Below are 72,089 nucleotides of genomic sequence, written 5' to 3' on the forward strand. Positions count from 1 at the left end.
GGAATGACTTCGCAGAACAATGTTTCCTCCTAGTGACTGATGTATTTCTTCCATTTCATCAGCGGTCGGCACTGTTCTTTTTCTCTCGACATCGGGGCTTGCGAGGCCACGGGGCGGTGAAGGGTGTGGTCCTAAGGGTTCCCACAGCTGCAGGACGTTGGTCATTCCCTGTCCTCCAGTGATGGTGAGCTCCTGCCGCGTCCCTGTCCTCTGGGGTCCTGCTGCCCTGCGTGGCTCTCTGTGTGACGCGCTTTAGTGGGTTCTGTGATGGAAGTGGTCTGCTCTGTTTCCAGAAGCCTCCATTACAAAAGCTGCCATTTGCCAAGGAGTTCTTCTCCTCCTATCACAATGATCTCTTTCCTAACATCGGCAGAAGAGAAAAGATTGACTCCAAATTATAAAGCTCCTCGTGCCAGCCTCAAGTTGTTCGACAGCATTTTTTTCTCTCTCTTAGTAATTTCCTCTCTCTGAGGAAAGGCCCAGTGTTGTAGGACTGATAGCTCTCCCTACTCTTTCTAAGCAGTTCCTAGTGGGAGAACTAGCCTAATATAATTGGTGGCTGACACTACTACTCGCCTCTCCAGGCTTTTCCCTTTCCCTTTCCTTACTGAACAAGCCCTACTCCCACTACTGGAAATATCAGTTACTCTTTTCCCAATCTCCCTTACAACTAGTGCACAGGCAAGTGATTTAGTATTAACCCATGGGATCTGAAGAAATGCCTACTAAGAGTTGGGAAAAGGCCTTTTCTTCCTAAAAATGAGGAAGCATCCCTTTTTTTCTTTTCTGTATATGATTTGTCAGCATGTGAACTTTGGAACCATTGCAGCCTTTTTGGGGTCATGAGGGGAGGCATCAATGTCACCTTGTGAGTGTCAGAGCACAAAGAAGAAAAGTATCTGGGTCCCTGAGCTGTTGCACCCAACTTGGAACTTCCCTGCCTTGACTTACGTGTTATAATGATGGTAATAATAGTATTATTAGCAGTTATTGTTATTACCAGCAATAATCATGGCTAATACCTCCACAAAGCCTATTATGTAGCAGGCACATTTAATTATTATGTGACATTATAAATATCTATATTGTTTAAACTAAACCTTTTAGTTGAGTGTTCTGTTACTTGCAGTTGAAAACACTCTAATTGATACGCTTGGTCCTTGTTCTCTCAGAGCCTTAGATGTCTTGGAGAGGCTTCTTCAAGAAGCAGGTTTGAGCCTGTGCCCTCCAAAACATACGATCCCCCCATCACAGGATGGATCTTCTTTTCCCAGGGTCCTTCAGCGAAACCCCTTCTCCTGTGAAGCATCCTGAAGTTCACACATAAAGGGTCCTGAGAAACCAGGTATGATTTGCCACGCCTTTATTTTCAGCCTCATGATTTCTGAGTGACACAGACGATAGGAATTAGTACACATATAATTCCTAGAGGACCACTCTCTCATAAAAACATCAGAAAATGAGGGCTTGGAGTGAGAATGGGGACATATTTCTGAGATTCCTCTATTATTCTCATTCCCTTACTATAATATTTCAAAAAGTCAGCCAGGTTACTCTAAAGGCTCAGGATGCCCTGAGGAGCTGTAATTAGTCCACTGCAGTGAGTGTTTATCTGGACACGTCTGCCCACAGCAATCATTTTCCTGGCTCACACATTCCACTTGACAGTATTCCGCCTATATTACATAATTTTATACAATAAAATGAACACCACCACCAAAGAGCTCTATAAACTATAAAATATTATACAGATATAACTTCTGGTGATCATGAAGCTTTATTCATTACCTGCTTTCAATATTACCGACTCAGGGTCCTAGGAATATATTTATACCCTGGTCTGTTTTATTACCTTATTCAGCTGTCAACATAGCCTGGTTTTCCACCAAATATATTGACTGTGTCAGAACCGGTCGTGTTTTCTTTCACTGCTTTTGAATTTGTCTCAGGTTATTAATAATCATGATCAATGTTGGCCAACATTTTACAATTTACAGTTTTCTTTTCATATATGTTAACTCATTGGAGCCTCATAACAACTGTCGTTAAAAATAAGAATATGGAGGCTCAGACTAGTCCAAGATGACTCAGGAAAAAGCCTGGAAAAGAGCAGGTTCTTCTGAAGGCTAAGGAAAGTTCTTTCTTCTGGGATGCACTGACTTCTCTTTGGGTCATACGTGACTTTGAGATCGAAGAGGGAGCACAGGGGCAAGAGACTGGAGTTCACTAAGGAGGACGGCATGATGATGACAAGCTAGGCAGAGTCTTTTAGGGCTAAGGGGTGTGGCAGGGATTTGATGAATTGACGATATCCAGAATGACCACATGGTGGACTTCAGTGGCTCCTGGGCAAGTTATTTGGGCAAGTTACTTACCTTAGTTTCCTCATCAGTAAAACAGAGTTCCCAATAGCACCCATCGCAAAATATTGTTGGCTTACGTGAGTTAGAACAGTGCCTACATGATAAGGGCTTCATAACCATTTGCTGGTTTGGTTTCTATCTTGTAGGAACACTTAGCGTGGTTGAGGAGAGAGGTTGGGCAACTCAGCTGTTTTCCTCTCCCTACAGACCCTTCCCGTTTCTCTGTTCTTGGAAAAGTTCGGGATAACATACAGATTACAGAGCCTGTGCGTAAATGTCCTCAGGGATCATCTAACCTTCATTGTAAGCACCCTGATAGTAAAGCGAAGCTTGAGCTTAAATGAAAACTTAATATTCAGCCCTGCTCACTGTTTAAAGTGTTTCTTTAAAGAGCTTAATAAAGGGGATCAGCAGGATTCTTGGGTGTTAAACACGTCTTCCAATGCAATATTTTAACGACGTAAGTATAATACAGCAAGTCCTTGGATTAATCTTCCCTTAAACTACCCGTGAGCTCAAGATGCAGAGAAAAATATCCTCAGAAAATTGTGGGGACTTTTATTGAATCCATGTGTCAAATGCAAGAAAATTACAGGTGCTTGACTCCTAACCCCCATCAGAGCTGACTTGGTCTCTCCTTAAAATCCTGAGACAAAAACAGCAATCACAGAGGGAACTCGATGGTATTGTTTCTTTGTTGTCCCTTTTAAGGTTCTGAAGCAGCAATCTCTGGCTGAGTGTTTCTCAGGGGCGGGTTGGGGGGCTGGACCTGTTGTGCCCACTGAGATTGTTTCCAGTGCCGGGGACTGAGAGCTTCTTTGGCGAAGGCCACATGGTGTGTCTCCATGCAAAGACTGTCTTTCCTCTGAGAGCTCCCGGTTTATTTTTGACAACTGGTGCCAAGACCTAGGGTTGTTTGCCTGCATCAAAGTGTGGGCAGTGAGGACGCACACACGCAGTTTCAGAGCATGGGGGCCACTTGTCTGGGGTTAGTCATGAGGAAGTGGCTGCCGCCTCCTCTGGCAGTCCTTTATAACCAAGCCATTTTAGGTTCCCTGTCCTTATGTATACAGTTTAATTTTGAGCTCTTTAGTTTAATTTCGTCCTTTGAATTCCTTTATAAATTACAGCATCTTGTGATGATTGTTTTTCCTTTTCAGAAAGGAAAGGGCTAGTACATAAATCTCTGAAATGAGAGAGAGGAAGGGAGAAAGGATGAGGATAAAGAGGAAGAGGGAGCTGCAGGGGAGGGAGGAGAGGCAGCTATTCTCTTCTGTTTCTCCTTCCTCTTGGACATTGAGACAGACACAAATGACCTTAGTGGACCTCAAATGGCAGATGGAGTAGATGGTTTCTGCGGGGCTGAACTTGATAAGTTGGACATGGATTGTGTGATTACCCCAAATATCCTCTCCACTGTTTACTCTGATTTATTCCCTTGAGTTAAACACTGCCTTTCTCTACGATGCTCCTTAAAAGGCATGCTGCAACTAAAAAAGACCCTGCATACCGCAAAGAAGATTCCAAGTGCTGCAACTAAGACCGAGTGCAGCCAAATACATAAATAATTGTTTTAAAGGCCAATCCTTCGAGAATGCTAATCATAAGGTATCAGATGCTTGATAAGAATGAAATTCACAGATTAGTGGTTCCCAAATCTAGCTGATCTTCCCAAGCCCCTGGGGTCCTTGTTAAGCATACAGATTCCAGGGCCTCACCCTATACCTGGGGAGGAGTCAGAATATCTAACGATGTGAATCTGCCTCTGTATTTATAAAAAAAACTTTTTAGGTATTTAAATGATTTGGGAATTTCTTACAGATTTCCAGACATTCTTCTGTGACTGATTTGTCTTCCTAGGAAGAAAGGAAGGGCAAAGTAATTGTCTGAAAGGAACAAGAAAGGAAGAACAACTGTACTGAGTCCTTCTAGAATGAAGATTCTAGAAAGAGGGTAAAAAAGGGGGTAATTTTTTAAAAGGCAGTGGAGGCTCCCAAAAACAGTTTACCCACCTTACAGTTTTGCTCTAAATTAGCCATGTCAGTGTAAATGTGCATTCATTCAAAAGCATCTTTATCCATAGAGTTTCATAAAACCTTTGCAGAAGGCTTTGTCTTACTCCTGGCACTTCAGATATTGAAGCCAGTCAACAAGTTGATACTGATCCTCTGGCCTTGATATTTTGCTGGTTTGAATAAAGAACCAGTTTATGTCAAAAAAGAGAGCTTAATTAATTAATTAAAAAGAACACATGCACATTCATTTGCATCAGCAGGTTATTTCAGTTTACTTGTAGGTGTGATAATCACAGATGGAGGTCCTGGTGATGAAGCATCATCATTTTGGCTCTGTTTGTTCCTTGCTTAGTTTTCTCATTTCTTAAAATAAAAGGAAGAGATTATATAGCAGAGTCTATTCTTGGGATATAGGAAGGTAATAATGGGACTCCATGTTCTATTTTCTATAACTGAACAAGAAACCAGGATTAAACATTTTGTATATTTACTTTGTAATAAAAGTGCATGAGCTAACAAAAAAAAATCATATTTCTTTTTCTTTCTTTTTTTTTTTTTTGGTAATAAGTATTTCAGCTCATTTTTTCAGCCCTGGTTCATTCATGTTGAATTGAAGTTATGATTTGGAGTTATACTGTTGATAAATAAATAGAAAAGAAACAAAATGTTTGAAAACACAGGGTCCATTTGTTCATTCATTTGGTTGTTTTAGCTAACAGGAAGTTCAGATATTACTACCAGAAGCGTTTAGATAACAGAATTAAAAATATTCCAAAGCCTTCAAAACACAAAGCAATGGGAGAAATATTTTAAATAGGGCATTTTCCATGAGCTCACAAATGGAAAATTCGACCACATTCTAAGACCTCTGTTTTATGGTGGGACTTTATAGGAAGTAGGTTCTGAGATGGAGATTTTCAAGCAGAAATTTTATTGTGGAGTGCTCATAGGAGACACCCTGGTGAGGGAGTGAAGGCAGTGCTTTGGGGCACTGTGGAAGTCCTCAGCCAATCCCACAGACAGCTCAGGAACTGGGATGACCTTTCAAAACAATGGCAGTTTCCAGAGAGATACTCAGCTGAACCATCAGCCCCCCCATACTCCAGGAGGTATCTGGAAGCGCACCATAGCATCCACCCAAGATGGGTTCTGCTTTTGTGCAGTCACTGACCTCTACATCTTGTGATATATGTGGGCACCTGTTCCCCCGACACCCCTAGGATCTGTGTTATCACATGTAACGTATGATACCTTTTCTTTAGACTTCCTGTTGCTGAAGAGCATTATCAGAACATACTGAGCTACTTTAAGATGCCAATTTCTTATGTGTTTTCACAGGAGGTAGGTCTCAGAGTTGAATACTCGTGAATATCCTTACTGGTATTAAGACTTTGGCCATGAAGGGAAGGATGGGGCAGGGAAGAGAAACTAATTGTCACATGTACCTACCATATGCCAGGTCCTATACTAGACTCTAGAGAGAAAACAATGAATTGGACACAGTTCGAATGCACAGATTTGCAAATTAGTAATTGCAACAAAGTATTATGGGTGCTTCCAATGGAGTATGGTTAGAGTTCAATGAAGACATAAGAATGAGTATGGTGAGATTCCCATGAGGAGTATTCAGGGAAAGTTTTCTGTGAAACGTGAAATTAGAAATGAATCTTGAAAGATGACTAAATGTGGTTAGAGAGTGGCCCATGGAAAGATGTTCCAGATAGAAGAAGCAGGGCATGCAAAGGCCTGGGGGCCCAGACTTGCTTGGGAAACTCCAATCATTTTAATATTGTTGAAGCTTAGGTTTGGGGATATGTCATGTTAAGTGGCAAAGCTTGAGAAGCGGGCAGATCAAAGAGGCTTTGATTTCTTGCCAAGCTCTTTGACTGTATTTTGAAGGCAAAAGGGAACCTCTGAAAGATGTATGTGTGTTTCCTCCTTAAACAGAGGAGTGACACGATCAGACGTACATTTCTGAGAACTCACTTTGACAGTGCACATCAATACTAGGCTAAGGCAAACTGTAAATTCTTTGAGGGATGGGCGCTTTTGGTCTTCATTTTATATAAAGGTTGTGGGTAATCAGGAAATAGAAGCCAAGAATATGGTGCTTAAAATATGCTGACTTTGCTTCATATTTTTTATTAAATAAAAACAAATGTGAGGACTCATATTTATCAGCCCCATCCAACATTCTAGTCTTCGTTAAAATCAAACAAATCAATTCACCTTTGCCAGGCCACTTTAGAAATTCATGCTGTTGCTTTCTGTTAATCCAGAAACAGTCTAATAACATTTAGACAGAGAATTACTTTAGAACAAGTTTGACAAAGAAAGAAGCATTCTTAGATGAACTGAAAATGTAGATCAAAGATGCAATCATATATTCATCAATCCATTGATCCATCCATCCATCCATCCATCCATCTATCCACATTTATCCTCACCCACTCCAGTCACTGTACAACACACCAGGGCTGCAAAGATGAATAAACTCAACCTCTGTTCAAAGAGCTTAGAATTTCAGAGACACATATATAAACAGATGATGGCAATGCTACATGGTAAGGTAAATGCTATTATAAAAATATATTTTCAAGTAAAATAGACAATTTATTTTGAAAACATTAAGCACTTGAAATTGGAATACCAGGGTTTAAGTTCCAGATATGGAATTTACTATCTAGGTAACCTTGACCATGTTATTTGACCACACTGACATATAAGTTAAAAAAAAATGTACAAAGAAAATAATGATTGTACCTTAGCCAAAAGAATCAATTGAAAAGCCATTCAAAGTAAGAGTTCAAAAAATTTGCTGCATATAGGACAAGTACTTAAGGGGACTTCCATGGTGGTCCAGTGGTTAAGACTTTGCCCTCCAGTGCAGGGGGTGAGGGTGTGATCCCTGGTCGGCTAGCTAAGATCCCAGATGCCTTGCGGCCAAAAAACCAAAAACATAAAAAAACCAGAAACGATATTGTAACAAACTCAATAAAGACTTTAAAATTGGTCCACATCAAAAAAAAAATCATAAAAAAAAGAGACAAGTGCTTAAAACCCAAGAACATTCATATACACCTTTTGTGAGAGACAATCTGCTGTTAGTCCTAAGTGTCCATGCATGTTCGTACTGGATATGCCAAGAATTCAAGGCCTTGGCCTGACCATGTTTTATCCTGTTCGCAGTAAGCTACTTTGAGGGATGAGATAACATCTCCACCCAGGGAAAGGGCGGGCTTCCTTCTGCTCACTATTCAAGTGGAGAATACTCCAGTCTCAGTGTTCCTCTCCCATAAATGCTGCCCACTCTGTGGGCCATCATTCAGGCTCAGCCCTTCACTTCATCACACGGGCAGTGAGCTGACATGCTGGCTACTGCTTCTACCATGAAGGGTTAAGTTCTTTTTCTGACCCAGGACTCTCGTGTCTTCTGCCAACATTCATGAAACAGCAACGGGCTGGCCTATTGGCTTGTAATTAGTGTACAATCTCAGATCGTCCATGCTTCTTGACAATAACTATAATAGCTATTTAATGCCATAAATAAAAGAGATCCATCAGCATCAACAAAAATATGGTATGTAGGGATGATTTATGGAGAAAGTACTTTTGACTTCTATGAAGTCATTATAGGTGTGTGTGTGGGGGTATATAAGCATACTATATATAAACATACTATATATAAACATATGTATGTTTCCCTTCTCTATTCACCTGTGATATTTCCTTTATTATAAACGTTTGTGTATCTATACAGTATATATAAGTATTTGTACACATATGCATATACACCTACATACACGAGATATACATGTGTATATTCATACATATATAATGCATATAAATACAAACACACACGTATGTATATTCCCAAATACATACATGTAACGCATGTACACACATACAAATACGTATATAAATGTAAATAAATATACATAAGTACATATGTATCTATATACACAGATATTTATAATAAAGGAAATATCACTGTGAGTAGAGAAAGGACACACATATATATGTTTATATATCATATGTTTTTACATACACACATGTTCGTACCGATAATAAGTTGTGAGCTTCAAAAGTTTGGGAGTCAGTGCTGAATTCAATGAAAAGATAGCCTCCCAACAGACTAGTAATTCAAAAGAAAATCCCTTAGAGCACACTAAGCCTTATTTGATATGTAATCCTACCTACTAGGAAATACTTTATGCAAAATTCTCATCAAATAAGCTCTTCTTTCCTGTTTCTTTGGGCTGCCAAAGTCAAATACAGGCTCTGGTGCAAAGGTTAATCACATCCCTTTCAAGGGAAAATCCTCTAAAATCTGATTGCCAAGTGTTAGGGAAAAGTTGTAAATATGTAGTAGGTTCTGAATTACATTTAAGGCTATTTTAATTATAAAAGCATTAATGACAGCAGGAAATTTAATGAAACAGTGGACCATGAAATCAGTGTCATCATTTTAACACATAGCAGAATGTGACAAACTCTGTAAGACTCCTGTTCTCTTTCATGTCTATTAGAGTTTCCTTCTATTAGTGTCTACAAATAGAAAATTACATACAAAATTGAGTTTAACCAAATCTCTGTTAAAATCAGACAATCTGATTTGGTATTATATAACCACACTGAAATTTCATTTAATTTAGAAAGGGCTTCTCCTGGTGTCTTGAATACTAACGACTTTTCTAGCAACACATACGTAGCTCTGGGTTTGACAGGGGAATAATCCTTGTGCTGAACAATAGATCAAGAGTTTAACAGACAGAAAGAATGAAGATGGATAGAAATGGAGAGCTTGACCCAAAGATTTCAAAAGCATTTCTTGAAACGGTCTGAAAATATTTACTCTTGCTTATCCTCTTACCAAAGAATTCTTTCTGTGAAAAACTTGGATTCAGATGTCAGGCCTGACTGTCTCCAAATATGGCATGTCTCAGGCTCTCCCCTGTGGTCTAGGAAGAATACAAAGCCTTAGAAAATAGGGTTTCTGTGCTTTCACTGTCCTGACTTGTTAGCCTAGTGGTCTATTGTAAATGGGTAATGATTTGAGGTTTTCTCATCTTTCACACAGATGAGAAGTGTTTCGAAATGAAACATTTTAACAGGAGCCTAGTTTGTTTATTTTAGAGGGAAGGACCAAATCTAGCAGTTAGGAGAGAGGTGACCCTTGGGGAAGAGTGTTGATTTACAGGAAAGATTAGGGGGAAACCTGGGTGTTGATAGTGTTCTTAACCTGGGTGCTGGTTATAGAGTGTGCAGTTGTGAAAATTGAGTCTTATAATTACTATAGGTACAATTTTCTGTATGCATATTATACTTTACAAAGTATTTTCTTATTAGAAAGTAATTGCCTTAACATTTTCTGTTAAAAATATAGTTGCCTGAAATAATGTAAAAATCTCAGGCAGTAAAAATTTCTAGGTTAGAATTAGCGGAAATTCTTACATTGGGTTTTATGTTGTACACCATAAAGATGAGATTAGGATCAGATAATAAGATCCCTATCTCCTTTGAATCTGGCCAGTCCATGTGACTTGTCCAATCCTATGTCCTAAGAGCCATCTAATGAAAGTATCCTTAACCATGCAGTCCTACAGAATCCTAAAATATATGACCTACAATGAATGCCTAAGCCATTAATTTTATTTTGATTGGCCTCCAAGTTTGCAGTTCTCTGTCAGCACCTAATCTGTATTGGATCCCATAACCTAACAGACAGTGAATCACTCACTCATTAAGGCAAATTGTCCTTCTGAGCATCTAGAAATATAATTCGCTCCAGCCCTTAAGGGTTTTTTCACATCTGGCCAACTCTCTTCTCCCTTTTGGTTAACCCTATCCTCAGTGGTATGGCAGACAGTTCTATCCCCTGACTCTGGATTTCTTAGGGAGATTAGTGCAAAGTCAGGCTGGGAAGCAACGCAGAGGAATAAAAGTAGCACAAAACCAGGAATCAGAATGAGAATCCATTGGTTCCAACCCATGCTTTACTTTTTAATAGTTGTATCACCTTGTGTAACTACTTAGTAAAATAAGGGTCAAATATCTGCCCTCATGGGTTTATTATGAGGATTGAAGAAAGTAATGTATGAGAACATACCCTGCTCTCATAACAGGATAAAGAGCAATGCGGGAGTTACGACAGCAAGGTAGCTAATGTATTGTAGGCAATGTGTTTGTGCTTGGAGGCAAGGAGTTACTATCACTCTGAAACTATTTCTAGCTCTTCTCCTGTGGAGAGGTATTCACAACCACAGCCAAAGCATAGGAGGGCAGAACTGTTTTTGTTTCACTTCTGGCTACTCATTAGGCATCTTTCAAAGGCAGTGTGACCTAGCCAGGCTTGCAGTGCAGATGCCAAATTACAGCGCCAACCCTGTGAGACAGGACTGTCCTCCTCTCTCCTTCCAGATGACTGTATGAAAGAATTTTGTGTTTGTCCTCAATTTGCTGTGTTGGGAACTTCCCAGATAACTGACAACAGTAGATTGTAACTGCAGCATTTAGGTCATTGGAGGCATCTTGGAGCAAGTCTGTACAGAAAACATTAACTGAGCTTAAGATTTTAAGCTCCAGTGATAACAGGCAATGGTGCTCTGTTAAGGTGCCCTAGCCCTTAACAGGGGCTCTATTAAGAAACTGGGTTGGGGGCTTCCTAGGTGGTGCAGTGGTTAAGAATCCACCTGCCAATGCAGGGGACACAGGTTCCATCCCTGCTCCAGGGAGATCCCACATGCCGTGGGGCAACTAAGCCCACGCGCCACAACTGTTGAGCCTGAGCTTTAGAGCCCGTGAGCGACCACTATTGAGCCCATGTGCTGCAACTACTGAAGCCCATACGCCTAGAGTCCCTGCTCTGCAACAAGAGAAGCCATGGCAATGAGGAGCCTGCGCACCACAACGAAGAGCAGCCCCCACTCACTGCAACAAAAAGAAAGCCTGTGCACAGCAAAAAAGACCCAACACAGCCAATAAAATAAATAAATTTATAAAAAAAAAAAAAAAAAGAAACTGGGTTGGGGAAAAAGTGACTTCTTGGGATTCTTCAATAGATTGCGACTATTCATTTAGAGGTGGATTGTTCCTTGAAGCCAGAAGACATTTCCTTGTGGGAAAACAATTGTATAACCTTGGACTATCTCCTGTGGAATCCTGGGGACCCCATCCCTACTTAATTCAAGCAATGTTTTAAAAAATATTCCAGTCAACCCTGCTGGAATTCTGATAGTTGCCTCAAAGGGAGGCAACTTTGTAAGGTTACCTAGCCCGGAGGGAGTTGGAAACTAAATTGAATTCTTTAGCTTTACAATTTCTTTACCCAGCTGGAGCTTACATATGACATGATTTACTGCATTTCGGAGTAGTAGCCTCTTTCTTGTTCTTAAGTCCCAGATAAGCCATAACTAATACTTAAAGAATTACGAATGCAGAGAATAGACAGCTCAAAATAAACATAAAGATGTTTGCAATTCTCATGGAAAATAACAACTCTCTATTCCAAGGAATACAGGCCATAAATATGCGCATAGACCAGAGTTCTAAATTTTTTTTCAGGGGAAGCCGGGTGGCGAAGCAAGTTAATTACATTGTTGTCCTAGGGGCTGGATGGAAGGTCATGTAATGCGTTCACATGCTTTCTGCAGTTCTGTGTATTAGAAGAATGGCACTCTCATCAAAGTAGCAATCAAGACATCCCATTTGTCGTCCTATTTCATTACATGCTTTCCGAGGCTGCAGCTTTCTAGCCATAACCTGGCACGATTCAGAGAGACAGAAAAGGGGGGACAGATGGAGGCTGTAGAAGAGGGCCTTACACCCCCAATCCCCACCCCCAAGAAGGGCTAGGGCATTTTTTCAGGAAGGAGGCCTAGGGGTGGGGGGAGCAGTGGTTCACTGAAGATACGGAAAGAGTCGTCAGCCAAGGAACTGGTGTCGGGTGCGGGTTTCACACGGCCTGGGTAGAGGAGACAGAATTCTCTGAGCTGCGATTCTCAGCAGCCAACTACCACCCTTGCTGGCCTAATACTGGCATCGAAGTCTTCATATGGCACCTCTTGTGTTGCAGGTTTGCTTCGCCGAGCTAGAGCCGCCTCTTCAAAAGTACAAATCTTCTCAAGAGAGGCAACTCATGAAGCCACTTCCCACCTTATCGTGAATGAAACTGGACAGGCGAGGCTGTGGGGGAGGGAGTAGAAAGGGAAGCTGAGGGAGGCCAGGAGTCAAACTCTAAGTTGACGCAGGGTCTTGCCCAGGGAGTGGAGGCGGGGGCGGGGCGACACCGGGCGGAGGAGACAGCTTGCTTCTTTGTCTGCACAGTCCCCGGGGAGGGTCCCGTCCGCGGAGGAGGTCATCAAGAGCGGATGGCCAGCGGGGGAGGGGGTGTCCCTGCTTCAGGAGGGATGGCCCCCCACCCCCAGCCTGCCTTCACTCGAATCTCTTCCTCTTTCTATCCTTACCCTCCTTATGGGTTCCTCCCCAGCCTCTCCGGTGTCCGGCTCTCAGGCCCTGCTGAGGGTCACTCGGTGGCATTTCTGTGTGGACACAGCCGTGTGACCCCTTGCTGGCTGGCTCGCTCACTCAAGGAGGGGGAGCTCGTGGGCAGGCAGGACCTCCACGGGAGATGGAAGCAAGTGGGTGATGCTGCCGAGAGGAGGCAGAGCTGAGGGGCAACCAGATGAACATTCTGGAACGCCGACGGGCCCTTCGCACGGGGTGGGGACCCCCGTCCTCCACCCTCTCTGAGGGTCACACAGAAGGAAGGAAAATTGGTGGCAGGTGAGGGACCGTGGCTGGAATGAAGGAAGGACTGTCATCCTCTATTCAAAACATGGGGGAGGAGTGAGGGAGGGCTTTGTCTTAACCAGGGATTTACTGCTGGGAAAAGTAGGAGAAAAGAAATAATTTGTGGAGTTGAACAGTTTTCCAGTTTTTAAGGTTACTGAACCATTTTCTCGTGAATTAAATTGTATACAAAACTCTAATAAAAGCTAACCTCCTCTGGTTGAACTGGGTGTGGTGGGCAGCTAGGAAGGCAGCCTGGTCATTTCTACTCATCCGCTGAAGCTCTCCTGAGGAATCCCAGGCTTTCCCGAAACACAAATGAGAAATCCCTGGTAGAGTGTTTATAGTTTACACAGCATTTTCTCATCCTCTAACGCATCTGATCCTAACAAGAGCCTTGGCATCATTATCCTATTACAGAGGAGATCAGGCCAAGAGAGATGAAGGAAGCGGCCACAACTTAACAAGTCCTGAACTAGGCAGGCATTCCGGCCGCAGAGAAACCACCTGCTCCAAGCATAGCCTTCTGGGAGTTGCCTGCAAACCCATAGGAACCCCCGAGTCTTGACCTTCTGGAACCTCAGTGAGAAAGTCATAACTGCATCTGGTGGTCATTCAATATCTGAAACACAAAGCCAGCATCTCGAGCTCCTGGTGATGATGGAAGGACAGGGAGAGAACCAGGGCAGTGATGAGGTGATCTTGATCTTGCCTGCTCTTCCTGTCCCACAAATGGTCCGGGAACGGACTGCACCCGGGACACAGGAGTCGGCCCAAAGGCTGAGAGAAGGGCTCAGGGAAACAGGAGGAGAATACAAGGTGGCAGAAGAGCAAGCTGATGCTTTTAAACTAATGGAGAAAAGGCAGGCAGATGTGCAGTGGAAATGCCGGCTTGAAATTGTTAAAAGCAGGCAATAAATACAGCAACATCTGTCTTGTCCAACTCCAGGTATCGTTCATTCAAAAGGAGATGCGGGTCCCACTTCCGTCACCAGCTCTGGGTAGACTTGTGAGGTCAGCCTCATGTGGAACAGGAACCTATAACTGCAGTTTGGTTTTGAGCTTGGTCCACACCCCTATCTCCTATGGTTACGTTATGTTACGTTATGTTACGTTATGTTACATTATGTTACGTTATGTTATGTTATGTTATTTCTTCCTCCCTCCTTCCCTCTTTCCTTCCTTCCTTCCTCCCTTCCTTCCTTGCTTCCTTCCTAATTTTCATGCAGAATTTGCTCTGAGGCGTTTTCATTGGCCTCAGCACTCTCTCTCCTCCCTCCCCTCCCTCTTCCTGATTCCCTCCTCCAATTTGCTTCCCCCACCCTTTTAGTCCACTCACATCTTTCTCTCCCTAAAGTGCTTCTTCCTCTCTGTCTCCTCCACCTCTCTCTCCAAAGACGAGAAAGAGCACAAGAAGAGCAGTAAGGGAATTCCACAGCCTGAATGCCTTGCTCCCTGTGTTCTCTAGGACCCATTATCTAGGGAATTTGCTGCTCTGTAATTAAAAAGCAGTATTGTATTTTCCACATGGGCTGATATGTTTTAAAATACTCAAAAAGGCAAAGACTGGTTTCACAGCATGACAAAATACGATCTACGTGGAAGAGCAAAGCTGGTAGAAGGTGCCTTTCTTGGGAGCAGGGACAGCCCACAGGAGAGGGCAGGAACCATCCCAGGCTCCGACCTCTTTTCTGCCGCCACAAACACCCACTGACCAGGGCTCTCCATCCTCCGTGGGCAGCATGGAACAAAATAGGGGACACAGAGCCATTGTCCTGAGATCCCAGAGCAACAATTCCACGTGCTCAGCCTTGGACTCCCACCTTGCTTGCCTAGGACATTTCTAGAAGTGCTTGCGATCTTAACCCATTTCTGACCTGCCTACACCTTCCCAGTTTTGGCTTCTCTTTCTGCTTGCCTCCTTATTTGGTTTCTTATGTTTAAGGTCTGGTAGCGTGATATGTTTGCAGTACAGAAACATTGCACGGTAATAAGCATTTGTTAAGAGAAGAAAATAGTATTAATATGCAGAAAACCTTAACCTCCCTCCCTCATGTTTATTAGTTTGTTAGTGGTATCACTGTTTTGCGATTCTGTTGCATATTTTTATCTCTTCTTTTCTCTGTCATTTCCACAATGATCCCACTTCAGCCTTTTTATATTCTACCTGCAAAATGTCCCTTGACTCTGTCCCCTTCTTTCCGTGTCTTGGGTCACTGCCCCAGCACGGGCTCCTGTTATCACTGATCTTAAAAGATGCCATTCTGGGATTCTTTCCCCTTTCCTATTCACCTCCCAGATCATTTCCTAAAATCTGAGATACTATCTATCACTCCCCGGCCTAAGTATTGCTGCTGGCTCCCCACCACTGGCATCACGTCCATGCCCAGTGACCTTCGCCCGGCACACTTCCCAGTCCCACCCCCATCCTGTGCCCGCTCACCCTTCATCACATCCCAGCCCTTGTTTGGATTGCAAGGCCGCCCCAAGAGCCCCCTCCCCTTGAACATGCTATACAATGGCCAGCCTTCATGCTTCAGGTCAAACTGTTGCCTTTTCTTGGAATATGGTTCCCTACCTTCACTTGTCTAATCCCAAAGGAACATCCAAGGCAGGGTTCAAATAAATGCTGCCTCTTCGGAGGAGTCCCCTCCTGTCAGCCAGGCAGGATGAAGCACGCCCCACTCTGTTCCTGTAGCCCTTGATTCATCCATCTCTGACACACCCCTCATTTTCCCTGCTGTTGCAGTTATTATTTACAGATCTGTTTTTTCTACTAGACCAGGGTCTCTTAAAGATCAGGGGGGAGTGGGGGCTGGGGGAGGTGTTTAAATATCCCTAGCACAGGTCCTTGTATCCTATAGGCAACAAGTGAATTGCAATTAGGGCCTTGGTGATTAGCGCCTGCGTAGAGTGAGATTTGCTGGCCCTGAAATCACCTGGTTACTCCTGCAGCTGGCACACGTAAGGGCAATGCCCCTTGGAAGAGCCAGGCCAGAGGAGAAGCCCTTTCCAGTAACATATGGTGAATGAACCAGGGGTTAAGGTGGGACTCTTCCTGTCTTGGAATTTTGTCTGGAGCCTCAAAGCTGAGAATAATGGGTTCCAAATGTCTCCACATTCTAAGGCAATGTTAGACCATTTTTGAAGAATTTGTAAAAGGGAGTAATAAAACTTTTTCTATCAGCAATATCTAGACTACAAAAGAAAAGATCCAGAACTCACTAACTAAAGTGGTCTCCAAACCAGTCTCCCCAGTTTCATCCTTTCTCCCCAACACAGCTGCCAGAGTGATCCGGGGCAATCGTGCCTCTTGTCTCCTCAGAAACATGGAGACGCAGCTCTCACGGAGTGAAAGCCCAAATCCTTGCAATGGCTTCTGAGGACTGGTAAAGGCAGGTTTCATTTCCCCTTGAATTTCATCTCCCACTCTGCCTCCCCTTGCTCTCTCTGCTCTAGCCACACTGGCCTCCTTGCTCTGCTTCAAAACTGCAAGCATACTCCTGCCTCAGGGCCTTTGCACTGGCTTTTCCTGGCTAATGATCACACCTTCAAGTCTTTGCTTAAGCTTTACTCTCTTACTGAGGCCTACCTCCATCATCCTATTTAAAACTGCAAGCTGAAAATACTAGCACTCCTAATTCCTCACATACTGCTCTACTTTTTCTTTTTCCACAGCAGTAACACACTGTAAAATTGAATTATTCACTACTTTATGCTTTATTGTCTGTCTCTGAGGATGGGGATGTTTATCTTTTCTGTTCAGGAAGCACCCATTCTACTGATGAAGCATAGAATACACTTGTTTTCTATACTAGCCATTAGCTACGTCAGGATTTCCAGGAAGGAAAGGATGGCTTATCCAACTTACTTTCCATAACAACCATATTTTTCTTTGGAGTTGACTCCGCCTTGCATGTCCGCTCTTGAATTCTTCAAAATGGCCCTTTTCCTAAAATAATTTCTCCCTGTTGTTCTCTAGGATTTTAAGAAGCTATTCAGGGTAGCTTTATCATAAAAGCGGCCTCTTTTGAGTTGTAGGTAACAAAAAAAGATTTTCTGTCTTGTTTTCCTCTTGTTCTATCTTGCCTGTCATTTCAACGTCTCACATTACTGCTTTCCCAGGTGGAGGAGACAATTCACCTGCGTGTTTTATCTTAACAGAGGAAAGGGTGGATCAAGTGAACCAACTGAGGCAAAAACCAATGGCTCTAGGAAGGAGAATTGTGGAGACATATGAAATTAGTTGAATAGACTTGCCGACAAAGCAATCTCTAATACCAGGCCCGTAAAAACAGAAGATGAGGTAACCGTTGTCACAGATTTCAGTATGTGCTCAAAGCTCAGAATCACAGCTCGAAGCACAAATATCGAGTCCTTATGTTACCCTACAAATCGGAGAGATTTGGTGGAAGGACTGTAGGCTAGAAGCCAGAAAACGGAGCTGCATCCTGACTTATCCACTAACTCTTATGCGGGTGTTGGCCTTTCAGTTAACCTCTAGGTGGGGATGAAGATACCCAGGTCATTCTGTTTCACAGAGTTATGGAATGATAAATGAGAAAATATTTGAGAAGGCACTTTTCTAAGTACTCTATAAATATTGGAATCATTTATTCCAGGATTAAGGGGATTTGTTTATTAGCTTACAAAACAAAGACACTCAGATTCATTCGAATCCCTGTGAAAAAATTCAACACTGTTCCATTTCCTCACATGGGGAAGCAAATCCTTTTACTCTTGTGTGTCCACGATCATCGACTAGGGGATCCAACCCTCAGCTGTCCTCCTTCCCACCAAGATTAAGAAACACAACAGTGGCAGCTGGAAAAACACAGACGTATGAGTAGGAGATAAGGATCTGGGACTTCTTAAGTCTTCATCTCCATTACTTTCCAAATCAGCAGAGTTTTTCTTGTGATGGTGTTGCCCATGTGGTATCATCAGCGTGAACCCTCAAGGCCCCTCTACTTTCCAAAAGCTCTGCCACGGTCGCTCGCAAATCCACCATCAGAGATTCCACTTCTTCGCATTAAGGCATTAATTTCTTCTTAAATCTCTTTGAATTGTCACACAAACGAAAGGGGAAAATGAGGTCCAGGGTACCAATAACCCTGGAGAAGTAGAGGCATTGGCTGCATAAAGAGAAGAATCACAAGTGAGAAGGTCCTGGAGATCAGCTTCATCCCCTCTGATTATCGCCTTAAGCTATCCTGCTGAGCAATCATTCCTTCTGCCCAAACCCTGCTTCTAAGCGTGGTGAAAGGCGCTGAACAACAGGAACTGAAGCACAGACGTGAGTGGTTACGTTTGTCTAGATGTCTTACTTGCAATTGGAAGGCCAAACAGAATTTTCAGGATGGAGATCAGTTTTGTCCTTAGAGTGTCTTGGCTTTTGTGAAACTCTGCTCCCAGACAACTGCCAGTGCTCATTCCTGCCAACATTTAGCACCGTGTTTTCTCTGATATATGCTATCAAGGAACCATTGGGGGTCTTAGATTGCTTTTCACTTGGCTCAGTTATGAAACACGAAGTGAGTGATGAGAGCCAGGATCTTTACCAGGTGTAACCGGAAGAGCTACCTGGGGATTTAGTACAATCCCTGGCTAGCCCTGACAACCTTGAGCTAGCACTGCTTAGTATAAGAGAAGCCTGGGGTACCCCAGAATTGATCTGGGGATTCTCATGCAAGCCTCTCTGGTGACTGGTTTGTATTTTAGGCTACAGATTTACATGTTTCTTGGTTCATATGAGGCTTGTCACTTTAAAGTGCTGCTTTATTTTTCCAGATGAGGTTATGGAGGGTGGGGAGGGATGGGAAAGAAGGAAGATGAATCAGCAGTGGTTGAGGCCAAAAAATGAGATGAATATTTTAATATGAGACTAAGCAGTTTTGCAAAGACCTAACTTTTGTGCTTCTTTTGAGGGCAAGTCAATCAAATAGATACAAAGGTGATTCTCAGCTTTCTGCTGTCTGTACCTATGAAATGCTATTTAAAGTTGTTTAAGAAATGTAGGAAGAAAATGGTTTTGAATGTCAAAGGGAATTCATGAAAACCAAAGTTACAAAGAACCAAAGTAATCATTGCCACAATAAGAAAATCAGCCATGTGAATTGCAAAGATTTTCCACGATCCCAAGACAAAGCCTTAACTGCTCCTTCTACATGGAAGACATTGGAGGGCAGCTCATAACTGTCAAAGAGGGCTAAACCCAAAGTGATGATAAATGCTTACAATTAAATTATGTGGTGAAGTATTAATGACTTTTATCAGTCACCCTTAGCTCCAAAGGTGAGATGAGAATCTGTCTGGAAATCTAAAGAAAACAGGATTGAGAACAAAACGAAATTGTGACTTGGAAAAATAATCAGCATTTAAAAATTGAATATAATCTTTCTGTCTTGCTTATTTGACCAGTTTCAAGTACCCAAGGGGCTTCTTCTTCCCACAATGTAAACAATGCACTTGATTACCTACCTATTTCAGTTTATTTAGGAGTACAGTATAGAAATTAAAAGCGAGGGCCCTGGAACCAGACTGCCAGTGTTCAACTCTACCATTGACTAGATGTGTGACCCTGGTACTTCACCACGTACCTCTAACTGTAAACATTTATCATCACCTTTGGTCTCTCCAAACTCCAATTTCCTCATTTGTTAAAAGGGGAGGGTAGCTGTTATGTACGTAGTAGGTGTTCAATTAATTTTAGGTATGATGGCTGCAGTGAACTCTACTGGTGCTGAGCCTATATTCCTTCTACCATGCACCCATCCTCTAGCTGTTTTGAGAGTTGATGCTAAAAGATCACAATTAATCCCTTCTTTAAAGACTTGCTCTTGTCAAGAGGGAGGAAACTTGCTGGGGAGATTGCAACTCACCCTGCTCTTTGCTGCTGGCAGCCAGTGCTTGACTGACATGGGTTACAAAAGGCTACAGGCCATCCCTGCCCTCCTCGCCCTCCTTCACTTCCCAGCAGGGCACAAGCGAGAGCTAAGCTTCTCTTGAGATCACATTCTTGCTTAGCTCTCTCTTTTCCCATCCTGGTTCTCTCCCTTCCTCATGGGATATTTTTTTCTCCCTAAAAAGCACTTCCTCCATAAACCACATACATTTGAATGTCTGTTTCAGGTTTCTAGTAGCCTGACCCAAGACAAAAACCATATTTCTTTGATTTTAAGCCACCCATATTTCCACATTTTAACAATTCTGAAATCAGGATGTATCTTAAAATCATGGTGGCTTTGGCTAACGTTGTTTAAAGTCATTTTCTGAACATTGAAATAAAAGTGCGAAAAACCCTGGGACAACAATGGAGCGTTCTTTTGCCACATTGCCGGCATTCTTAACGGCACAGAAGAGCACATTTTGTGGAAAAACAGTCATCAGTGGCTGAGTTGAAAAGATGAAAAGCTAAAGAGTCAACCTCTCAATCAATGAGTGAAAGTTTTAGGAATATTTTGATCTGTTTATTTTGCTTTTGTTTTCCTTTTGTATTTTGTTTAAATGCAAAGCAGTGATATGTAATAAATTTTATCAAACTTATAATTCTAAAAGAGCTCTTTCAATAACAAAACAAATTTTAAAGGATGATTATGACAAGGTGACACTGTGGTACAGTGGGAAAGTGATGGTCTTTTAAAAAATTCTCTGAATCAATTTGATGTGCATATTGGTCACTGGAATGTCCACATTCTTCTATCAACCAAATCAACCTCAGATGCCTTGTGGCATCTGTGTGAGAGATAAAACAATGCAGCTACTGAAAGATATCATAGGAGACCATCTTCATGAGCTTGGGTTGGGGAAATATTTATTAAGCAGGACCTCAAAAGCTCTAGTTCTAAAGAAAAACAAATACATTGGATTGCATTAACATTAAGAACTTTTCTGCATCAAGACAAACCATTAAAAGAGTGACAAAACAAATTACAAGGTGGGAGAAAATATTTACACTATGAATATCTGGCAAGAGGTTGTCTTTTACATAATAAAAGAGCTACAAATCAATAATGACAGATATTCTGATGGAAAAATGGGCAAAACATGGGCATAGATTAAGATATAAAATTGTTAGTAAACATATTAAAAAAGACAACTTCATTAATCATCAGGAAAATGCAAATTAAAACCACAATCAATAACACTACATACCCAACAGAATGGTTAAACAAACAAACAAACAAACAGACAGACAATATCATGTTGTGAGATTGTGGAGCAACTGGAATTCTTCCACACTGCTGGTGGCACTGTAAGTTGGGCAACCACTTTGGAACCTGTTTTGACAATATCTACTACATATCTATTCTGATCCCATGGTTCTTCTAGGTATGTACCCAACAGAAATGCATCTAAATGTCCATTAAGTAAAACATATAAGAAAGTTTACAGCAGCTCTATTTGTAGTATTCCCAAACTGTAAATAGCCTAGATATCCACTAATGATGCAATGGATAATTATAATGTGGTATATTCATGCATGGAATACTATACAGCAATGAGAGTGACTCTATTACAACTACATAAAATAACATGGGTGAATGTCATTACCATAGTGTAGAGCAAGCAAAGTCAGACTCAGAAGAGCATGTAATGTACAATTCCTTTATGTAAAATTCAAAATTAGTTAAAAATTATCAGTGTTGTTAGAAGCCAGGATAATGATTACCTTTGGAGGGAGGTAGTCACTGAGAACAGGCATAAGGGTCTTCCAGGGCTCTGGCAGTGTTCTAGCTCTTGTTCAGAGTATTGTTTACATGGGTGTGTTCACATTATAAAAATTCGCTGAGCTATGTTTCTGGGTTTCATGCTTTTTGATAAACTGGTAAAGTGAAAGCTTTATGTCATTATTTAATTGGCAGCATTTCCCCTTTTCCTTAGCAGTATTAAAATCATAATGTGTCTTATAATTAATAGCATCTTGGTTAAGGTAAAATATGGTATTATTGTTATTATTATTATTATTATCGGTCAAGTAGTAGTATTTCCCTGAGTTTGTCTTTTATTTCCACTTTTCCAGCTCATCTCAAGTGGTCCATGGGGCACCTCAAAATCTCTTCCCAACTTTGTAAGAGTAGCATTCCTATTTCTTAGCTTGGTGTATAGTCATCTGGAGTAAAAATTACTCTTCCCAGACTCTCCTCCACTAAGTGTGGTCAATGTGATTACATTTTGGTCTTTATCAGAGGAAGCTGTACAGGACAGTGTGCAGGGAAGTGTTAACTGAGCAGGGCCAAATCTCTCAAATCTTCCACAGTCCCAAGAAGGGTCTGCTCCATGCCTGGCTCTCGGCTTGTTCCTGGGAATTGAGCTTTTGGAATGCTGTGACTGATAAGAGTGTTTCTCATGCTTTGGGCTTTCAATCACACTGTACCAGCTCATCCAGATATTTTGTGCAAACCATCTCCTTCTTGGGGTCTGGAGCTTCAGCGACTGCAGTTCGTCCCACAGGTGCTATATGCCTACATGACTGACGCTGGACCCCTCGACCCAGTCAAGCTTCTCTGACCGACAACACTTTGCCTGTGTTGTCACAACTGGTTACTGGAAGAATTAAGTGTGTCCTGGGGGACTCCACTGGGAGAGACTCTGGGAAGTTAGCCCTAGGGTCCTCTGGATTTCACCCCCTGTTGAATCTGGTTTGTATCCTTTCAACATAATAAACTGTAACCCAGTATAATGACCTGTGAGTCCTTCTAGTGAATCACCAAATCAGTGGGTGGTCTTGGGGACCCCTGGCACAGATAGAGTAATATATTATATTCTTATTCAGAAAATATTTACTCCCCTCCCTCAGCTTTCATGGGAAGGGTGCACTTTCCCATCTGACTGATTTTGAACTTGGCCATACGACTTGCTTTTGCCAATGACATATGGATAGAAGTGACTTTGCGTCAGTTCAAAATTGATACCCTCAGAGGCACTGCGTGTCTCTGTCTGACTGTCCGGGAGCGTTTGACCTCCTCCATGGGAAAAGCATGTTTCATGAAGCTGCTGACTCTGTCAATCCTGGGCCACAGAAGGAACACACACGACGTAGACCTCTGTCCAAACTGCTGTGTGGCGCCAAGCCTGGTCAGACCTGCAGTGTGAAGCAGGGCCACCCTGCCGCCCAACCGAGGTCAGTTAGCCAGGAGCACGAGAGGAATGGAACCCAGCGTCACTGTGGAGTAATTGACTGGTACAGGCAGCCCTGGAGACCTCCCGAAAGAACAATGGGTGTGTGTCCTCTCTTCCTTTGTCTATTTCGATGTCTGGAAAACCAGATTCGGTTCTCAAGCTCCAGTCACTTCTGTGGGGAGTGAGGATGCAGCCAGACCCTAGGGATGGTGGAGTGGCGGCTGGAAGGCACGTGGATCCCTAATGACATTGTGGAGCCCTCATATCTTTATGTTGTTTAGACCACTGTTAGTAGATTATCTGTCACATGCCTCTCCATTTAATCCTAATACAACCAGGAAATCCTTATTTATCTGTAGACTCTGAGGCTAGAAGAGCTGAGGGAGACAAGGCAAATACAGAAAGCCCACGTGAACTGCTTTTAGGTCTCCTGGAAGGTCCTGAGCTATTATCAGAATGCGAGCCTGCTACTCATTTTGATATTTTCCCCTTTCCTGTGTCTATCTTTGGTGGATATTCCACCAGACAATTTCTCTTTAAAAAATGTTTTTCCTTTTTTAAGCTCCTAGCTCATTCAAATGAAACCCAAGTGAAAGCCAATAAGTACAATAAACATGAGACAGGATGCTCTGAAAGAAGGATGGTGACCAAGTCCAGCACTGTCAATATGCCCTCTCCCAGCCCCGGGGGGGTGGGGGGGTGGGGGAGGGGGGCCTCCACTGAGTCCCTCTGGCTTCCTGAAACCCAGGACTGTGCGCCAAAGTGGTGCTATATTCCCTTTTCCCCTGGATTCCACCCCACTCCTCAGTCTGACCCGGGACTGTGCTGAGAACACTTTATCAAATGCCGCATTATTCTTCTCTTCAGTGCTCTCTTTCTTCCATCTGAGGTGGAAAGGGGACAGTGAGGCAGACAATTGCATTGCTGATGTGGGATTTTTAGAGGAAAATTGAGGAAATTATAGGGACTACCCAGCTGTGGTAAAAACTCCTCTCTCTCTTCCCACAGGACCCATTATTTTACAAACTGCACCTATTAAAAATGATTTATCCTCACTTGCCAACTTTACCATGCTGTTAGATTCACTTGAATCGTACCCAGCTCTTAAAAAGAGTACAATGGTCAAAGCAAGTCCACTCTTAAAATGGCGTGGTTGAAATTTGATGATTACTATTTAAAAAGTTGAAATCTACGATACCATCAAGGTCAATCTTATCTCCCCTATACCCCCTATTCTATTTGATCTTATTTCCTATCTCCTAGATCCTGTCTGCTATATCAGCTTATTTTTACCTTGGAATTTTATCTCACTAAAGATGTCTCTGGACTTTTGCCTATTTAGCCCTCTCTTTCCAAATATAGAGGAAAACCCTTGAAGTTACCTTTTATTTAAAGGCATTCACTATGTAATTATACTCACTTTCTCCCTTTCTTCCTTTCCCATTTCATCAAGAAAGACAGTTACCTGAGATGAGTGATAATCCTGTAAGACTGACCCAAATCCTACTGGTTTGGTGAGCTGACAGGTCCTAGTTTAGCTTAATCTCCCGGTTGCCTTATTATCTTAGAATTTTGAAGAGCTATGGTACAGATGAGGGTAAACAGTGAAGTGTCTATACAGTAGCAGCCCTGAGCAGATCTGAAGCTAATTACTGAAGGGCAGCATGTCTAAAACCTGGTGTAAGCTTTGGGGACCTGACTTTAGAAGGGAACTACTATCTCGTTCACTTTGTATTTTCACTTCAGTGGCTGCTGAACTATACAATTAACGCTTAGGAAATGGAAAGTTTTTTCCTGGAGAAAATGCTCAGGAGACCTCCCAATAGTTTAGACTGTAGGAAAAGAGGTGTCTTGAGTGTGACAAAAGTACAAATGAAGAAGGGATAAAATGAGTCACTTCCAAGACGTGCATTTAAGAACAACAGAGTAATGAGCTGCTTGGAGGAGAGGCAAAATGGATAATCTTACCATCTGGCTATCGCATTAGGTGGCTATTTACTTTTTTAAAGGGAAAAGAACTGAGATTCTAGCTGGGTAGTTTTTTTTTTTAACATGGCATTGAAGAAGGTTTTAAAGTTTGGTTTTTATATTATAAAAGTAACTCATGCTAAAAAAAATGTCATGCCGTGGAGGAGAATATCGCATTGTTCATGGCAGACTGGGCTACGCTGTGTGTGATCGTCAGGCTCCAAGATGGCCCCAGTGAGCCACCTCCTGGTAGTCACAGGCTTGACATTCTCATCACCACCAAGTGCGGGCTAGATTTAGTGACTCACTTCATACAGAATAAGCATAAGTGATGGGATACAACTTCGAAGATTAGGTTATAAAAAGACTGTAACTTCTACCTTGGGATCTCTCTCTCTCAAATCTCTCACTCTAGGGAAGCAAGTTGCCACTTATGTCTCTGGCTAATTGCTACCGAACAGCTAAGACTCACCAACAGCCACATGAGTGGGCTTGGAAGAAGATTTTTCTGCCCCAATAGAGCCTTGAGATGTCTACGCCCTTGACCAACACTTTGACTGCAGCCTCACAGGGGTTCTCAGAACTACTCCTGAGTTCCTGACGAGTGAGATTATAAATGTTTATTGCTTCTAGCTGCTGAACTTGGAGGGGCAGGGTAAATGGGTTATGTCCAATAGATAACTAATACGTTATATTAACTCCTAAATCCAAGTGGCTTTACACAATAAGCACCCTCCCCCAACACACACACTCACATGCTCATACTACATCTTTAGTTCAAGTTAAGCACCTGGAAAACTGTCCTCCAGGGAGCTTAGTGATCCAGGCCGCTTCCATTTTGTGGCAGGGAAATTGCTTGGAGGGCTCATAACTTAAGTATCCCAGACAGAAAGTGATGTACGTCTCTTTTGCTCACATTTCATGGGCGGGAACCAGTCATACCATCCCACCTAACTAGGCGGGCAGATGGAAAATCAGAGAAGCTTGTGGATGGCCAGTGAAAGTCAATGAGAATTAAATGTTTCTACCACATGCACAGCATAAAAGTGAATATCTGCTTTTCTCCTTTCATCAAATATTTTATATTTAACTGCTTGAATTGTGACCTTTCAGGTAAACACACTTACCCCACAAGCATATAGGCATACCTATATCATATATCTATATCATGTATATGTATATGTGTAAACATATATGTATATCATACATGTATACATATTTGTGTAAAGTAGGATCAAATTTCTACATCCAGCTCCGTCTCATTCTTGGTAACGTCTGCTTGGTATTCTAAGGTAGGAATGTATCATAATTCATCTAATTGCTCCTCTATCAATAAGAACAATTTAATCATTTCTAGAGTTACAGAAATGTCTTAATAGCTCTATTTTCACCACTTTTCTTTCTTTTTTTTTTTGAAACTCAAAATCCTTTATTATGTCCTATATCCTTTACTTAGCATTTGAAAAGCCCCTTTTTTGGGGGGAATTGACTTTTCCCTGTGCAGTGTACTTCTCTAACTTGTCCATGTGACACCATGTGCATGCACTGGAACCAGTCCACAGAGAAAACAAATCTTGTCTCCACAGCCCTTGCCTCACCCCACTCTTGCTTGCTTTTTAAATAGAGGTCATCATCATGTTTTTCCCCATTGTTTAGGGACAGTGAGAGGAGTTAGGGAGCTGGTGAAGTATTCTGATACGAATATAAGAGAAAGGGGGAGAAGGGAACTAGCATCCATTAAGCACAAAGTGCTTACGCACTGTGCTATGAATTCATACGTTGCTTTCACTAAACCTTACAGTACTGCTGTGAAATACGTGATTCTTCTTTAGCTCCCGTGGTAGTGGTGGCAGAAACCTCTTCATGAGCTTTCAGCACCTCCTTGCCTCCACTCCTACCACACATACCATGTAATTTCTTTTTCTTTTCTTTCTTTTTTTCTCTTTCTCTAGAATGCAGAGTTAACAGGCTGTGGTGATTGTTGCTTTTCTTATAAAGATCCTTGTGTCCTTTCCCAGAAGATAGACCATATGTAGTAAAAAAGAAAAAATGGAAACATGCAGTGTTTGCAAATTTCCTGGGAAAAGTCTCTGTGTTTAAAAGTATGCTAGCTTGACTTCCACGTCCCTATTAAAGAACAGAACAACAAAAAATAAATATATCCCAAACGATGGGAGAGAGAGATGACCGGCTGTCCCCACTGGTCCACCGTTTCCTCTTGGGAATCTATTAAAGGGCCAGAACATCCTTTGCCTTCCAAGCAGCTGCCAGATCACATTGATGTTGTGTGAGGGCTGCAGACAAACTCCTCTGCGTCTTTCTCTCTGACCAAAGTAAGCTGCTCCGGTTCCGAGGCTTGGGACTGCCAGACAGCAAAGCAGTTCAACTTTGGCAGAGGGTTTTTCTCTGCCAACTTGTGCTCCCTGGGAGCAGGGAGGGTAATATCTGAATTTCCATAGTATTTTCTTGGATGGGAAATAAAGGAGGAGAACACTTCCTTGACGGTCTCTGGCTTCTGGAGTCCTGCATTTTCCTACTCTCTGCATTAAAAGAGGTGAAGTAAGGCTCAGTTTAGACAGAGAGCCATCTCCAATCCGGGTAGGTACTGAGATAGCATTACCATTTCAGTTTTGTAGATGAGCAAACAGAGACTTCAAGAGATTAAGGAGCTTGACACCAAACTTGGGATAATTGCACCACACCACACAGGCCTCAGGACATGTAATTTACCTGTTTGGATTGAAGCAGGTGATTTCTCGAGGCTGCTTAACATTTCAAATACATGGCGTAAACAGAGCTGTGGCCAAATTACACGCATCTAGAAGAACCCTCCTTCCATCCCAATGTCTTCTCTGGACAACTTAAAAGTAAATTCTTACAGTACAGCCCATCAGCTGACAAAGAGTTTTGGGGAGCATTGGAGAGGACATTCTGCTAAAGAATTTGCTGTGTCCAAAGTAAAGGAGAAGTTTAACTACAGACTTTCACCAGGTTTTTCTGCAAATAAAGATGGTAGAGGATAAAGTTTTGGCTGGATGGATATTATAATGGGGCTTGTTTTCTATGGATCTGCAGGTTCCAAGACATTGAATGGAACCAGTTAAGGGGAACTGAAGCTTCTCTCTAAACCAGTGTTAAATGGCATAGCTGTGCTCAGATGGGAAGGTTATACAGATTAGATAACATGAGTGAATGATTTTCCTTTTCTTGCCTAAAATTGGACTGTCCCTTCAGGAATTATTGTTTACCATTGGGGTGTGTGTTCTAATAGTCTATGCATTCATTTACTTACTTAATAAATAATTATTGAGTACCTACTGTGCAACAAACACTGATGTAGTTGCTGGGAATAAAGTAATGAACACCAAAAACAAAACTTCTTACCATCTCAGAGCTTTTTTTCACTCTGGTGGGAGAAGAGAATCAAAGCAATAATTAAGTAGCTTGTCAGATGCAAAGAACTGCTGTGGAGAAAAACAAAGCAGAGAAGAGCAAAAGCGAGTGCAGGGTCGGGGGTGGGGATGATTGCAGTTTTAAATAGAATAGTGAGCGAGGTGACCTACAAGCCGGATGTGAGTGAGGGTGAAGGTTCCAGATAGAGGAGCAGCAAAAGCAAAGGCCAATAGGAAAGGCTGGAGAGGCTGGGGAAGAGTGGAGTCGCGAGAAAAGTGAGAGATATGGCCAAATAGGTAAGGGAGGGGCGGGACAGGTAGGACATCGGAGGATGCTGTAGGGCTGGAGCTTTCATTCAAAGTGGGTCAGGGAGCATTGCAGGGATTCCAGTAGGATGCTGATAAGATCTGACTTATTTTGTAATAGGATCACTTTGGCTAATCTGTTGAAATTCAGCTGTAGGCAGGCCCTTTGGAAACTATTGCAATAATCCAGGAGAAAGGTAATGGTAGCTTCAATCAAGATCAATATGGTGGAAGAGGCAAGAAGTCCTTTGATCCTGGATATATTTACTGACCTGCTGAATGTGGGATGTGAGAAATGAGGGCACAGACGACTCCTACATTTTTGGTCTGAGCAATTAGATGGATAGAGTTACTATTTAGGGGTAATCAGGAGTTCAGTTTTAAACTTGCTGTGTGTGAGATGCCAGCTAGGTGTTTAATGACAATCGATGAGTCTGTATTTCGGAGGAGAGTTTTGGACTGGAGAAAATAGTTGTAGGCTGGTACTAAAGTCTTGAGATTGATGAGTTTGCCTAGGAAATGGATGTAGACAGAGAAAAGAAGTCCCATGACGGAGCCCTATTTTTAAAAATTACAACTGAAAAAGCCTTTACTCTCTTCCTTGGGCAGTAGAGTGGGGAATATATTTTTAAAGTAACTTAGTTATCCTACTGTAATGAATAGAAAACTGTCAATAAGAAAATGGGCACAGTATTTTTCCCTCTTAAAATATTTGCATTTAGTTATATACGAAGCACACACAGGCAGCCTTCTAATCCTTTATCCCTTTATTTGTGTAATGTTTTAAAGTTTCATAGTAAATTCACATGCGTTATTTCATCTTGTCCTTGAAAAATCCCAGGGGATAAGGTATACTCGTGGAAGTCCATAATGAAGCTCAGAAAATAATATATGAATTATTTACAACAACCCTATTGAGTAGGTATTGTTATCATCTCCAGTGTGCAAGTGAGGAAGTCGAGACAGAGTGAGATAAAGGGATGTGAAAAAGTTCAAGCTTTTCAAATGTTAGCAGTAGAGCTGGGTTTAGAATGAGTTGTTACAGTCAGTGTAACTTACTGAGTGCTGATGACAAAGAGGAGAGTCCCAAGCAGCTCTTCCCTCTTTCCCAGCCTCAGCTTTCCTCCCTCTCGGTTTAGGGCAGCGCCTCTCAACCTAGGCACTATTGACACTGACATGAGGGGCTGGATAATTCTCTGTGGGGGTGAGGGGTGGTCCCGTGGCTTGTAGGATGTTTACAGCATCCCTAACTTCTACCCGCTGGATACCAGCAGTACTCCCCACCCCCACTGTGGTGACCAAAAATGTCTCCAGGCATGGCCAACTACGCCCTGCCGGGGGGCAAAATGTCCCTGATTGAGAACCACGGGTTCCCGGGCTCCACTCTGCTTGCTCTGGTCTGTCACCAGTTTCCCAGGGCAGCTGAGTGTGGGTATCCGGAGGCTCTGGGCTGCGAGCCCTCTGCCTGGAGGGTGCTGGGATCTCAAGGTTGGCGCGCTGTCACATCCCCTGCCTGCTGGGATTGCTGCACGGCCTCTTCCACAAGGCCCTCTCCTTTGCTGACTCCTGCCTCTAAGGAGGTTGCCTCCGAGGTGCTCCATTCGCTATGTTCCCTCCAGTGTCCAGGAAAGAAAGCCAAGGACAGGCCCCTGGTGCTTCTCCTCTGATTCCCTGTCTGTTAGCTACATGAACAGCAAGTGTATGTAGCTGTTAAACTGCAGGGGAAAATGTTAGACACCTGGATGTGATTGGATTATCTCTGATCAGGATGAGTAAGTCGAGAAGTGGATGGATATTTGTCGGTAGAAAAAGAAAATCCGATCGGGTCAATCAAAAAACATTTAATGAATAGCTAGCCTAAATTTGCTTAGCGCAGATGTGCCATGTCCCACAACCCCAGATGTGACAACTCCACTTGCCAATAAACAAGCATGAACTTGGAATTCTACTCTAAATATCTTACATTGTTTTAATCTTTCTGATCTTCCCACCCCCTGGGTATGCTTAGATTGCTTCAGAAAGCCTGGCTCGGTGCTTGGATTTTGTGTGTTTCAGTACATTCTATTGGAATGTTTTCTCTCAGACACTCGAGTCTGCCAAGTTGGTGACATTTCTCTCATGATGCATGGCTCGACGAGTCACCAAATGCTTATTGCTAAGCTGGAGCTTAATTTCTGCCTCAACTCACTCAGCTTTAGGCAAGCTGAACCTGCAGGGACTGTGCTCAGGAGGTGGGTCCAGGAGTGGCCAAGGAGCGGGCAGTGAGGTATCTGCAGAGGCAGACAAGGGAGACCTTGACCAGTTTGTTTTCCGATTTAAATTCATCAGGACAGTCTCTTCCTAATGCAGAGCACGTAGTGATTTTGTGAAAGAATCACTGCTCACTCCTCCACTTTTGATTGATTAGGAAGTGATGGCCTGGACGCTGAAAGGCCTAGGATATCATTTGGTTGACAACTTGAAGCACTTGTGAATCTTCTCCCGTATTCAATTTTCTGGTTTTCTTTTTGAATTATTTCCTTATAGGAAGGTTTTTCCTTATAGTCACCATGTGAATTATGTGGGTTACTGCTTGGTTTGATATATACTTCTGGATTATTACAGAGTCATGAGGCTCTGGGAAAAGTTTAAATATAGCAGCTCTAGAGCGTTTTCCCAGGATGGGTCTCATTTGGTACTGTGAGGTTTTCAGGAACAGCAACTGTCCCAGTTATGCCAAAAAACCTTCTCCCCTGTCTGTCTGCCACCATAAAGTCTGATAAAATTTCCCACTTTCCCAGCCTCCCTTTAAACTAGACCTGGTTCAGGCCAATGAGATGGGTGAGGGGATTTCTGGGAAGAATTTTTCCTTATTGACAAAAAGAGAGTAATATACAATAATGGTACTTTCTTACCATCTGGCTACTCACCTGCTTCCTGCCTTTGAGTATAACTAAGTGAGATGGCTGTAGCTGTGGCAGCCACCTTGTGACCATGAGGGATAGATCTCTCTTCAAGGGAACTGCAGAGATGCCAGATCCAGCACCCTGACACAACAGGAACCTGAACTAAAAGGCATTTAAGCCATAAGAACATTTGTTTCCTTCGTGGTAGGTATTTCCAGTGGTGTTTATATAATCTACAGCTAAAAGCAACCTAATAACAGCTAAAGCTCAATCTCCAAAGTTCAGAGAGCTAATGTTAACGTCAAGGAACCTTCTCTACAGAAATTCTCTTCCTTTGTGCCTCTCTGACTCTGTAATATGTAGTTTATAAAGTTAAAGAAACACAAACTCTTTCCACAACTGAACAATAAGATGTGTGGATAATAGTATAGAAAAAGATGTAATTTCAAATTATGTTTAATTTACAAGAATCTTTAAATTGACCAAATCCAGCCAATAAGACAGCAAACGCAAAGGCTGAGAGGAGGTCCTAACGATGCAAATATCTATATAACATTGAAGTCTGAATTAGGGCAAAACGATGCGAGAGCCTTGCAATCTCATACTCTACGATTCAAATGACTTAATAAAAATTTAATTTGCCTCCAGTCTCCTTTAAATCCTCCTTCACCTTGAAGTCAAGCTGTGAGTGAGCACATTCTCTTATTATCCACAAAAGGACAAGAATAAACTGGGAGCAGTTCCCCAGTGTTCTGAGCTGGGTCCAGCCACTTGCATTTGGCTTTCTGTATCAAGTCTCACAGTACAGAAAATGAAACTCCTCTCTAACAATCTGAGCTTTCTTGAAAGGACTTGGTCTTTTCACAATTGCTCCTACATTAGAGGCAAACGTAAATTTGGTAAAAGGCTTGGGCCTGCAGATGGCATTTTGAATATAACCCTTTAGATACAGAACTTTACGGGATTTGGAAATCAAAACTATGTTTGGACTGGCAGCTTGTATGCAGTAAGGTTCATCTCAATGTAATTTGAAAGAACTGAGATCCTAAGCTCCCTGAATCAGCCTTTTGAAAGAAAAAGATGAGCTCAGTATGCCATGACTGTGTTACTCCAAAGACTACAAGATTCTCAAATGTACTAACTCTAAGCAGAGTAACGCACTATGACGCGTTCAGAGGAAGAATTGGATTCCATGAGACAAGAAAGCCACTGATAGAGACTTTTATGCAAATTGATTAATAAACTTGTCAAAGGATTACACCAAAATCAACAGCTTCCTCTAGAGTAATGTACAACAGGAGGTGAAAACGTCACTGACAGCTGGCAGCAGAATTCATCGCAGGAAGAGAGCTGGTGCAGGTAGGATGCTTCATGGGGAAGAAGGTGAGATCTGGAGGGCTCAGGTGTTGACTGCTCCTGCAGAAGCCTGGAAGGAAGTGGCTAACTGTTCAACACAAGGGGCATTTTTTGTGTTATGGAAGGAAGGTTTGAGAGGAGAGGTGAATGGGTGGGAAGAGGCATGAAGACATGGTGTGAGGCTGAGCAGCTATAGAGCATGAAGTAGTCCAAGCACAAGGATGCCTTGTTCAACTTGAAGTTCTTTGAGATGTAAACTCTTTTTGGGTCTTCCTCCAAATCTCCAATGTGATGATCTGATAAACACAAGCACTGCCTTTGGGTATGAGTGTTCTTTGTGGGATTTGAGGAAAGGGCTGCAACTTACATCTGAATCTGTGCAATGCAGGCCAGAGATAACATCCATGGGATGGCAAGGCGATGAGTAGATTGAAGAGGTGGGAGCCAGAGGGGAGCACAAGAATTTAAAGGCACCCTTCTCCCCACCCACATTTGTTGAAACTATTTGGAGGTTTGAGGGCTTGAGTTGCATTAAGACTTGTGAGGCCTCCACTGGATGGGGAGTTGGGTGTCTTCCTCAGGCTCTTCCGTGTGCCTGTGGGCTGAGCTGAGTTCTCTGCAGCTCTGTGTGTATCCTCCACCCTCTTGCATCCTTCTCTCTGCCCTGGACACTGGCCTATGCCAACTGGGCTTCCAGTTGGCTTTGGTTCACGGGGAGCCCAATGCAGAGCCTCTGCAGGAGGTTAGAAGGAGGGAGGAGAGTGAAGTCAGGGTTTCTATTCCTCTGACCTCTCCTCTGAGGTCACTCTGAGTTAAATGTGGCCACGTCTGAAGGTCACTCACTTCCTTATATAAAGGGACTGTCTTTCTTTCCAGGTTTCAATGACCATTCCTTTCTTTTCTACCTCAGCACTAGGTGGGATGATCAACCATCCTGGTTTGCTAGAACTGAGAGTGTTCCTAGGACGTGGGATTTTGAGTTTTAAAACTGGGACAGTCTTGGATAAACAGGGATGAGCTGGTTCCCCTACCCTAGGAATGGCTAATAGTTCCTCTGCTGTTTCTAGCTTCATTACTAAATTATCCCTTGTGGGGCCCCTACACCCCATCCATTTCTTTGTAAACAGCCCTTTTGTCAAACAAACAAACACACATTCCTGGAATTATTTTACTCAAGGGAGTTGCCTCCTTTCTGTTGGGACTTGAGTGACATACTGGGTGTCCATGAACACTCCTGTCCTCTCTGCTTAGGTTTCTTCTATTGCCAAATGCAAGGGTTATACTAGAACACTCCCTTACATCTTTCCAGCTGCAACATCATGAAGCTGTTGAAAAGTACCTCATGAGTTTTATCTCTTAAAATTTTGTAACTACTTAATTCGCAGTCATCTTCTAGTAATTCTGCCCGGAGCATTCTTAAGGGCCTCCTATTACCAGGCCTTGGCTGTGCCCTGGGGAAACTGAGGTGCAGGGTACACAGTCTTGGCCCTGGAGAGGGTCACGTGTGGTCTGGGGTGGGGAAGAGAGAGATGCCAGACTGTCAGCAGATTATTTCAGCACAATGTGCTATGCATGTACTAAATGAGATTTACACAAGTTGTCCTAGAAGCCCAAAGAGGGGTAGCCAACAAAGTCCAGGGGGTCATGGAAGGCTTCCTGCAGGAAGGGACACTTGACCTGAGTTTTAAATGTTGTGTAGGGCCCAGGTTTGGGGGCAGAGGACATGAAAAGACCAGTCGGAGTATTGCTTGCAGAGATCTTGGAGGAGGCCAAGGACATAAGAGGAATATGGGATGATTTCGGGGTGGGGTAAATCAGCTGCTCAGTTTGGGTACAGCCTCAGATGTGAGGCAGGAGATGAGTCTGAAGAAGTAGGCAAGGCCAGTTTATAGAGGGTCCCTTTATAAGGAGGTGACCCTTTATCTTGTAGCTCGGGGTCCCCAACCTCCAGGATCTAATGCCTGATGATCTGAGGTGGACCTGATGTAATAATAATAGAGATAAAGTGCACAATAAATGTAAATGCGCTTGAACCATCCTGAAACCACCCACACCACCCCAGTCCGTGGAGAAATTGTCTTCCACAAAACCAGCCCCTGGTGCCGAAAAGGTTGGGGACTACTGTTGTAGATGACAAGAAGCCACTACATGATGGGTTGTTTTGTCATTGAGCAGAGTGATCTAACATTTAAATATCCAGTTTCTTTCTGAAAATTGAACACAAAGAGCAGCTCTGAACCACCACCAACAAACAAATAATGTGTTCAGCAGATTTTCTGAGGTCTTGCTCATACAATGGAACTTGAAATCTGCATTTTTGGTTATATGAAATGAGAGAGTGATGCTACTATTAAGAAAAGTCATCAAACTCTGCCCTAAAGCCTTCTCTGAAGGAAAAATAGCAGATCGTAGGCTTGATAGATTCACCTTGATTGTCTTCATTCAATTACTTCAATATTCATTTTGGTTCACCCAAATTTTGAGGTTTTGAGCACAAAAGTATATCTTATTTATATTTACCCCACCAGCAACTAAGACATCATTTGGCACATGGAGGGGTCAATACATGTGTGTTTCATGAAAAAAGTCTGTTCCACTGAGTGCCTGCTGAACAGCAAGTACCAGCTGCACTAAGGCCAAGAACTAGAGTAGCAGAACCGAAAGTTTCTGTCCCTAGTACATTAAAGGCTGTGAGTGGACTTTGAATTGAACAAACCAACTATAAAAGGACATTTTCATTCTTTTAGTGAAATTTGAATGTGGAGTGGGTACTAAATGAAATCATTATTATTTTGTTAGGTGCAATAACAGCTTTGTGGTTGTGTGACAAAATATATTTTTTTTAATGGTAAGATTCAAAGTATTTAGAGTGAAATGACACAATGTCAGGGATTTACATTAAAATATTGTCACTTACAATATTTTGCAATATTGTTGCATAAAAGAGGCACAAACTTAACAAATTTGTTTAAAAACAAAAAAATAAATTACTGCCAAAATAAGAAAGAAAGGAAGGAAGGAAGGAAGGAAGGAAGGAAGGAAGAGAGAAAGAAAGAAAGGGAAAGAAAGAAAGAAAGGGGAGAAGGGATAAAGGAGGGAGAGAAGGAAGAAGTTGGTTCCAGTCCAGAAGCTTCTAGATTTGAAAACACAATATTTGCAGTGTTATACACACTGGTGAGTAAATTCACTTTGTGATGGGGCGTGAAGTAAAGCATAATTACAGTGTGGGTAGAGACCAAGAAACATGAATCCTAGAAGAAGCACATTTTGAGTCTGGTCTCTTAGGTTTATAACCAGAGCTCATCTCAAATTGAAGTCACCCTTTCTTTCTCGTTCTCTACTTTAGTAGAACAAGGTTCCTCATTTCCTCTCCAAGTATAGCATCCTTTAGAAGAAACATAATAGGGTAAGACACTTTCTTGTGGTAACTTGGTTACAATGAATAAAAAAGATCTGGGTAGTTACATGGAGATGATGCTCCTTGGCGGCTAACTGTGTGACCCTGGTTACTGACCATAATAACACTCTTTATTTCACTAATTTGTGAAAATCTTACCGAGTATCTCCCATGTCTTGAGCGATGCGTTAGGCATGGCAGCAAAAAGCAGGACAAAGTCCCTGCCTTCATGATGCTTACGTGCTGTGGACACTTGGGGATTATGGTCATAATTTACAAACAGATTGTACGTATGGGATTGTTTTCTTGGCTTCCATCCTGAAAACATTCCGGGGAGGTTAGCCACTGTTTATATGACCTTCCTTTTAAACATAAGGCTGGTTTGGTTCCTGCCTTGCTCACGGCCATGCTAATAAAGGCAGCAAGTATGATTCAAACCAGCATCTTCTCACTTGGAGTCCAGCCCTGTCCCCAGCGCACCACAGGCTGCTCTTTCTTATGTTGCTTCTGTGAACCAAAAGGCAGTGCAGGTGTCGTCTGCATACCCTGCATATGGCTGGACGTCTGGAATGGGGGGGAGCAGTGCCAGCTCTTCTGGCCACAAGCACACGTTCGACGTGGAGCTGCTCTGTGGTGCCGCTCTGAGGGCGGCTCCGTTAACTACCAGCACGTTGTGACACTTCAGGGGAGATTTTCTGTCACCAGCTAATTATCACTTACGTTTGTCAAGAAGGGAAAAAAGTGCCTCTCACATCTTATTTTAAAGCATAAAAAACCTGGGAAAAGTTTGAGGGTGATCTGCTGCTCTTCCAGCCTCCACAGGCGGCCCCAGCCAGACCCGAAACAAGTCCCGGCAGAAGGGCTGTCAGTGTGGTGGCCCTGAGGCGCTCCGTGGGGGTGGCACTCCCCGACCAGCAACGACACACTGAGTAAGATGCAAACAACGCAGGTGAGGGCCTGAGAAGGGAGGAGAGAGGGTGGAAACGGAAGATGGATTTCAAAGGAATGAACTAGAGATGATTTGCACCCAGAAGGGCAGCTTATGCCAAAAGAATAAAGCCAGACACAAAAGACCACATATTGTAGGATTCCATTTATATAAAATATCCAGAACAGACAAATACACAGAGACAGATAGAAAACAGATTAGTGGTTGCCAGGGGCTGGGAAGAAGGGAGGGAGGATAGGGATACAGTCATGGGTCCTTAATGGGTGCAGAGTTCCTTTTTGGGTTATAAAGATGCTCTGGAACTAGATGCTGGTGATGGCTGCACAACATTGTGAATGTACTAAATGTCACTGATAGTAAGTTTTATGGTAGGTGTATTTTACCATGGTAAAAATATATACATGTACACACACACAAACTTAAAAAAAAATCATTTTACTGGTTGGTCAATCTCTAAGATACTTCTGCAACATACCCAATGAGTGGTCATCCAGATTTTATGAGAATATCTTCACTGAGAAGAACACTGTCATCTCAAAAGTAAGCTTATTTCATTTTTAGGAAGACGTGATTGTTAGAAAATTCACTATTAAAGTGAATTAAACATCTATGGGGGGGAGGGGAACTGCCTAGTGATTAGGATGAAGGGTATCAGGTACTTTAGACATTTCCCCTCATTTATATTTATATTTGCACCTTGAGAGCCTGCACTTGCAGTTCTGGGCTAAGCTACAGTCTCGCAAAGACAGCTGAGTGACAGTGTGCTCCAATCTAGAGCAGAGTTGCTACATTTTGGGATGCAGAAATTCTGTCTGGGATTATTCCAGACCCTGGATTGTAGATTATTCAAAATCTAGCCTTAAGGAGTGCTGATAGTCAGAAATCTAGGGAAATTTTCAGAATTTTCTATTTGAAGAAATACACTCCCATGTGCATTTTAAGATGAGAAAATATGTTCCCACCTGAAAAAAATGCATGAGAAAAACCACATAACCAGAAGTGTTATGGGTTTTATAAGCAGATACACAATAAAATGTCTTTAAATGGCAAAGCCCCCGAGGACTTTGTTTTAATTTGATTTATAAAATACAATTTGTCCACTTTTCCATAAAATGTCTACTGTGTAAATTCAAGTACCCATGCACATTTCCCTTTATTTGTATGCTATAATCTAAACAGCACATATACATACCTAGTTTAATATTAGGAGAGACTAAATGCCCAGAAATTATTTTATAATCTAGTTTAATTCATAGTGAAAAAGATCAGTAGGAAAAAGTAAGCGGTTCCCTCCGAGCACGGCTCAGCGGAGTGCTGGGGGGAAAGGATGCTGGCAGTTTATTTTGATTTCTGGTTCACCCAGGGCACGGCTCCCTGTCCCAGCTCCCTTTTGTGTTTCTCACAGCTCCTTGGAAGTGCCCTGAGTAATGAGGGCTCCCTTCTACCAGGGAGCTGAAGAGCTTTGTGGCAGAACAAAGGAAGATGTGAATTTTGTCCCTGGGAACTAGCACTGTTTTGTATTTTGAAAGCCCTGCTTTTAGACGGTTCCCAGCTTACGAACATTTGAACAATGTCTTATCTTTTATCATCATTATAGCAGAAAAATACTAACCTGAGGCTGTGGGCTGCTAAAAGCTGTCAGAGCCTGCCTACCTTTCGTATTTCGTGATGACGTTAGGAGCTTTGTGCCACCCATACTCGGATCTGACTCAACGCGGGGAGAAGCCAGAAATACCAGAGCAATCCAAGAAAAACAGAAGAGCAGCAAGAAAGAAGCCAAGAGGAGAGGAAGCTTTGTTTTAGACCTGGAGAGAAGGAGACAGAACCAGGTTAAGACACAAAGGATTTTGAAAAACATTTATCTTTCCGAGAAAGTGGTGAAAGCTGGGGAACACAGGACCCACGCAAAGCTCCTATTCACTGAAGCTTCAAGGCCTATGATTTTCTTTAACCGTGGGAGGGGCAGGTGGTTGGAGATGAAGGAGAGGCCGAGAACGCAGTGTGATGGTGAAAACTTTGCTTCTCCCTCCCTTCCTGTGGATCGATTAGGCAGGCGGGCAAATCGGTGTGCAGAGAATAGGTCTGTCGGATAACAGCTGCGCAAATGGCACGTTATGCAATTTTGCAGGCACACACTGATCTGCAGTCGCGGAGAAATGAAATTATATGAGGCCAAGGGCTCTGCGGTGCCAGCTTCGGGGCTAAGCGTTAGCCTGGCCGCTTCTCTGCTCCGGGAAGGGTTTTATTTGCAGTCTGTCTCAACAGCCTGCAGCTCTGTGCTGCGCCATCCCTCGCACAGAGATGGTGTTTACTCTCTCAGGTGAAGAGGCCGTTTTAACTCTCCATCTTCCTCTCCAGCGTGCAGCATTGATTTTCTGCTGGAAGGAGGCGGGGAGACCTTTTTTCAAAGTACCTTTGGAGGCAGAGTGGGCCGTGGACCGGGCTTTGTGAGAAAGAACCCGTATTCAGGGAGCGCGGGATCTCTTTCTCAGTTGCAAATTGTGTTTGTGCAATTTACTAGTCGTAACAAGTTCATGTTTTACTGTTAGTTGTTCAAGAAAAATCCAACAGATTGAAGCTGCTTCATCACTTGATTAGTCTAAACAAGTTCGGATAATTAGCCTGGCTAATTAATACCTATGTCTAGTGTGCAGTTTGAGCTGACATATTTTGAAGATGGTGCCAGTTCAAAAATGTAGAAATAATTACTCTATAAAACTGGGCATGAGGCAGAGTTCCATGGGATTTCACCTTGAATTTGCAAATGCTCTCCCTTTTGAAATGTGATTTGCAAAAAGGAGGAGTATTTGAAAATTCTCCAGTCTGGAACTACTTTTTTTTTTCAGGAGTTTATGGAAACCCTGATGCTGCCCTGTGGGCATAAAATGCTTTCCAGTAGCATTTAGTAAAGGAAAAAAATTAACAGAGCTATCCCTTGCTCTAAAAAACTCAGGTGTATGGTATGCTGAACTTGTAGTCTTGATAAAGCAGAGAATTAGTTTTTTATTACTTTGAAATTAAGTGCTCAAGTTGAATGCCTCCCCATTGCTTCCCAAGTTAAGTACAGATTCCCCAGCTTGGGTTTCAAAAGGCCTGAACCATATATCCAACATCTACAGGCCAAATGTGAGATCACAACCTGGTTTTATTAAATATAAATACCATAAAATACAATACTTAGGTGTAGGGGAAATTCCTGAGGCCATGAGTGAGAGGAGAAGACAGGATGCACAGACCAAAGATTTATCAATTCATTGATTCCTTCAAGGTCTATTTCCTGGGAAGTAACTGAAGGAGATGCATGGTGAATTGTACTCAAAAGAATCATAAAATGAGAAAATTAGCATTAATAAGTTATTAACAGCTAGAGGAATACTAATTTACAACAGAGAAATACTAATTTACTCTGCAGCATACCTTCTTTGTTTTGGAAAGGACCAACTTTGGTGGTGCCACTTAGTAATGAAGATTTGGGGCAGGAAATTTGCTGGCAGTCCAGTGGTCTAGTGGTTAAGGCTCCTTGATTTCGTTGCTGAGAGCCTGGGTTTGATCCCTGGTCAGGGAACTAAGATCTCACAAGCGGCACAGCATGGCCAAAAAAAAAAAAAACAAAACAAAAATTAAAAATAAATAAATAAATAAAATGTAGGATTAGGACAAATGTGGATAGGGACCAAGGAAGGTTCTTGGAGGAAGGGAACAAATCCCTTTGCAATGAAGGTCACTGTTCTGTGTCTGATGAATTGAAGTGACCAGGACTGAAGACAGCTGTTTATAAATGAAGGTCTCAAGAGGAAACTCACTTTAAGGAGGGAGGTAGTCTAGAATGGTGGCCAAGGCAACGTCATCATTAGAAGCAGACACACTGCATCAGGGCATGGCTGATGCTAGAACACCTTTTGGCCAAGGAGTGTGTGTGTGTGTGTGTATGGGTGTGTGTGCACATGTATGTAAATGTAAAGAGCTGAGTCAACAACAGATTATGGCTTTGGAAGGCCAGGCCAATCACAGAGTGCTGTGAGCACTGCTGCGTGGGAGCCTGGAGGGGAGATGCTGCTCCAGTCCTTCCCACACCCGAGGAAATACTGTCATGGCAGCAAGTTCCTCGTCACTTGAACATGACCAGGAGTGGACAGGGGCTGCTCAGTATTGCCAGAGTGCCTGGTTAAGGGTGCTTTTTTGGCAGAGACCCTATGTTGCACAGAATGGGGCTTTTCAAAATATAGGCACAATTTTCCAACTTATTGGAGTTTCTGACTTACCTTATAGCTGGGGGTTTCGGAGGAGACTTTCTATTGAGGAAGGACATGCATTAGTGAGATAAATGAAAATAGGGATCTGAGGTGGTTGGTTTTAAAACAAAATTAACTGTGACCTAATCATGTGCCCCAAGCTGGGCAAATAGGTCAGAGTTCTTCAGAGAAATTCTATCGTCTATCATCTATCTATCATCTATCTGTCTATCATCTATCTATCTATCTATCATCTATCTATCTATCTATCTATCTATCTATCTATCTATCTATCTATCATCTATCTATCAAGTTATACCAATAAGAAGAGAAGGAGAGAGAGAGAAAGAAAGAGATTGATTTTAAGGAATTGGTTCATGTGATTACGGAGGGCTGGCAAGCCCCAAATCTATAGGAAAGGCAGGCAGACTGAAAGTTTAGGTAAAACTTGATTTTGCCATCTTGAGTCCAAAATCTGGAGGGCAGACCAGCAAGATACAGACTCAGGCAGGACTTCTATGTTACACTCTTGAGGCAGAATTCCTTCTTGGGAATCCTCGGTTTTTGCTCTTAAGGCCTTCAAAGGGTTGGCTGAGGCCTCCTCACGTCATGGAGGGTAATCCGCTTTACACAAGACCAGCTGATTGCAAGTGTTAGTACATCTACGAAACACCTTCACAGTAGTATCTAGACTAGCATTTGCCCAAACGCGGAGGCACCTACAGTCTAACCAAGTTGAACTATGAAATTAATCATCCCACTGGGGAAACAGCACAGGCCAGCCATTTACCAAAGTCACGTCCAACTTGGCAATAGTAAATTTATTACAAAACGAAGGTGCAAAGTGGTATGTGGTATGCATCTACCATAAAAGGGATGCAAACTCAGTGACACAGGGGTTCTGAGGAGTGGGAGTTCACAGCAACCTGGGGGTGACCCAGACAAGGGCACTTCAGACAGAAGCAAAGGCCAGAAGAGTCTCAGAGGAAAGTCTCAGAAGAAAGCATTGAGCTGGCATAGCATAGCATAGCGTGAGACAAGTAGGAAAGCACTAGAAGACTGCAACAGACCGGACACGAAGAATTAAAAGGAAAGAGAGAGAGACTGTAGGAGTTTCTGAGCACATAAATGCATTTGTATTCAATTACGGGGCTTTAGGGGTGTCGTGGAAGGTTTGATTTTTTTAATAGGGTAGCAATGTGATTAGAATTGTGCTCCAGGAAGACTACTATTAAAAAAAAGGTTTTCTGGATAAATGTGACAGAGAACGATTCAGGATAAACAGTTGGAAGACTCATAGCCACATGCAGTGATGGATGGAAATCAGTGTTGAAGCTGTAGCAATTGAATTAAGGGGTCATGTTTTAAAGATATTACAGAAGTCAAATCTATAGGACATGACAATTAATTGGGGGTAAAGCGAACAGGAATGGGAAGAGTAAAAGCAGATATTAGTATTTCCAGACAACATGAATGAAAAGTAGGGGTAATACTAACAGGACTAGAGAATTCAGGAAGAGAAACTGGTATGGAAGGCAAGGTAATGATTCCATCTTTAGACATCCTGAGTTTGACATGCTGGAGGGACATTCTGGTGAAATTCTTCAGAACCCAGTTATAAACATGGTCTGGAACTTAGGAAGGAGTTGAGGATAAGAAATACATGTTTCTAACAACTGTCTGCGTTAAGGTATGTCTGTGATAATCCCATGCCTGGAGGCTTTGCCCTTCCAGGCAAATATCACTTCATATTTTCAAGGACAATATGATAGAGTGGTTAAATTTTTCCCTCTGGCTTCAGCTGGATCCTACCCAGTTATTTACAGACTCCATAAACATTGGGGATGTTACCGAGCCTCCTCTGCCTCAGTTTCTTTATCTGTAAGCTGGGCACAATAACATCAGCATGGTGGTATTTAGTAAGTTAACATTCATGAAATGCCTGGCTGGGCTACTGTTACACTCTTGGGACTCTTAAAGGAAGTGCCTTTTCTCCTGTGGCCCAGATCCTTAGCTATGTATTCCAGGATACCTTCCCTCTCCTGCCCACCCCAAATCTCACATGAAAGTCCTTTTTCTCTGCCAGTATGAGGTGAATTTGCCTGGAGTGGTGAGAAAGTGCAGTCCTTACCTGTCTGTCTATGGATCTTCTTCCTTCTTCTCCTCTGTATCTTGAGAGACTATGAAGGTTGGGTTGTACCCTTAGCCTGAGGTTGTGTGTCTCAGGTTTAGGTCCACTTATATGGACAGAAAAGAAGTTGTCTTTAACTGTTCCCTGGAAGAAGAAAAATCAGTCCTTAATCAGACAAATGTACTTGTGTAGAGATGATGGCTGAAGCTGCAGGAGTGGATGGCATCGCCCTGGAGTGGGTGTAGAAAAAGAGGAGCATCTAGAACAGAATCTTGGTGGATATTATCATTTTTGAGTCATGAAGAAGAAAAACTTGCTAAAGTTATCACTAATAAGTCAACATAATTAATAGCAAGAGTCTTATTTCTTTTGTTCACCACTGTATCCCCAGCATTTACTCATTCAACAAATATTTATTGATATCTGCAAAATATAAACCACTATAATAGGCGTTGTGCACATAGCAGTGAACAAATTAGACAAACAATTTTGGCTTTCATGGAGCTTGGACTGTAGTAGGCACTTGAAAAAATTCTTTTTAAATGAACGAATAAATATTTGAACAAGAAGCATGTCTGAAGGAAGGGAGCCCCTATTACATGCAAGCACTGCATTTGTAGACCTTGGGAAGTCTGAAAAGGAATAAAGATAGGAGGTGATACTTGGAGGATGGATGGGACTTAGAGGACTGGAAAGAAGGGTGAACATTTCAGGCAGGAAGATGGATGCAGGGAAAGGGCAGAGAGTTGGGTATTTGCATAAAGTCTTTAAGGAATAAGAAGACGGTGGCGGGCTCAGTTTGGGGGGAGCATTCAGCTGCGCGTAGGAGTGGAGAGGCAGAGAGTAGAGATAATGAGGTCAAAGAACTTGACTCATGTTGCAAAATAAAGAACATTAGGTTCCTATTTAGGGCAGGAGCTTTCATCCATCATCTCCAAGATCAACAAATTTGACCATTACAGAATTTACTGGTCAGTAAGGGGAGGAAAGTAGCATCTGTTAAGCTTCTCCCAAGTGCCAAATGTTAGATCAGAAGCTGTGCATATACGGGACTTAAATGAATTATCTCCACAGCATTCATGTGCACGACCATCTTATTTCTTTTCTTATTAAATCAGATTATATCTGGGTTGGCCCAGACCAGCCAGGGTTGGTGAGAAATTCAATTTCAGTTCTTGCTGGACAGGAATAGGTTTCCTCACCTCCCCTGAGGGGGAGCGGGGGAGTACCACAGCCTCAGGATTCACACAAGCCAGGAGGCTTAGAAAGGACCTCTGGTCTTTGGCCCATTGTTACTGAGATGTTTATTTTGTGTGTCTCCTCTCTTTGCCATCTTAGTCTCTGGGCCATTGCTCAGGGCTCCTAACCTTGCGGTGCTTGATGTAAAATCCCCACTCATTCAATGGGCACCTCCATAGGGCTTCTGCCATCTTTAGGAGCAGGTTTCTGGCTCTCCTTCCGGCCCCAGTCTTCTAGGTACCTGGGAGTGGGGGCATCCCTTCCTCATCAAAGCACCTGCCTCCTCCCCATCTCTTGTCCATAACTTCCCTCCAAGAATCCAGTTCTCCCAGAGTGTCCTGTGTGTGGGCTGACTTCAGGGCAGCTCACGCAACCGAAGAAAAAGTTCTTTCCCTCTGTGGCAAAGAAGTATGACACAGGCCTGTTCTGCTAAGACATAGGAAAAAGAGGGGAGGGGGAAAAAAGAAAAAAAAACCAGCTCTTCATTTTCTGGAATTTCCTAGAGAAGCAAGAATAAGACAAAAATTAATATGCCAGTGCATTTTCTTGCTGTGTGCCTTATCTCCTCTAATCCTCCAAATCACCGCGTGAGATAGGTATTGTTATTATGATTTTATGGAAGAATTAATTCATTCAATAAATATTTATTCTCTCTGCCTTACAGTGTTCCAGGCTGTGGAGAAAAAAACAAAACAAAACAGTGAATAAAACAGAAGGAAAATCCAGATGAAGACACTAAGTCTCAGAAAGTAAACACCGTGCTTGAGATCACATAATCCTTAAGTGGAAAAGCCGCAATGAGCCCAAACTCTTTCTCCAACGTCCACACCATTTTATGCTGCGTTTGCAATTGAGCTATTCTGCAGAAAACTGCTTGGGCTTTTGACAGACTTCTTGGGAGAATAAAATGTGACATCACAAGCAGTGATACTAATAATACCTATCATGTAGTGATTGCCTACCGCGTGGCAGGTGAGGGAAGAGGCTGCCTGCAGCATCTCATTTAATCCTCACAAGAAACCCACATTCTCATTTCTCGTGGTTCAAGGACACTGAAAATTAACAGCGGCACGTTCCTTGCCCAAGATCACTGGGCCAGCACGTGAGGGAGCAGAGTTTCAGTCTAAATATCCTTATTCCAGTCTGGGGTGCTGAGGAGCATTGTTCCTCATCCTGATTGCCTAGGGGTCCTGTTGAGTTGAAACTCCTCCTTTCTCCCATCTTGCTTCCGCCTCCAGCTGGGAAACCTGCGGTCGGTCGGGTGTGGGTAGTCAGCTTCGCATTCTCCTACCCCAGTTACCAGCATCTGCTGTCTTGTGTTTCTGCAGGTTTGGTTATAGGGATCAGAGAGGACAGGTGAGGCACAGGGAAAGTCTTATGACTTGGTCCCTCTTGTGGAGAGTGAAAGTCCAGCATTCATTCTTTTTTTCTGGTAAATTTATTTATTTATTTATTGGCTGCGTTTGGTCTTCGTTGCTGCACACAGGTTTTCTCTAGTTGCGGAGCGCGGGGGTTACTTTTCATTGTGGTGCGTGGGCTCCTCGTTGTGGTGACTTCTCTTGTTGCGGAGCACAGGCTCTAGGTGCGTGGGCTTCAGTAGTTGTGGCACACAGGCTCCATAGTTGTGGCTCATGGGCTCTAGAGTGCAGGCTCAGTAGTTGTGGCACACAGGCTTAGTTGCTCTGTGGCGTGTGGGATCTTCCTGGGGCAGGAATCGAACCCGTGTCCCCTGCATTGGCAGGTGGATTCTTAACCGCTGCACCACCTAGGAGGTCCCCAGCATTAATTCTTTATTCCAAGGGTCCCTACAGACGTTCCTTGTGGATGCCCCACTCTGGACCAGGCTGCCAGAGGCGCCTTTGGGTAGCCCAGACTCTATTTAGACTTCTCAGACATAATTGAGGGATTGGCCTCTGTGGCCTTTAAACTCCAAAGAGTACATGTTTCACTCCCTAAATGGTTCTTTTGAAGGCCCTTATTTGGCTTAACGTGGCAATGGGCAGGATCACCTCCTTGTCTTCTGCCCTGTATGTTTAACCCAAAAGGAAGGGAAAGACCTGACCCAAAGTCAACCTCACTGCTGCCTCTGCAAAGGCTCAGTGCATTTCTAGTGTCTTTTACACAGCCTGGAGCTGAAGGGTAGGCTAAGGTGGCAGGACACAGTATCCCAGTGGGAGCTACACAGATTGTGAGACTATTTGGAACCTCTGCTGAAAACACAAAAAAATGTCATTTAATATCCAGTTTGCACTGGTCCCAGAAACTTCTTAAGGAGGCACGAGATCACAGGCTTTGGAATCAAATTGCCCAGGTTCGCATCTTTATTCTTTTCTTTACTAGCTACGTGACATGAAGCAAGTTATTAACCTTTCTGTATCTCCGTTTTCTCTGCATATCCATCTATAAAACAGGGATCCTAACTACCAGCCTCATAAGGTTGTTGGAAGAATTAATGAGGCAAATCCCTGTTAACTGAAGCACAATACCAGTCACGTGACTAATGTCCCCAAACTGAGCTGTTATTATTCTCACCACTTTCTCCTGTACATCAATTTCCAAGACAGATTGAAGATAAACACTTCTGAGTTTAAAGCACAGGCTTTTGTAAAACCCAAACTCAAGAGGCAGATACAAAAGAGGCAAAATACATATGATTTCTTTTAGAACTATGGCTTACTTGGCTTTAGGGCTGCCATGACTTCTTTTACCTTTCAAGAAAGGGAGATTGCTGCCTAGTTTGGACTGCTGGGTTTCTTCCAGTGTGGTTTTTATTACTTTCAAGCTGATTAGAAGCAATGTGCTGTGCTAATTAAAACAGCAGACACACAGGGGTAGTCAGACTTGGCCTCTGATCTCTGCTCTGACACTTGATAGCTATGATGACTTTTTGCGGGTTACTTCATTTTTCTGTGCCTTAATTTCCTCATCAGAAAAACGAAAACAATACTTGTACTTACTGCATAGAGTCGTTGTGAGGATTAAATAAGATACTGTAGGTAAAGAGCCTGGCATAAAGGTGGGCTCAAAAATGGTAGCAGTGGTATAGTAGATGGTGCTAGAGATCGGTTATTGATCATGGATTAGAAACAAAGTCTCTTTTGACTTTTGTTGCCAATGGATCTAAATAGTTAGAACTAATCTCCCCAGAATAGGCTGGATCTGCTACAGAAAATTTTGAACATACGAGGCTGTGAATATACAATCTCAAAAGCTGATATAATGATCGGAAGCATCTGGTTGACAGATCAAGAAAGGCTCAGGTTTCATCTCATTCCCTAAAAATAGTATTAGAAACAGGGAGGGCTCCTGGGGGTTCAAGACCCCTCACTGGGAAGTGGAAAGCTCTCTGCTTTACTTTCAGACTTTGCCAAATATTTTTTCCACCTTCTCTTCAAATATGAGCCTGTTCGTCTCAAAGTCATCCCAGAATGTCCTGGCCTCCAGTCCAAATCCTTGGACTTTATCTGCCCAATGGCTTAATCCAGTTCAGATCAGGGTATGCATTTTGTGTCTCTTCCTAGTTGTGCTCAGTTTGTACCGCATCTTCCTCTTCAGAACATCATGGAACTGCTTTGGGGACATTTGCTTAGATGTACTGAGCCAGGCTCTGACTCTCTCTGCTCCACTCTGTTCTGGAGAGGCTGTGCGTAGGCTGCTTTCTTCAGAGGATGCCATCTAGGTTGGGTGTCACCAGTGCTTGTTAAATCCCAATATGCACGAATCTTATCTACTTTCTAGCAAGATTTCCTTCCATCCTCACCTTGCAGTTTCTACCCTGGGCTGTCATGGCTGAGTGGTGTACCCAGAGGACACAATGATCAAATTGTTACTGAATGCAAGTTCAAGTGCCCAACGCACAGTGAGGCCAAACCAACTGAAATGTCAACGTTTGGAGCAGAGAAAAGTTTATTTTACGGCCGAACAAGGTGATGGGGTGGTTTATGTCCTCCAAACCCTGAACTCCCTGAAGGGTTTCAGCAAAGCCTTTCTAAAGGCAAAGTGAGGAAGGGGCATCCCAGGGTACATGATCAGCTCGTGCACAATTCTCTGATAGGTTGAGGTTGAGGTAACGAGGCAGTTCGCCGTTGTCAATCCTTAGGCGCCAGTAGGTCTGGGGGCTATGGGCTCATAGTCATCAAGTAGTTCATTTCCTCCATTTGGTGGTGGTTTTTAGCATCTGAAAAACTCAGGAACTGTGCATACTCTTACCTGAGTGCTGCAGAGGGGAGCCGGAGCAGAGGGGGACCTAACCTGAGAAGGCCCCACAGGGCCCTCCTTGGTTACGACATGGCCCCGTTGATTGGGTCCCTGGAGATCGTCCTTCCAGTAGTTGCACTATGAGCTGCTACTACTTCTTGCCGGTGCTGCCTCCCCCAGCCCCCAGAGTGCTGGTTTCCAGGGACCCCCCCCCCCCAGGGCTTTTGGCGGCCACTGCTGCTTGGGGGACTGTCATCCTCTCTTTCATACAGTTGTATGTGCTCATCTTCATATACAGATTATTAAAACAATTAGGAGCTGCGATGTGTCTAATTTTTTGAGACAGAAGTAGAGAAAAAGAAAGAGGGAGAGACAGACAGACAGGGAGAGAGCGACGTCTCTAAGAGGTCTTCTTGTCACATCAGAATCATCTGCAGAGCTTTGAAACACACACGCCTGGCCCCATCTCAGATTTTCTTTATCAGATTTTTTCTGAGCACTCATTTCAGTTTGTTGAATTTTTGTCGACACCAGTCTTTCCACGTGTGTAGCTTCCCTCTCTGATCCTCTGAGAGGTATGGAGGAGGCAATGAGGTGGGCTCAGCCACAGATGAAAGTTAGACCAGAGAGTGGATGAAGAAAGGACAAACGAGCAAGGATACTGAGGGTGTGGACAAGGGGGTGATTGACAAGGTATAGAATCAATAAAGATGGTAGAGCTGTTGAAGATCCTGGTGCTGTGTCAGAACAGGTATCGTGGCGCTGGTTGTGCAACTGGAAGGAGAAGAGGGTGTTATCAGAGTGTGATATTTTTCTGAATTAGGATTTTGGAGGGAAAATTGCAAAGACAGGACAATAACTCAGGTATGCAACAATCGATACAAATGAGCCTCAGGTAATCTGAAAATGGAATGATTTCTCATTCACCCCAGGCTTTAGTTCAGTCCTTCCTTATCCTCCTGTTGCATTATAGTCTCTACTTAACCTCTGATTCCATTATTTTGTTGTCTCCAGTTTATAGCCTTTCCCATGTCCCTTGAACTATTGATAGAACTTGGACTCTCTGGCTTTGAGCCTTGATGATAGATTTCTATCCTTCTATTGGTATCTTCTACTGCTGCCTATTCCAGGGAACCATCTAAATGAATCTCTGGCCCTTACACCACACAGCAACACTGATTCCTTACCTGGGTCTGCATTGGCCTTTGCAAAGAGGTATTGGGTACCAGGTTTCTTGCCTCTTAGACCAGTATTTTCTACACACACACACACACACACACACACACAGACAAACACACTGCCATGTTCCCCTACATGCTTGAGAACCTGGCTTCTGTTTGTGGCCAAGGACCCTGTTTCACCCTCTGGTCATGCACTTTTTAGAGCTCTCTCTTTGAGTTCCACTGACTCTCCCAGACTTTCACTTTGTTGCCTTGAGTAGTGATATGACAGCACTCTGGGGGTGACCTGTCTGTTGCTGCTTTTTCTCAGCCTTTCTCTAGCTAAGTAGTCTGATTTTAGCTCAGCTCTTGAAATATTTCTGCGAATTTTCTCTTGCTTATCTTGTTTGAGATCAGTCAATTCAACTGATTTTCCTAATTCTGAAAGCGATCAATAAATGACTCAGGAAACCACAGAAAAGACGTTTAGTGTAGAGGCAGAAGATCCACCTTTGTGTGATGCTGATGCTGATTTGGGTAATTTTGCATTGAATTGAGTCAGAATGAGAGTGTGTTGTGCTTTAGAACATGAACAGGGCAACAAGAAATAAGGTTAGCTGCTTTCAGGAGTCACTGGCACTTAGTCTATATTTGTAATCCAGGAACTTTTAGTGAAAAATGGTATTTCTTACCAGGCTCTATGCAACCTTACATTTACCCAACTCTGTGGTTAGACCTTAGTAAAAAGGCAAGGATTTCTACCCGGAACACATATTCCCTGGAAATCTAGGGTAATGGTAACAAGATGGCAACAACAAGGGATAGACTTTGTTACATTTCTATTGTTTCTTTGTTTACTTTAGACCTATGTGAGATGTTACTAGTTAAGGTGCTTGCAAATAACTAGAGGGGTGGAAAGAGCACAGTCTTGGAATGAGGCAGATTCGATTTTGAATTAGAGCCCACCCCTCTGCACTGTGTCACCTGGGACAAGTTTTTACTCTCTCTGAGCCTCTGTCTCCTCATTGGTAAAGTGGGGGGATAGTACTTGTCTTACCCAGCCGGCAAAGTGCCCATCACATAGGAGACACTCGTGGATACAATGGATTGGCTATTCAGCATCCACTCCAACCCCCCTGTGCGGTTTCCCCTCCTTGCAGAAGCTGGAAAGCTGAAAAGGACATTTCTCAGACTCTTTTGCAGCTAAAGTCCTGGATTTGATTTCAGTTCCATTGACTACATGCACCCAAATAAGACTTGAATACGGAACAGAGTTAAAGAGAGAGAGAGAGAGAGACTGCAGGAAGTAAAGTGCCCCTTTTGCTGACACAGACTGTGACGGAGGCAAGGTCATGGCTGTCAGCGGCTCCCTGAGGGAGTGGCTTTCTGCAGCAGCAGAGTCCACTTTCCTTATTATGGGGATTCTGGGGGCTGGGAATCGTACCTGTAAGGTTAGTCTGGAGTTCACGCCTCTAGCCCTTCCAGTAATTGCGGAAGCCCCTGAATACCTGGTATAAATCTCTTTATGCTGAAATTGGTAATAGTGGTTTCTGCTACCTAGAACTGTAACTGAAACAAAACTGAGTGAGTGGGAGCTAAACAGCAGCTAGTCTTCCTCCTCCTTATGATGGCATATACCCTGAGCTATGTGTAGGTTCCATAGAGGTTGCAGGAAATGCAACAAGGAATGTAGCACAGTCCCCGTTCCTAAGGGGCTTATTGTTTTGTGGAAGAGATACCCTTGCAAGTGAATACACTTTAAGATGATCTAAGCAGCACGTTGTCATCAAAGTGCTTTGAGAACCAAAGAGTGGGATAGATAGCAACGGCTTGATGGGCTGGAGCAGAGGGCTGGCATTTTATAGTACTGGGAACAAAAATCAATAGGTGGAAAGAAGGGAAAGGTTGAAAGGGGAGAAGAAGAGCGTTTCCAAATGAGCGGCCCAGTGTTTGCAAAGGGGCCAAGGTGTGTATGTGCCATTTAGAGAAGCAGGAGAGGCTTGGTGGCTCTTGGGTGTGGTTGGGATGGAGTGGGGTGGGTGTAGGATGGGGAGCATTCATGAGTCTGAAGAGTTAGGTTCTGGCCAGATTGCGTAGAACTGTATGTGCCTAATTAGGGAATTTGAACTTTATCATCCAGTGCTAGTGAGCCAGCAGGGATTTTGAAGCAAAGGAGTGAAAACAAACAAATTTCCTGTTTATGAGGAAAACTCTGGCATCAGTGTGGAGAATAAATTGCAGGATGAAGGTCCTCAAAGGCAAATAGGAGGCTGTTAAAAAAAGTGGGAGAAGGAGAGTAGCAGTTGTGATGGGAGGAGGTGCAGAATTTAGAAGAGGTTTCTGAAATGAAAATGTACAGAATGGAAAGCAATAGATTGCAAGGAGAGAAAGAAGAAGGACATGAAGCATATAGCCAGAATACAGGGTTCACAGGAGTAAGAACTTTGTTCATTGAAATATCCACAGTACCTAGAATAGTGTCTAGCACTCAGTAGATGGTCAATAAATATTTATTAAGTGAAGGGGGTGAACTACAGTGTCATGAACTGGATGACGAGGTTATTTTTGGCTGCCTGTGGAGCGTCCAGGTAGAAATGGTCACTGTGCAAACCAGGTGCTTAGAGGAAAGAACAATACCAACAGAAGTCTTAGAGGAGCTGAAGCTTGGATGAGATGTTCCAGGGAGAATATGTCAAGTGGGGAGAGGACTGATGGTGGACTTTTGGGATGCACCAGACCTTAAAAAGTTGGCAGAGTGGGACTTCCTAGAAAGAAACTTGAGATGCAGTGACCAGCTAGCGTTGAGATCCAGACATGTTGGAAAGGAAGGTTAGGAGAAACTTCTTGGTACAGAGTGTCAACTCCGCGCTGAGATCAAATTGCATAAAATCCTAAAACAGGTCATTAGATTTCTGAATTAGAAGGTCTTTAATTGTTTTTGCTAGTCCCACTCAAATGGAGCTGTAGAGATGGGAGTCCTATTGTTAATTGGTTTGATACTGAAGGGAAGGTGAAAGATTAGAGATAATAAGTGTTGATTACCATGTCAAGAGGTGTAAGGACAAGGAGAAGGAGAGAGAAAGAGTGATAACCAGAGGAGAAGCAAGACTCTCCTGTTTAGAAGTGGCAGAAACCCACCCAAAGATGTGGACAAAGAACGTCGCCTGCCATATCAATAAATGAAGGATGTTGTGGTCCTCAAGCCATGAGCCACTGTAGCTGCCCCAGCCGTGCACCCTGAGGGGATTCAGGATAGAGAAGAGTGGGATACTGGCTCTAGATAGTTAAGGTGCATATCAAACGAATAATTTCAATGAGCCCAGACTCTTGCATCTTCCCACACATAGAAAAGTGCTAAATTTATTAACTTGAGATGTCTGGTTTTCTTTAATTAACAGTAATCTTTTGATGTCATGACTACCTGTTTTTTTTCCTTTTTGGCAAAACTCCTATATATCCTGGCTCCTCCCTTACCTATTCGGAACAGTTCCTCAGTAGCATCTGAGAGGCTGTCTCCCAGGCTTAAGTCCTCAGCAAGTCCATGGAATAAAACATAATTCTCAACTTTTAGGTTGTGCATTTTTTTCCCAGTGGACCAAGGATGTAAAAAGTTTGGGTGGAGTTATAGCTTATGTACCCAAAGCATGGGTAGGGCAGGGGCGCAGCTGGCCTAAGACGCGGTTTCGCGGGAACACTGCCGGAACCATCTTTTGATCTCTCAGCTCAGCTTTTCTGTGTGTGCCAGTTTCAATCTCTTAGCAAATTCTCTTTGAGGACTAGGCTCCTGGCAACTTCAGCTTCCCAGTCATATCGTTTTACCACGAAAGAGGAAAAAACTTTGCCCTTGCAGCTTTAGTTTGACAATTTCAGGGAAGGCTTTTGATGGGTCTTATTTGGGTCACGTGCCCATTGGACCAATCACTGCAGTCAGGGCCTTGTTCATTGGCCATAGGATGACTGTATCATAATCACTGGGACCAAGGAGATGTGCTCCAGTAAGAAAATGACTGCTCCCATGCTGCTGTGAAGAAAGGTTGGCATGGGGAGAAATTTCTCCCCCCAAAGCAGGGCAGGTCAAACAGGATGACTGCAGGGATAACCGTGATGGGTACACTTACCCCAACAGAAAATAGAATGCAGTAGATGAGTGGTGACTGGCGCAGGGGGCAGGGCGGGGGGAGGTTAAGGCAGAAAATGCACATGCTAATGCAGCAGTCACAGTGCAAGCCCTGGTCCAGGAAGATCCCACATGCCCCAGAGCAACTAAGCCCCGTGTGCCACAATTACTGAGCCTGCACTCTAGAGCCTGGGAGGCACAACTAATGAGCCCATGTGCTGCAACTACTGAAGCCTGTGTGCCTTGAGCCTGTGCTCTGCAACAAGGGAAGCCATTGCACTGAGAAGCCTGTGCACCACAATGAAGAGTAGCCCCTGCTCGCCGCAACTAGAGAAAACCTGTGTGCAGTAATGAAGACCCAACACAGCCAATAAGTAAAAATAAAATAAATTAATTAATAAAAAAAAGAAGATGAAGGTTTATTTACATGGAGAGTGGCCTCAGGGGGGTGATTTATCTCTTCCCTCAGAATCTGAATAGCCTCACAAAACATCCCCCAAAAACAAACAATACGGGTAAAAAATTACGATTGCTATGCAAATTTGGTCTGAAGGCTGGTCTCTTAGCTTCTGCATTTGCTGATGAAGAGGAGAAACCTAGTAGAGAGGATGAGGTAAAGATACCGGAGACTGAGGAAGGGGCTCACTAATGGAAGAAGTTCTAGAAGCTGGCATAAAGAGAGTGGGCTTGGTTTTGAAGAGCAGAGTCATTTTGCCCCTAAGAAAGAATCAAAGGAGGTAATGTGGAACTCCACGGGTATTGATATCTATTGCTTAGGGGCTGCAAATATGTTTAGAGGGGAAGGGTTGCAGGAGAAAGTACTTCAGTGACCTTCATCTGCATTGTGAAGCTAATGGCCCAGCCTGGCTTAAGTGAACGGGACAGTGCACGTGGAGTTGGAGATTTGAAGGGAGCGGTGGAAATACCAAACGTCCAAGACAGAGAGCGTGAACAGGAGCAGCCTGTGGACAGAGTAAAGGATTTTTGAGCAGCATTATGGAGCATTGATGCTAAACCTGACTCAGGAGAAAAGGAACATTAACTAAATTTAATCATAAGAGCTAACATTTTTTGAACTCTTCCTATACACCAGGCATTTTGTGAGGTGCTTTATTTGAACTGCCTCATTTAATCAACTCAACCACCTATGAGGTGGATAGTATCATCCTCCTTTTATGGGGGAGGGAATTAAGAGAACCTACTCAAGTTCATGCACTTGGAAAGTGATAGAGATGGGATTCAGTTCCAGGCCTGTCTGATCTCCGAGTCGGAGCTCTCACCTCTACAGAACACTCTTCTTTTTGGCTGCTTTTTTCATCACATGCCCAGGTGGTGGGGGTGGGGCACTGTCCACAGGCAAGGGATGTAGAAAGCCCAGAGCCCAAGTGTCATAGCTTCTCCTGGGTTGGGTTGTACAAAGAGCATTTGCATCCCAGCACTGACCTTAGCATCGTGGCTTTGGGCAAGACACTCAGCTTTCAGGAACAATGAGATGATGAGCAGCAGAGATGAACCAGCTGGTTAGAGTCAGATGGGATATTTGAAGGTGAATGGGATTTAGCAGTAGAGGCCCCGAATTTAAAATGGATCTGCTGCTTTTCAGCTAGTTTAGGGCAAGTTATTTAAGCTCTGTGCACACCTTTTTTTTTTTTTTTTTCTTCTCACTTTCGAATATGGGGCTGGAAGTATGCTCTTGGCAGGAATGTGGTAAAAATGAGATATTTAAGTAAAGCATTAGAAGAGTGCCTGGTGCACAGGAGATGCTCAAATCTTCGTTGTTACATTATTGCCTTATCATGACAAGGTGGATGGGGGGGAGCCACTCTGCCCTTTGTCTTTACTAAGATGAGCCAGCATATCTGTGCTTTCCTAGCTTCTCTCCCAGTTGTATAATACATAGACCAGTATTCCCAACCGGGGGCAATTTTGCTGCCCAGGGGACATTTGGTTTCGTCTAAAACATTTTTGGATATCACAGATGGAAGGGAACTACTGGAATCTAATAGACAGAGGTCAAGGATGCTATGAGACATCCTCCAGTGCACAGAACAGTCCCCAAGAACAAAGAATGATCTGGCTATCGTACGGATGTTGAAAAACCCTGCTAAAGAGGAAAACGCTGCTGAAATGAGGCCCGTAGGAAGAAATGGGGAGGCCAAGAGGAAGTAGAGGATATGTTCCGCCTTTAGATCTGTGACCCAGGTTCATCGAGTAGAACTTTAAAAAGCTCTGTCAGTGGAATATAAACAGAGTAAATCAACCAGCAGGGCAAATGGCCTCCGGAATTTTGCTGCCTTTTCCTTTTTCTCTTCCAGTTCTGACGAGAGTGGCTTGATTCGGAAAGCTTGCTGCCACTTCTCCTTGTCGTGAGGGAACATTGCCTGAGGACTCTGTGGTCAGCATTGCCGGGTGTGCAATCAAGACCGCGACCGCTTTTCTGCACTGAAAATTGGGTTACCTGATGAGTCCAGTATGAGCGTATCTATGGGGACAAGCAGACAGGATTTGTAAAACTGGGACAGCCTGGAGCTTCCAGGTTGTGTCCTTGGAAGAGAGAAGACAGAAAGAGCTCTGGACATGGAGCTGGGGGATCCAGGTGCAAATCTCCACTCCCCTGATTACTAGCTGCCTGATCTGAAGACATGCCTAAGCGTCTCTGAGCCTCAGTTTCTTCATTTTTAAAATTAGAGTAACGATACTTACCTCGGTGGTTGCAGCACAGATGAATGCCAGGATGCATTTGAGAGTGCTTTGGAAATTGACTAGTCCAGTCAATTAACATTATTACTTAGGGTGTTTTAATAAATAGTGATAGTGACATATACGAGGTGTGACTATACGATAATAGCACAATATTTTCCATATAAAAATACATAAATGTAACCAGAATTTGGATACGCAACCAAATATAGACTTCTTAGGGGCAGAATCCTTTGCTGCTTTGTTCACTTCCTGGCATGTACATCAAAGGAAAACCACATGGACAATGTTGGAGTCTTTCAATTTTTTTCTTTGCAAATGTAAAGCATATGCAAAGTAGCCGAGCTTTCCAATTAGCTGGCTCTCAGAATAAAGAGAGAAAGTGTTACGTGTAGGTGAAATTATTATATGATTGTCAGCAATTCTGATTAAATACGTTTTGGGTCGGTTTTTGAAAACAGAAAGTTCTGTCTTTGATTAAAATAAAATTTGAAAAACAACACCTCCTCCCTAACAGAATGTTCCTAATTCTTTTTCCCTTCTTTTGTGGCTTATCTCAGGATAGAAAACTTTTGGGAAGGCCCTATAATTCATTCATGGCTTAGCTCTTAGGAGTGAAATTCTTCAGAAATGTAAAAGTTCTGGGTCACGTTTGACTGTGTTCACTGGCAATTAAACTAACTTTTACTATTTTTGCATAGTAGGCATTTAATAAATAATTGTTGAAGGACAAGAAGAGAAAGACATGAGATCACACATGTAAAGTGGTTATCGGAATGCCTGGCTCTTAGTAATTGCTCAATAAAAGACAGCTGCTTGGATTTGTAAATGATGAGATGCTCAGAGCGAGCGTATTAAAAGGACTGTGCTGCGGATTCTGAAGAAGACCCTAAAGAGATGTATTCTAGGGGCTCCTGTAAAAGCCTTTGGCCTCTTGGTAAAAGAGACAAGAAGCTGCCTTGACTCCCATTATTTTTACACTGAACCCAGACATGATGCCAAAATTGTGGCATAAAATGACAGGAGTGAGGACAAAGGACATATGTCAAGGGTGGCTGAGTTAAAGTCCACCTTCCTAACAGCACAATGGAGCTGACATACCAGCCCTACACTGTTGACCTCCTGACTTGTGGTTGTGTGATTTGAATGAACCACTAGATGTTGGATTTGTCACTTTGTGCAGCCAGACGGAATCCTAACAATCTAGCCCACACTAGACTCAGCAGGAACATCTGTACACGTGGGTCCCACCTCCAACAAGGTAGAGTCCTGAGATGGAAAAGCGAAGACATTCCTCTGGGTCTCCTTTACACTTGCCTTTGATTTTATTTTTTGGTGCGTTTCCAGTGACACTTTGATTGATGTTACACACAGGATTACCATTTCTTGAGCTTCCTCCTAGCCTTCATCTCCTAGTCCCCAGGTCTGTGAATGTTCTTCAGGATAACATTCATGAAGAGGAGAGTGATGTCCACACACAAGTCCCACTCGTCTTGGATGTTTGGGCCCCTCAGAGCCACATAAATTCACTACTGGAACTGCCCACTGGGCACCGAGGAAATAGGCAAGAATGTCAGCTCTGCCTACAAGTGCAGAGATGATCTAGTCCAGGGGTCCCTTGCAGGTGCCTCAAAGACTTGATGAGGTGAGTGGGCTTGTGGGGGTGCTCAGAAGATCAGGATCCACCCTCTTCTCTCTCTCCCTTCCACTAGGATTTCTCCATTTTGATCTGTATTGTATAATGTACATTAGAAAACGGGCTCTATGGCTAGACTCCTGATTCACAGAGCAGTAATGTGAGGAACAGAGAGGTTAATCTAGCACATACATAAACTTACGGTTACCAAAGAGGATAGCGGTGGGGAGAGATAAATTAGGAGGTTGACATTAACATATACAGACTGCTATATATAAGATAGATAAATAACATGGACCTGCTCTATAGCACAGGAAACTATATTCATATCTTGTAATAATTTATAATGGAAAAGAATCTGAAGAATATATATATTATAGTATAGTATAGTTATAGAATATAACTATACTTCAGTAAAAAATGAAAAAAATCTGACACATACTTGTTGAGAGTCCACTATGTACACAACATCTCTGCAGGCAGGTCTGTGCACTGCACAAATCTAGAGGCCACCGTTCTCATACACTACAATGTGAATGCTGCCCTGGAGTTGTGCAATGAGGCCATCCCAACTACAGGTGCCACATAGATGATGAGTACGATAGTGTTCTTACCCTAAGGCACTAAAAATTGTCTGTAAGGAAAGAATGAGGAAGATGTGAAGGACATGCTGCGGTTCTTGCGTAGGGCAGAGTGAGATAAATATAAGACATCTCAACTCAGGATGATGAAAGTTTAAAGAGATAAAAGGTACAAAGGGGGGCAATATCAAACAACTTTGAACAGGAAACAATATTTAATATGGACCTTGAAAGAAAGCTAAAAGCATGTGTGGGTTAGTATAGACTGGTACCCCTGAAAGAAATCTTTACTGAGGGTAGGTGATAGGCGAATACACCGCTCCTGCTGCATTTAAACCTCACATGAAGCAAGGTTATTGTCCCCATTTTACAGATAACACTGAAGGAAAGAGGTTGAAGAATTTGCCCAAGGCCTTGCAGCTGACAAATGGGGGACATTTGCTGTCTAAGCCTGATCTCTTTCTAGGTTCATCCTGAAATAATGTCAGGCAGAGGAGAAGGAAACTACTCTATAACTTGGTTTGAAGACTTAATCATCCAGCCCTCATGGCAACCTCAGAAGGTCCTGCTGTTACCTTCACTTTACAGTGACCCCTGAACCAAGTTACACAAATCGGGGTCCTTGTGCAGCCTTGGTGACCATTGAAGTATCCTTGATTTCAAGGCAATACACCTTCCTCTCACGCACGTTGCTCCTCATGTGAATCAAGAAATAAGTTGGGGAAGGGGATTGGTGGGGAAGGGAAGGATTGGGAGTTTGAGGTTAGCAGATGCAGACTATTATATAGGAAGGATGGGCAACAACGTCCTACTGCATAGCACAGGGAACTCTATTCAATATCCTGTGATAAACTATAATGGAAGAGACTATATATGTATAACTGAGTCCCTTTGCTCTACAGCAGTAATTAACTTAGCATTGTAAATCAACTATACTTCAATAAAATATGTGTATACACACACACACATGGACATAAGGATGGGGACCTGTGTGTGTGTGTGTGTGTGTGCACAGAATGGTAGGTTATGTGACAGACATGGTAGATGGTGACTCTAGCATCCGATGCCAAGGTGAGGTGCTGTATCAAAAGCTGAAAACATCAATGACCTTCTTCCATCTGTTTTCTGTCAACAGCGGGCTCTCTGAAGGCACGGTCTTCCCTTTGGAAAGCAGATCCTGAGGCAATGGCTTGTGTTCCTGCATTTATTCCTGGGGAGGGACTCCAGAGAAGAGAGGTAGGGACTGGGGAGCATGAAAGAGGAAGAAGGGGGGACCCTCTAGGGGGTGTGGTCTTGAGTTGGTCACTGCTGTGAGAAACTGGAACTCTGCTTGATTTCACTAAAGTCTTTGGAGGGGCCACGCAGAATGCACCTCAGGATGGTCTGGTTAAGGACACAAGCAGGTGGCGTTGCCCACAAGTCCCCAGCCCCGAGTGTTAACTCCAGCACTTCCCGTGGTGCAAGTGCTGGGCTGCACCAGCAGAGTGGAGAAACTCACCGGGCAGCCAGGGCTGGAGTGAGAGATGGGTGGAGAGGGTGTAGGGTGGGGACAAGAGGTGTCAGGACCTGGCACTCAGGTCAGGAGCTTCCTCCGGAATGGAAGCAAGCTTTAACAAACACAGACCTGATGTCGTTTCTTGTAGGACCCGTTTATGACCTCTAAATAGGAGATTTATGTAAAGTAGGACAGGTGTAAATGCCAGAGAACCAGCAACACTGTTGCTTTAAAAAAACATTTTTTAAATTGTTATGAAATATACATAACACAAATTGACCACCTTAATTTTAAAATGTATAATTCAGTGAAATTAAATATAGTCACAATGCGGTGCAACCACCACCGCTATCTAGTTCCAGAACTTTGTCACCCCAAAAGGAAACCCTGAACCTATTCAGCGCTCACTCGCTTTCCCAACCCGCCTTCCTCCAGTCCCTACAACCCCGAATCTGCTCTCTGTCTCTGCGGATTTGCCTACTCTAGATCTTTCACATAACGGAATCATACGATGTGTGACCTTTGTGTCTTTCTTTCACTTAGCATAGTCTTTTCAAGGTTAGAAAACATATTTTGAAAGGAGTATTTTTGTTGCATCCACCAGCAGTTCAGGCCTGCGTGGAGGTAGAAGGCATGTCCTCCCCGCGGTCACTGCTTGCAGAACAGCGGCCCCTGGTGGACTCCAGGGGAAGTTCTCTTGTCCGCCTTTGGACAAGCAGTGAGGAAATGAAGGTAAGAGGGTTCCTTTAAAAAGCCACAGGGATTAAAAAAAAAAAAAAATCAAATTTAGCTTGTCCTCACTACTGAAGCCTTACTGAAACAAGTCTGCAGGGGGAAAGCACCTGTCAAACTGGTGTTAGTAATTGGTGGTCATCAAGCTCTGTGTTACAGAGGATCTGTGGGGCTGAGGTAAGTGTATGGGGTCATTTGCATTGCTTGTGATTTCTCCAGCAGGACTGGATGTCCTCGTAAGTTAGCTTCAATAAAACAGAAGCTGCCTTTGAAGAAATCCATACTTGAAGTTGTGCTAAATACCCATAAATTAAACCTAAACACAGTTGTGCTGTTACTTTGGTTATTAGTAGCAATCGAGTGTTTAAGTGCTGAAAATTGCCCCATCAGAATTCAAGTCCATGGCAAACAAGATAATAAAGAAGAAGCATATTCTTATGTTGATGAGGCTGTATTTGAATCTTGTCCTCCCCCAGTGAGACAGGCTAAATTGTTAAATAGATTTTCGGCCAAATATTTGTTCCCATTTTCTGGCTCCACTTCACCCCATCACTTTCCTAGGCACATTTTCTTCTCCTGACATAAAATAGACCCAGGGCAATAGGAGAGAGGCATCTAAAGGGAGGTTTTGCAGAGAGCAGGTGGGAAGCCAATATACACTAATCCTAATGAGAGCCTCCTTGTGTGTTGCTTCCATGACTCCCTGAACTTCTTTCAGCAATTAGTAAATTGGTAATTAATTATATGTCTCTTCTTCCTCCATGGGGAGATGTATTTCTATCTCTGTATTTCTTTCTATCATCTATCTATCTATCATCTATCTATCTATCTATCTATCTATCTATCTATCTATCTATCATCTATCTGTCATCTATCTATCATCTATCATCTATCTATCTATCATCTATCATCATCTATCATGTTTCCCAAAGTCCAGAAGAGGGCCTAGCATATAGCCAGTTCTCAGTAAATATTTTTGGATTGATTGTCAAATTGAAAAGCATTCTGGAGACATGGTTTCTCATTTTGACTCAGTGTCTTGTGTTTTGACTTATCTAAATTCTTGGGAAAATCAGATAAGATAGTGTGCTTTAAAATAGTACTTTTAAATAGTAAACTTCCATTTTTTTAACCATTTTTAAATTGAAGTATAGTTAATTTACAGTTTGTTAGTTTCAGGTGTACAGCAAAATGTTGCAGTTATACATATACAGATTCTTTTCCATTATAGGCTATTACGAGATATTGAATACAGTCCCTGTGCCATACAGTAGGTCCTTGTTATTTATTTTGTATATAGTAGTGTGTATCCATTAATCCCAAACTCCTAATTTATCTCTTCTCCTCCAAGCTATCCCCTGCTTACTAATAAATAGTAAGTTTCCATAATGTTACTTATTAAAAAGAACAGTAATAATCAGCCTTCTGCAGTCTTTGGTTTGGTTCAGTGTAATTGACTGAGTGCCTGCTACATGCGAAATATAGGTGTGGACGTTGCCCAGGCAGCCCAGAAAAGTTAGGCACCGCCCCTGTCCTAAAAGACATTTACAAGATTTGATAAAAAGGAGAACAAGACAAATACGAAAACAAGCATGTCAGGTAAGCTCTTCAAGCTACTTAACTACTGGTGTAACATAGGCAACTAACAATGAGAACAGAAGTCATCTGGTAAAGCTGAACATCAATCCTAAGCACAGGTAAAGTGGGTTTTACAATTGTCTTCAGTGAAAAAGAGAATAAGGAACAAAGTAATAGTGCTAGTCAAACTTTCCCACTGAAGTACACATAACAGCAAATAAGAGTTTAAGAACGTCTGTTGATCTGGGCCGGTGTGGCCCCAAATGGCAGGCTATGGTTTTGAAATTACTCTGAAGTCATGGGTTTTGTCTCAAGCATCATGTACATTGTACATTCTATACCATAGTGTGCCTCATTACCTTGTGTTCTAATGTAAAAATACCCTGTACCCCTGCTGAAAACCTGAACATAACTGATGGTCCAGGCAGCCTCGATGGATTTATCTAGGCACTCTTGGGTGTGCTTCCTTTCACTGTGGAGGATGTAGCCCACTTGAGAAGCTGGGGACCCCAGCGGGAAAGGCATGGAGTGAATCATCCGTCAGAGGTAGACCTTTGTCCCAGTGGATCTAATTCTCTTTTGGGTCTGCACACTCTGTGTGTGAAGGGAAGCACATCTTCATTTTGTTTCTTTTTTCTTCCACTCTTACTGAGATGTAATTGACATGCAGTGCTGTATAAGTTTAAGGTGTACAGCGTAATGATTGGACTTACATGCAGCATGAAATTATTATCACAGTAAGTTTAGTGACTATCCATTATCTCATATAGACATAAAATTAAATAAATAGAAAAAAAAACTTTTTTCCTGGTAATAAGACCTCAGGATTTACTCTCTTAAAAACTTTTATAAATAACACAGAACCGTGTTAATTGTATTTACCATGTTGTACATTACATCCCTAGTACTTATTTATCTTATAACTGGGAATTTATACCTCTTGACTGCCTTCTCCCAATTCCTCCTCCCCCCGACCCCCACCTCTGGTAACGACAATCTGATGTCTTTTTCTACGAGTTTTTTTCTTGACGTATAATTGACCTGCAACACTATGTTAGTCCCTGGTGCACAGCACAGTGATTTAATATTTCTATATATTTCAAAATGATCCCCACGAGGAGTCTAGTTATCGTCTATTATTATATAAAGATGCTCCCTTATTGGTGACTGTATTCCCCATGCTGTGCCTTTCATCCCTGTGACTCACTGATTTTCCCAACTGGAAATTTACACCTCTCTATGAGAGACATTTAATTTGATTTAATTTATTTCAAGCTTAGAAGACTTGGGATTTTGTCATTCCCTGCGGAATTCAAGATTAGAAGACTTGGAATTTTGTCATTCCCTGCGGAATTTTGGAATAAAATCTTCAGTTTTCCTGTTTCTAGACTAGATTGACTCAATTTTCTGTGACAACTGCATATGAAATACCTTACACTTATGTATTGTGCTGTAGTAAAAACCAAACCAAAACACAACAGCTTGATTGAGTATTGATCCTTCAATAACCCCCTTCTTCTCCATGGATAAAGAAATAAAGGACCAAAGTGACCACGTTGGCCCAGTTCTCACCGTTGGTAGAAGGTAGAACCAGAACATCAGTTGACCCAAGGACTTGGAATTCAAATCCAGTGCTTTCCCCACCATTACACGTACTTCTCTTCAAACTCAAATTGCGAATATAATATGAACCTTTATTTAGAAAGTTGTTCTTAGGTAAAGAGGAAGGTTGTTTAACAATGATTCCTGTAAATAATGATGCTCTCAGAAGCTTCCCGAACTACCTGGGTGACGTGCCAGGCTCGTAATGGTGAGCAGGGCCAGAGGTTTGGGTAACACTCTACCTCCCCGACTCCAGCCATTCTGAGGTCCCTGGTGGTATTCTGATGACCAAATCCAATTGCTTTTCCTCGAATTCACCTATCTTGGCCTCTCTGCAGCATTTGGACACTGGGGACTGTCTCCTCCAACTTGACAAAAAATTTTTTATTGGACTTCTGTGAAATACACTTTTATTTTCTTGCACTTTCTGCTGTCACCGTTGCTGAGTTTTCTTCTTAATTCTCGTCTCCTAAATGTGGGTGATTTTTCATTTTTAACAGTTATGTCTCTCTACTGTTTATCGTTGGGTGACTACTACTGGTGCATGGTACTAACCTTCATAGATAATACCTGCAGCCCTAACGGCCGCCTGAGCTCTAACTCTGCACCCACAGTGCAGAAAACTTTCCACGTGGATGTCTTCCTGTCTCCTCAAGCTAACAAGTCCTGGTCTTCATCGTTCCTAGACCCACCTCACCTCCCAAATTGCCCATTTCTGCCAATGTCACCACCTTCCATCCTCATAGTCACTATGGCTCAAAACTTTGGAATCATCGTTGCCTCTTCCTTCTTATATCCACCCAGTTACCAATACTTATCCGGTAAATGATTAGTGGTCCGTGAACCCTGAAGGAATGAGTATCACGGTTTCACTTAGTATTATTCTTGGTGATTTTCTCATTTTCCTGCCCACACTTTCTGGTCCTTTTCCTAGTCTGTCTAAGGCAGCCTAGGGGGAATTGGGATTTCAGGGGGCAAATTTGGATTTCAATGTAAGAATGTAAAGTTAGAAGAGTTGGCTTTCAGTTCTTTTGACATCTAAACTATATCCTTGAGTATCAAAAGGTAAAGCCCCAGGGCAGGTAGGACTTACTGTTGATGCAGGGATAAAGATTAGAAAGAGACTTGAAGGAGAGAGTTAGAGGGTAAAGACCACAGGAATTAGGTGGGGGAGTGACCTGAGAGGCTCTTTTAGGGACGTGTGTAACATGCTTAGAAGATGGCAAACGCCAAGGAGCCTCTGGGAGCCGACCCACCCACCCTGCCATCCGCCCAACCACTGCAGCCCTCACAGCTCTTGGAGGAGGTTGGTCTGTCCTGGTGTTTCATCTCATTCACGGATTATCCCATGGGGCTCCTGTCCTAACTGCCCTGCATGTTACCCCCCACCCTCAACCCAACAGGGCAGCGGCAGAGGTGCGGAAGCGTCTAACAACAATCAGTGTTGAGGCTGCAAGGAACAAAGAGCTTTATTTGGGGTCTTAGGAATTGTAATTCAGGAGACACAGATTCGGGTATAATCAGGTGTTCTGGGGAAGAGAAAGAATCAGGGGCTTATAAAGGCAAAAGTCACAAGGTTGCTAAAGTTGTCTGGCAGGAGTTATGACTGACTCTGACAGTAGAAAGGAAATAGTTGTCCCAAAGGGATAGGCTGTCATGAGTTATTTAAGGGTAAGTGTCCGATAGGTATCTTGAGTTTCTGGAACATTGGGTAGATGTTCTGGATGACCATGTTAAGACAGTAAGTGGTCAACATTCAGATTCCACCCAGGCTGAGACGTGCCCAAGTCACACTTGCTCGATGCCTTCATGGTTCCATTTGAGAGCGCTCTTAACAGTACTGACTCCGTTTTGATTTTCCTTTCACAGAAGGGACAGCCCAATGTCTGGACTTGGTGGGACTCTCATTACAAAGACTCCAGTGACTGGTGTCTGCCAGAGCAACGTTTTGCAGCATCATGGTGAAAGGCTGATCAGGAAGTGGAATCCAGCTCCTTTCTTTCTCTCAGTGGGGTGTGCAGAGCCTGGAGGAGGTTTGGAGATATTCACCTTGCTTTGAGCAGCTCTGAGGTTCAGCCACCTAAAATTAGTGAGAGAACAGGGGGACAGACAGGAGGGTGTGAGAGACCACCAGGGAAATGATTTTTATCTAGGCTATCACAATGGGGAAAATGGTCATTAGTGAGAACCGTCTCAAAGAAAAGGAAGAAAACCTGGAGTTTTGGAGGAAAACAAGTAAACAAGGCGTCCTGAGGAAAGGTGGGAGCAAGTGAGTCATGAGGAATCTCTGCCAGGGCAGGGCGATCCTGCCCTTTCTTGGAACATGATAGCATCGGAGGGGATTTCTTAACTGTAGCCACTTTCTGGGAACACGGAAGATCAGATAAAGTTCAAGGTTGTCAAGGGGAAACTATAAAGCAAATATGTATATGTTGCTATTTTCCACCTCTGCAGTTAAAGGCTTCCTTTTTGTTTTTTTAATTGAAGTATAGTTGACTTACAATATTATATTGATTTCGGGTATACAGCATAGTAATTTGATATTTTTTAAGAATACACACCATAGAAACTGGTTATAAAATATTGACTGTATTCCCTGTGTTGTACATTACATCCTTGTTTTATCTGATACCTAGTAGTTTGTACCTTTTAACCCCCTTCACCTTTTCTCCCCTCCCCCCTCCCCTTCCCTGCTCCGGTAACATCTAGTTTAATTACTGTATCTGTGAGTCTGTTTCAGTTTTATTTGTTCATTTGTTGTTTTTTTTTTTTTTTTTTTTTTTTAGATTCTGCATATAAGTGAAAACCTACAGTAGTTCTCTTTCTCTGTCTGACTTATTTCACTAAGCATAACATCCTCCTGCAGTTAAAGGCTTCTTTTCACGCAGTTGGCATCCTATCTTATTCCCAGCTAGTTGTCAACTAATTCTCAATAAAGCGTGAAACACGTAAGGTTCTGATCTGCATAAAAATAGTATTTGTGAGGTTATGTTTGGACTACGTTATGACTTTTAAAGGAAGAAGAGGCCCGTTTTAATAGTAATCTGTAAAAGCGACGTTTCTGACAGATGACAATTCACTTGGACTATTACATGGAACTCTCTGCTATTACATGGAAGAAACTTGCACTTTCTTGGCACACCCAGGTTTGACAGGACTCCTCTGATCTTAGGACCTCCAGCAGCCTCTGCAAAGTCAGAGTTTCTCAACTTCTGATAATGGGGGCTGGTTAACTCTTTGTGGTGCAGGCAGTCCTGTGCATTTTAGGATATTTTGCAGCATTCCCGGCCTCTCCCCTCTGTATGCCATCAACACTCCCATTGCTCCCTCCCCTCTGCGGTTGGGACCATCAGAAATGTCTACAGACATTGCCACATGTCCTCTGGGGGGCAAAACTCCCCAGCTGAGAGCCACTGTTTGAAGAGTTTGTGTTTTAGATTCATGAAATGTCAGGATTTGAATAGGAATGGAGAATATAAGCCCTACTCTGAAACAGAGTTTAATAAGAGGATTAGATGGATAAGGTAGTAATGTGAAACAATATTGCAGGCTAGGGAAGTAGGCAGAAAAGCACGGCATAATTAGCACCAAGTGTTAAAGATCCAAAGGAAGGGATGAGGGAAAGACTGGTGCCTAATTAGGAAGGACCTGGGAGTTTCCAAATGAACAAAATTAAAGAATAAATGTCATCAGGAGATTAAAAGTCCACTCAAAGGGCATATGGTATTGTTGTTGAATTCTTATTCTGTTATTTTAATACTTGTTTCATATGAAGATATATATTTTATTTTGTTCAACTTATATTAATAAATGATATTTAAAAGGACACATGTTCAGCCATGCTCCGTTTTCTTTTTCGTATTTCAGAACTTGATTACACAATCTGAGACTCAATTGTGCCATCTGGTGTTACAAACCTCAAACTTCAAGCAAAAAGAATCCTGAGGAAATTCTTTGGGGGCTTAACAGGCAGGTGTTGTGTTTTTTTTTTTTTTTTTTTTAGTGAGACAACAAAACAACAAAACAAAACAACAACAACCCACAACAAGGTGGTATTGATGGCAGTTTAACGCACAACTGTTTTCAGTAATATTTCCGTTTTAACAGTATTTTCACTAGTTTTAAATCTCTTGTGGGCAGGTACCAGGTCTCCTTTTCCTTTGTATCCCTAGCATAATCCTTAGAATATAGTAGATACTTAACACATATTTGCTGAATAAATAGATGAATAAATGTGTCTTGAGACTCAAAGAAATGGGTCTCCTAGGTAAAATTTCATGCCCAGACAGGTATGTTGTGCTGGGCAGTGGTAGGACAAGGAAAAAGCATCATGGCATTTGAGCAGTTTCTATGCCATCATTGGGAAGCAGTCCTTAGAGAACAGACCCGTATAGTAACGTGGGCCCAACATTTCAACGTGGTCTGCAAAACTTGTCATTACCTCTACAAAGAACCTTAGCACAGACCGTGCATGTTTTCCAGAGCCCTCTAACCTCCAAGCCGCAGCCATCGTCTTCCAAGCTCCAGCTCTATCAAGAGGACTAAATTCCGCAACAAAAACCTCTGAGGTTTGCAAGCTGTATTTGTTCATCCACGTATCCAAATTCACTGCTGGGAACTAGAGAGTTTTCTTAGACCCTGTTCACTTGTGAATTTTCTGGTTGAAATGAAGATGTAGAAATATTCGTGAGAGACATTCTCCTATATTTTGTAATGTGGTTGAGTGGCATGAGGTTTATAGCTTGAGAACATAATGCACAGATTTGTAAAATTTCTTTGAGTTTTGCCAGAATAGAGGGAAAGGAATCAGTGACATTCCTCTGATTTTAGGTATTTATTTTATTAATTGCTGAAATAAAAGTCATTTTAATTCTTTTTTCCCCCACTCATCCTTTCTATAAACAAGTACTAATTGAATGCTTGTTCTGAATAGAGAATTGTGCTAGGAAACTGTAAAGGCTTAAAAGTGAGGAAAGCGGAGGCTGTTACCTCCAAGCGTTTAATCCAGTTGAGGTGACTTAGAATAGAGAAGACACACTCCCTTTTTATGTATTAAAAGAAAAGCAAAGAAAGAAGAAAGCTTAAGAGTTAAGTGAAAATGCAACTGGTGCAACTTTACAAGCCCCTGACCACATTCTATGATTACAGTTCTAAGTTGAATATGATTATTTGGGGTAATGAAGGAAGAATTGAGCAGGATAAACTCTCCTTGTTCATCCTGTTGTTCCTCATCTGGTTAATTCATTGAATGCCACTTGAATGGCTGAATATTTGATGACAGTGGACAGGGTGGGAAAAAGGTGAATACTGCAAAAAAGCAGTGAGGAGGGGAAAACAAGAGCACAGTCTCTGATAGAGGAAAATCTGCACTTTTAGCTAGTCTGCTTTCTGGGCAAGGAGAGAGAAAGAAAAATTTACTCCTAAATCCCACAATCCATCTATCTTAGGCCTTGTTGTGATTCATATTATCAGTTGAAGGATCTGGGAAGAAATCTTTGTAAACCACCCAGAATGCTTTCAACGGAGAAGAAATGTGAAGTTTCTATCTTACTCAGGAGCCTTAAGAAGTTTCCAACAAGCAGCCTACCTAAAATCTGCCACCTGAGTTGTTTCTTGTCCATCCTTTAAGTTTCCTTTAATTAGCTCTAGGGAGCAGACCTTAACGTCTCTGGCAGATGGAACATTCACACATTGGCTCATTTGCTTTCACAGTCCTTACCTCCTTCAAGCATCACAGTAGATTTAAACAATCATGCGTTTTAGTGGTTGCTCTGTTCAGCTTTCAACTTGAACATATGTCTGTTATAGTTTCTGAACTTGAGTTAATGTCTTGAAGGGACAACGGTGAGAAAATCCCTTAATTGGGGTTCTGTTTGAGTTTGATTATTAAGGATAATGAGTGTAACTATTTATTAGTCGAAGTAAGTCCCTCTGCCATGGAAACATCTGTCACGTGAAAGTACTAAGGCTATGTACGAAGCTGGCAAGCACGATGTACCATTCTGCTTCAGTGATGAAATGTAATCTTACCACCAGTAAAAGAGACCGCAATTACACAAAAAACATCCAACTGAAAATAAGTGTAAACTTGACTTTAAGGACATGCTGTTGGCCATTGTTCTTTATTCACAAACATTAATCCTGTTTTGAACTGGTCTATCAAATTATTCTGATCCTGTTCTTCTGGTATGTTCTTCTACACCCCCTCCCAATTTTAAGCACTCCTCAAATGTTAATTTGAAGCCCCCTTTTATGCTGTAGGTGCAAGTGTTGAGAAACTCCCGGAATTAGAGTTACCCGCGGGTGGAATTAAATGCCGATGGGTGGTATCAGGAGTGTTTGTGAACAGTGGGCTGGCTGCAGTCACTGCTGGGCATGGAGACGGCTGTTTGTGGCTGTGCAGCTGTCCTCGTGGACCAGGGCATGACATAATGCTGGGTTCCTCAAAGTTCAGTTATTGACTCTCCTCACAATTTTTGCCCTATCAGTGTGCAATTTCTAAACTTTTCCCTTAAAGTAACTCATATTGTAGAAATTTATGTGCTACTCCAGCCTCATCTGAAGTGATACTATCCGTGTGTCAGAGATGTGACGTGCCCTTTGCATACCTTATTTCAGTAGATCTATGACCCCTATGTCTTCACAGTGTTAACCTCTCTGAGGTTGCGATGTCTCTGACGATGCATGCCAGGGACCGTCCTTTCCCTTCCTGTTGACCAGTCGGCAGTCAGGATGTAACTGTCATTGCCAGACACCTTCGGTGGGAAGAAGAAGGTACTGGATAAAACTTGAAGAATGGATGTCAGTGGCATGGATGAAAACCCTAAGGACAATGGGGGAAGATGCAGCTTCACCAGTGCCGTGCTTTCCATGGCGTGGACGATGAGATCATGGGGCAAACCATGGACATTGTTGACCTTGAGTTTACAAGTGATTCAGAAGAACTGGACACTTGATTGTAAAGAAATTTAAGAAATATTTTAGCCAATTAAATTTGCTCGTATGTTCCTCTGTATGTATGCCCACGTGTAATTGATTTTAAAATGCTATGCCCAAAGAAGCCTAAAAGCATTCTTTCAGCAAGAATAAAATAGAAATATTAAGTGATGAGGAAACATTGGTCATGCTGTGTTTTTTTTTCTTGGC

Source organism: Hippopotamus amphibius, chromosome 5 (assembly GCF_030028045.1).
Source record: "Hippopotamus amphibius kiboko isolate mHipAmp2 chromosome 5, mHipAmp2.hap2, whole genome shotgun sequence".
NCBI classification, from domain to species: Eukaryota; Metazoa; Chordata; class Mammalia; order Artiodactyla; family Hippopotamidae; genus Hippopotamus; species Hippopotamus amphibius.